At 45.6% G+C, this 71702-nt stretch overlaps 1 protein-coding gene and 1 pseudogene across 1 annotated transcript; one reads left to right on the top strand and one right to left on the bottom strand.

Moving 5' to 3' along the window:
• Positions 1-21026: 21026 nt before the first annotated feature.
• Positions 21027-35155, top strand: ZDHHC19 (zinc finger DHHC-type palmitoyltransferase 19). The gene is made up of 9 exons (XM_056849918.1): positions 21027-21133; positions 22011-22132; positions 24844-24971; positions 26549-26721; positions 28504-28609; positions 30574-30656; positions 32026-32266; positions 34021-34081; positions 35025-35155. Exons 1-9 carry the CDS (start codon positions 21027-21029, stop codon positions 35153-35155), a joined length of 1152 nt encoding a protein of 383 aa, XP_056705896.1.
• A 2298-nt stretch (positions 35156-37453) lies between these two features.
• LOC130478088 (DNA/RNA-binding protein KIN17-like) lies at positions 37454-39917 on the bottom strand (annotated as a pseudogene).
• Between the last annotated feature and the right edge of the window lie 31785 nt (positions 39918-71702).

The following is a 71702-nucleotide window of genomic DNA, read 5'->3' as shown; positions in this document are numbered from 1 at the left end:
GAGCCCCTGCTCTTGCGCCCGCTCGCGCCGGCAGCCGGGCTGTGGAGCCGGCGAGCCTGAGAGAGAGAGACAGAGAGAGAGCGGGCGTGCTGTCTCCCCCCCCCCCGCCGTGGAGAATGGCCGGGGCCCCCTTTCCCTTGCCCTCAATGGTTGAGAGGCTAAAGCCTCCCCTCCCCTCTAGACGCGCGATTGCTGGGTGGGTGGCTCGGTGGTTCCTGGCCCCCCCACCTATCAGCTGTTGGGCAGAGCGGGCTTCCTTTGGTAGACCTGGCCTCCGGCTGAGTCCCATTGGGAGGCCATGTCTACCCACTGGCTTTCTTGGCGGTAGACCTGGACTCCGAGGAGGGGGGAAAAGTCCCCCTTCAGAGGCCAGGTCTACCAATTGGCTTCTATGGGCCTCAGGAGACAAGGTCTACTGTCAAGAAAGCCAATGGGTAGACCTGGCCTCCCAATGGGACTCAGCCGGAGGCCGGATCCACCAATAGGCTTTTATGGCGGTAGATCACGCCTCCAGACGAGGACTCCGGACGGGGTGGGGGAAATGGCATGGACTTACAATTTAATTTTTATCAATAAATAAGATCACTATTAAGTATAATGCCCTGACCTGGATGGCCCAGGCTATCTCGTCAGATCTCAGAAGCTAAGCAGGGTCAGCCCTGGTTAGTATTTGGATGGGAGACCACCAAGGAATACCAGGGTTGCTGTGCAGAGGAAGGCACTGGCAAACCACCTCTGTTGGTCTCTTGCCATGAAAACCCCCAAAAAGGGTCGCCGTGTCGGCTGCGACTTGAAGGCACTTTACACACACACATTAAGTATGATATCAAGTTTTATTCAGTGTACCTATAGTTTAATTAAGACTTAAAACTTTAATTAAAGTTTATTAAGTTAATAAACAGTGTACCTACCTATATAGTTTAAGTAATTTGGCTCTCAAAAGAAATCTCAATCGTTGTACTGTTGATATTTGGCTCTTTTGACTAATGAGTTTGCCGATCCCTGATCTATGCTGACTGGCTGCCTCGCATTCTGTGCATTTTGGCCGGTGCTCCCCACACCACACGTTCTGGGTGTTCACTGCCTCCCCCTGCTCCTGTTCCTCCCAGCAGCCATTTTGCCCTCCCCTCAAGAGTTCAGACACACTTTTGCCCCTGAGCCTCTGCTGGACAGAGCTATTGCCTGATGCTTTGAGCCTCATGAGGGAGAGATCTGCCATGGTTCAGCTGTCACCAGTCCTTTTGACCCAGGCTGTAGTTGACTTTGAACTGTTGCCCTTTGACAGATTGATCCCCAGGCATGGGAGGCCAAGCTCATAGCTTCCACCAGTGATGTTTACTTTCCTGAAGGAAACTAGCATTTCCAAACTAGCATCTCATTAAAAAGCCTGGTGTGCAATATAGCATCATGACATTAATCCTGGTCCACAAATGACACCAATGATGCTCCTTCTGATCCGCCAGGGCAATCCTGAGGTGCCTCTTGACAAGGAGGGTAAGAGATGTAGGTGTGCTTTCTTTTGGTCTCTTTTTGCCTTTTTTGATAACTTTTCCTATTCCTCTTCATAGCCACAAGAGAAAGGGCATCTTACCACAGTCAGAGGCCACCCAAGGGAAGGGGAAGGAGATGGAAGAGCAGGACACAGAAGGACCTGGAATTGGCAAGAGATCAAGGGAAGGTCCCCATTCCACCCAAGAATTCTGGGAAAGAGCTGTGCCAGAGATCCTGGCTGAGGAAACTAGGTCAGCAGATGTCCAAAGCCGATGTTTCCGGCAGTTCCATTACCATGAGGCCGATGGGCCCCGAGAGGTTTGCAGCCAGCTTCATGGACTTTGCAGCCATTGGCTGAAGCCGGAGAGGCACTCCAAGAAGCAGATGCTGGATCTGGTGATCCTGGAGCAGTTCCTGATCATACTGCCTCAGGAAATGCAGTGCTGGGTCAGAGGATGTGGGCCGGAGACCAGTTCCCAGGCGGTGGCCCTGGCCGAAGGTTTCCTCTTGAGTCAGGCAGAGGAGAAGAGGCAGGCAGAGCAGGTGAGGGGTTTTTTCCACTCACTTCAAGCAACCACTTTATCATAAGGCTTCTGTGCCAGATATTAATACCTCTAGAAAATTCACTCAGCTGTGAAAACAACCAACCCTGATTCTTGCCTCGAGCTTGATGCAGCTCTGTTTGTTGATGTACAGGTGAAGATTCTGGGAGGGGGGCAGGATCCGTCTCCTCAGCCTGTCCCATGCTTTCCTTAACTGACTCCCTCGCTGTTCTTTCAGATATGGGGACCATCCATGAAGATGGAAGCAGAGGTTTCTGAAGCAGAAGGAGCTCTGTTGGAGGAAGGTCAGCGGGCTGAGGCCCAGGAGCGTGCCCAAGATGCCCTTTCACATGGTAAGGGTGCTTTGTGGCTGGATGGGATTGAAGCACATAGTGAAGTTGTGGGGTAGAGAAAGGAAATGGGTCTGCACCCAACACAGAGTGAGCTTGTGGGACTATGCGCCACAGGATGTATTGATGGTCACTCACTTTAAGGGGGATTAGACAGATTCATGGAGGCAGAGATAGATTCATTTAATGTTGGTGTCACGTCCAGCTGAAAACCGGGATGCTGATGCTGTGGGAACCAGTTAATATTACCCTAGAGTTTTCAGATGCACTAAACTAATGTCTTGGTTGTTGGGCAGACATGACCGAGACGTGTCATGCGACGTCATTTCCATCCCCTCTTTTTCTCCCACCAGCCCAGATTCATCAGGAGAATGGCGTGTCTGGCCCTTTGGTCTGATTCAGCAGGATTGATGTCATGTTTCATAGATAGAAGGCTCTTGTTGCTGTCATGTTTTTGAGCTCCAGAGTTAATAGGGCTTCCGGTGCTTCTCTTCTGCCTCTCCCACCATTTACTAAATAATGATTGTGAATTTTCTTGAGTGTACCTGATACATGCCCTGATCTGGAAAGCCTCAAGCTACCCTGATCTCCTCAGATCTCAAAAGTTAGGCAGGGTCGGCCTTGATTCGTATCTGGACCGGCAACCTGCAAGTAACACCAGAGGCCATGAAAATCTCTGGGGTCACCTATAGTCATCTGTGACTTGACTGCACCCATACAAAAAAATCCATCCTGGAAATAGGTGTGTGTGACGCGGAATTCAAACAAGTAAATGAAATAGGTAGTGTAGGCTAACATTCTTCCTTCCTCCATTGTCTACCTCGCAGGCAGTGGAGAGATGCTACTAAGCTGTCATCTTTGTGGAGGTGTGGAAGCGGCTGCTTCACCTCTGGTCCAGGTAAGAGAGATGAGCGGGGGATGCCTGATTCCCCCTTCCTTTCTCAGGCGGGTTGCTCCTGCAGTTGCTTCTTGGGTGTCCAAGTAAGAGAGGCCCTAAATGCCACTTCCTTTACCCATGCCAAGCTCTCCATCCTGCGTTCTCATAGAATGCCCCCTTCCAGAGTGTCGTATCTGCCTGGCTTGATCTCTGATGAGAATCTGCTTTTTCTTTCAGACTCCAATTTCCTTTGAGGAGGTGGCCGTGCATTTCACCGAGACAGAGTGGGCCCTGCTGGATCCAGGCCAGAGAGCTCTCTACAGGGAAGTCATGCTGGAGAACAGTGGGATAGTGACCTCTCTGGGTAAGGCTCTTTCATAGGTGCCATTGGGATGAAGCATGGACCAAATTCTGAGCAACAATATATTGTTCTGAAGCGTGCCCAGACACTTGCTTCCTGCTGGGAGCCTCGGTAGTGTGTTAGCGAAAGCGATGTCCACCATGACTGAGTAGAGTGACCCAAGCCTCAGGCCAGGGTTGTGGCCGTCACCCAAGCTGATGTCCTGACCTGAGGTCAAGGTGGGACTGAGAGGCCTTCTGGAAGGGGTCACCTCCTAATTTCTCCGTTGCCAACCATTGCAACACACTTGTCCCCCAGATGGGATTACAGTCATCACCTCTGTCTGTGATCTGGAATGGATCTATCTCCTAGCAAAATCTGAAAACCAGCACTTCATGGCTTACATCACAACTAGAAGGAAACTCTGTGCAGTTGCAGGACTGGATATCATGGTAACTTTTCATGGAGAGACAGTGTGATGTAATAATTAAGAATGAAGGACTATAATCTGGACAACTGGGTTCAATTCCCCACTCCTCCACTTGAAGCCTACTGGGTGAACTTGGGCCAGTCACAGTTCCCTCAGAACTCTTTCAGCTCCACCTACCTCACAAGGTGCCTGTTGCAGGGAGGGAAAAGGAATTTGATTTGTAAGCTTCTTTGAGACTCTGAGGGTAGAAAAAAGCGAAGTATAAAAACTTCTCTTCTATTTAATCATTAATAGCAGAGAATCAAGAGAGCTGCACAACAAGTTAAACGTGACTAGTGGGGGAATTATTCCCACTTTTTTGCTTTAACATACATAATGGGTCAACCAGAGGTGGGGGCTGGCTGTGGTGAAGGTGTAACCAGCGGCTCAGTTGGGAGAAGAAGAAGGTCTGATAAAGGAAATGCAGACCCCTTAATGAGCAGTGCCTGATGGGTGGCTTGGCTTCTTGCATACGTGCTGACTGAACCTCTTTCTTTTTTCCAGCAGCACAGGTAGAGGAGATGCTTGGGGGATTCCAGAGGTCCTCTACAGAGGATGCCAAGAATGAACACTCCAAAGGAAATTTTGGGGCTGGAAATGGACCACAGAGGCATGAGGGAAGCCATACAGACAAGAGGAGGGATAAGCCCATTCTATCCCAAAGTGGAGGGGTCTTCTGTGAAATCCCAGTCCACAAAGAAAGGTCAACCAAAACTAGAAGGAATGAAGGCCCTTGCGCTAACCAGAGAATCTGCTCCAGGGACAATGAAAATGAAAGTGTGGCCTTCAGTAAGAACACGTGTTGCTTTCAAGTGGCAGATTCCCTCAGGAAATAAACCATATACTTGCATGGAGTATGGAAAGACCTTCAGTTGGAAACCAGCCCTTACATCACATCAAAGAATTCACTCAGGTGAGGAGCTATATAAATCGGTAGACTGCAAGCCAAGCCTTTCTGCTGAAGCAAGTTTTCTTGTTGCTTTCAATTTTATGTGAATGTACACTTCAATGTACAGCAGGAGAAATCCTCTGCAATGTTTTGAGCATGGATGAAATTTCAATGGAAAGTCAGACCTAATTGTATGGGTGCTAATGGGGTCTCTCTTTTTTTTCCAGCAGGGGATGATCAGAGGAATGAGGGTGATGAGGAACCACATCAGCTATTTCCAGATATAGTCAAGAATGAAGATTTCCAAGGAAACATCAATAATCAAGGCAGCCCTAAGAGGCAGAAAGGAGGCCACATGGTCGAGAAGGGAGACAAACCCATTCGTGGCGAGGGGTGGAATTTCTGTGAACTAATACCCATGATGAAGGAAGCATATAAGTGTTTGGTGTGTGGAATGAATGCCTCAGATCAAAGGCAATATGACATACATTTGCAAATGCACAGAGGAAAACAGACCCATCAATGCTTGGAGTGTGGAAAGAGCTTCCTTTGCGGAGCAGAGCTCCTTAGACATCAAAGAACACATGCAGGAGAGAAGCCATTGATCTGCTCAGAGAGTGGAATGATGTTGTCGCAGGGAAGAAAGAGTAATGCTTTTTTCCCAAAGCATAGTATAATGAGAACACATCAATGCTTTCAGTGTGGAAAATACTTCAAATACAGATCACAGCTCCTTGTGCACCAAAGAATGCATGCAAAGAGAAAACCTTTTCATTGCTCACATTGTGGAAAGAGATTCAGTCAGAGTGGCTCTCTTCAAAAACATCTAGGATCCCACACAGAGGTGAAGCCTTTTGAATGCTTAGAGTGCGGAAAGAGACTCAGTTGCAGTGACCGTCTTCAAAAGCACCTAAGAACCCACACAAAGGAAAAGCCTTTTGAATGCTCCAAGTGTGGAAAGAGATTCAGTTGCAATGACAGTCTTCAAAAGCACCTAAAAACCCATGCAAAGGAAAAGGCTTTTGAATGCTCAGAGTGTGGAAAGAGATTCAATCAGAGTGGCAGTCTTCAAAAGCACCTAAGAACCCACACAGGGGAGAAGCCTTTTGAATGCTCACAGTGTGGAAAGAGATTCAGTAGCAGTGGCAGTCTTCAAACGCATCTAAGAACCCACACAGAGGAGAAGCCTTTTGAATGCTCAGAGTGTGGAAAGAGATTCAGTAGCAGTGGCAGTCTTCAAACGCATCTAAGAACCCACACAGAGGAGAAGCCTTTTGAATGCTCAGAGTGTGGAAAGAGATTCACTCAGAATAGCAGTCTTCAACAGCACCTGAGAACCCACACAGGGGAGAAGCCTTTTGAATGCTCAGAGTGTGGAAAGAGATTCAGTCAGAATGGCAGTCTTCAACAACACCTGAGAACCCACACAGGGGAGAAGCCTTTTCTATGCTCAGAGTGTGGAAAGAGATTCAGTCGCAGTTTCTCTCTTCAAATGCATGTAAGATACATTCACACAGGGGAGAAACCTTTTGAATGCTCCTTGTGTGGGAAGAAATTCAGTCAGAGTAGCCATCTTCATGAACATCAAAGAACCCACAAAGGGGAGAAACCTTTTGAATGCTCAGAGTGTGGGAAGAGATACAGTCAGAGTGGCTCTCTCCAAAAGCACCTAAGAACCCACACAAGGGAAACACCTTTTGAATGCTCAGAGTGTGGAAAGAAATTCAGTCAGAATAGCAATCTTAAATACCATCTAAGATCCCACACAGGGGAGAAGCCTTTTGAATGCTCCTTGTGTGGGAAGAAATTCCGTGGCAGTGGCAGTCTTCAACAGCACCTAAGAACCCACACAGGGGAGACACCTTTTGAATGCTCGGAGTGTGGAAAGAAATTCAGTCAGAGTAGCAATCTTAAAAACCATCTAAGATCCCACACTGGAGAGAAGCCTTTTGAATGCTCAGAGTGTGGAAAGAGATTCAGTCAGAGTAGCAATCTTCAAAAGCATCTAAGATGCCACACAGGGCAGAAGCCTTTTGAATGCTCAGAGTGTGGAAAGAGATTCAGTTACAGTGGTCCTCTTAAATGCCATCTAAGAACTCACACAGGGGAGAAGCCTTTTGAATGCACAGAGTGCGGAAAGAAATTCATTTGCTGTGACAGTCTTCAACAGCACCTAAGGACCCACACAGGAGAGAAGCCTTTTCAATGCTCAGAGTGTGGAAAGAGATTCACTTGCAATGGCAGTCTTCAACACCACCTAAGAACCCACACAGGAGAGAAGCCTTTTCAATGCTCAGAGTGTGGAAAGAGATTCAGTCGCAGTTTCTCTCTTCAAATGCATGTAAGATGCATTCACACAGGGGAGAAGCCATTTGAATGTTCCTTGTGTAGGAAGAGATTCAGTCAGAGTGGCCATCTTGAAGAGCATCAAAGAACCCACAAAGGGGAGAAACCTTTTGAATGCTCAGAGTGTGGGAAGAGATACAGTCAGAGTGGCTCTCTCCACAAGCACCTAAGAACCCACACAAAGGAGACACCTTTTGAATGCTCAGAGTGTGGAAAGAAATTCAGCCAGAGTGGCAATCTTAAAAACCATCTAAGATCCCACACAGGGGAGAAGCCTTTTGAATGCTCAGAGTGTGAAATGAGATTCAGTTGCAGTAGCCATCTTAAACGGCATCGAACTACACACACAGGGGTGGATGCTCAGAGTGTGGAAAGATTTTCAGTTGGAGTGGCGATCTCCAGGAGCATCCAAGAACCCACACAAGGAGAAAACATGTAACTGCTTAGCCTGGGGAAAGAGCTTTTCTCTTATTTCAAATCTCAAAGACAACCTCAGACCATAGAAGGGGCAGAAGCCATTTACACGCTTGTAATGTGCTTGCATATGCATAGAAACCTTACCCTACATGGGAAGAAATTGTATAAATGGTGTAACTTTGGGTAGAGCCTTAGCCATCATTGAAGACTCAAATAGATCCCACAGGAAAGAAAGCAAAGATGGGCTCTAAGGGTGGAAGGAGATTCAATACCAGCTCATATCTCCTTCTGCATTGAGGAATCCCTGCAGGGGAGGAACCTCATAAAAGTTCAGTGCGTGGCAAGAGCTTGAGGCAGATATCTGATCTTCACGTTCCTCAGAGAATTCACATAAGCTGGTTTTGATGAGGAATTGAACGCTCAGGTGCTGGAGGTTCAGAAAGTAATTATGCAAAGAAGGGCCTTTTTAGTGGTTGCCCTCATATGTGAAACTCACTGATTGAGGAATCTGTTCACTGAACTCTTCCTGGCATCTGCAAAACTGGCAAAGCTGTTTCTATTTTCCAAATCCTGTGAAGAAAATAAACAAGTTGAGGGTATTGTCAAAGGCTTTCACGGTCAGAGTTCATTGGTTCTTGTAGGTTATCCGGGCTGTGTAACCGTGGTCTTGGAATTTTCTTTCCTGACGTTTCGCCAGCAACTGTGGCAGGCATCTTCAGAGTAGTAACACTGAAGGACAGTGTCTCTCAGTGTCAACAGAAAAGTGTTAACAGAAAAGAGGAGAGTTTAAGAATGAATAAGGCTTGGCTTCCTGTTCTGAAAACCTCCAGACTAACAAAGACAACAGTCAACAATAGCCATGCAGATTAGCTTTGGATTACACACATTAACAGATCACTTCAGGATACAATGGTTCCATATTAACATACCATACCCTCATTAGCACATTATCTTGATACTTACAGGACAATGATTAGCACATTACTTTTGCAGTACTCAGCTCAAACCCAACCCCTTTCTGACTATATATTACTCTTCCTACACACTTGACACTGAGAGACACTGTCCTTCAGTGTTACTACTCTGAAGATGCCTGCCACAGTTGCTGGCGAAACGTCAGGAAAGAAAATTCCAAGACCACGGTTACACAGCCCGGATAACCTGCAAGAACCAAAGTTGAGGGTAGCAGATATCTACATATTGGGTCAAAAAAACCCAGCTTTACATATACACTGATGGGATCTGTGCTGGCAGCTACAGACCAAGAAAGGGATCTTGGGATGGTAGTGGATAGCTCGATGAAGATGTCAACCCAATGTGCGCCTGCTGTGAAAATGGCAAATTCCATGCTGGCCATAATTAGAAAATGAATTGAGAATAAAACTGCTGCTATCATACTGCTCTTGTACAAATCTGTGGTAAGACCACACTTGGAATACTGTGTACAGTTCTGGCCACCACACCTAAAAAAGGATATTGCAGAGCTTGAGAAGTAGAAAAGAGCAACCAAAATTATCAGGGAGTTAGAGCAACTGCCCTATGAGGAGCGGTTAAAATGCTTAGGGCTACTTAGCTTGGAAAGAAGGCGGTTAAGGGATGACATGATAGAGGTCTATAAAATTATGCATGGGAAAGGTGGACAGGGAAAAGCTTTTCTCCCTCTCATAATACTAGAATGCAAGGTCATCTGTTGAAGCTGAAGCTTGACAGATTTAAAACAGATAAAAGGAAGTATTTCTTTACACAATGCATAGTTAAAATGTGGAACTCCCTGCCCCAGGATGTGGTGATAGCTTCCAACTTGGAAGGTTTTAAGAGGGGAATGGGCATGTTCATGGAGGACATTACTACCATGGCTACTAGTCCAAATGAATACTAGTCATGATGCATACTGTTGGGATATGCAAGTCTCAGCATCCACAGTCATGAAATAATTAATTGCTTTGTTAGTAAACTGCTAGATTTGCATGTAGCCAATAGGACGTTAAGTAAAGCAGTTGATTCTAGAAGGGGGGAGATTAACTGATCTTGTGTTAATTTGATTTAGTGTTTCCATAATGTAGGAGTTATATTTAGTTAGTTAGCTGAGGAAAAAAATCTTTATGTTTGAGTTAACATTAGCATCTGTGATTATTTACTCTGCTAAATGTGATGTATAATAACTAACACATATCTGTTCACTCCTGTATCAGAGGAACATGCCTATTATATTAGGTGCTGTGGAACACAGGCAGGATGCTGCTGCAGTCATCTTGTTTTTGGGCTTCCTAGAGGCAACTGGTTGGCCACTGTGTGAACAGACTGCTGGATGTGATGGGCCTGGATCTGATCCAGCATGGCTTTTCTTGTATTATGTTATGTACAAACTCTCTGCTGCTGGAATAAACCTATTGTGAACAGCCAGCATCCTTAATTTACACACATTTTTGGCTTACAAGGAGTTCTAGAGAGGCAACCCGCAACCCTAATTCCTTCCCAGTCCAGCCTGCTTTGCATTTTGTGGGGCCTGACTACTTTGAAGCCCAAAGAGTTCTGGCAGTAGGATTAAACTGAATTGAAAGGAAAAGGTTTTGTTCCACAACTCAACAACTCAGTAAGTTCAAAAAGAGTCAGACCCCCTCCCCAGCAACATCCAGTATTGGGAAAATGAACAGATCTCCTTGGAGTAGTCAGGTGAATACCATGGGACACCTGTTCCTACTCCCAGTTGTCCTGTGCACATACACCCAATACTCCTACATAGATAATTCACACTTTGTGTTTTCTGTGGTTTGTGGCTTTTTTTAATGACTTGGGTTTCATTTATATCAGTGTGGCGTGTATTTTTTTCAATGTGTATAAAGCTGTAAGAAAGCAATCCTCTTGCAGACGCTGGAGATGGGTGCCTCATGCCACCACTGATGCCCAGGATTGAGCCTGACACACTTTGCCCACATTCATGTTGAGAGTCAGTTGAGTTGAAGAGCCGGAACGACTGGGTGGATCTGGGTTCAAATCCACACTAGGCCTAGAAGCCCTTTTGAAGCCCTTTTGTAGAGATAGTTGTAAGGATTCAATGTGGGGGGAGGGCATTCAGAAGAAATGTGTACGAGAAGAGTGGAAATTTCAGGACTTCCTTATATATTTGTTTATTAAAATCTCTGTGTGTGTGAAGTGCCGTCAAGGTTCCTACTCATGATGACCTTATAAATTAATGACCTCCCAAATTACCTCTTATGTCTACCTAACAACGTTAGCAGGCATGTCAATGGTGCCATTACAACACTTGATCGCTTTAGCGCAATGGCTCTGTAGCGCAAATTTTAGAACGCTCCCAAAGGTGAAAAAGAACATGTTGTGAAAGATCCTTTTGGAAGTGTTGTGGACATTTTAAACAGCAGACTACAGCTATTCAGAAGCGCAAAGAAGAGCTGAAAATGGGAGTTTTCATAAAAATGAGGTTTAAACCTCTCCAGGGGGCTGGGAGTTACTTACAAGCAGAGATGTTTGGAGTAAATCTATTTTATCTATACTTAATGTACAGATTTCATAGACCCAAGATGTGACAGTCACTGCTTGAAATGACTTTTAGAGAGGTTTTAGAGAAATCACAGAGGATAGGCCAATCTGCAGCTATTAGAGAGGATTTCTATCAAACAGCTTAAAAGGAAACCATTACGATATTTCTGCCTGTCTTTACGTTGAGGACTAGGCAGAGGGGATGCCCCTTACCTCCCCATTTTCTTCCCCTTGCTCAGTGTGTGTGTGAGTGTGTTAAGTGCTGTCAAGTCGCTTCCGACTCATGGTGACCCTATGAATGAAAGTCCTCCAAAATGTCCTATCTTTGACAGCCCTGCTCAGATCCTGCAAATTGAAGGCTGTGGCTTCCTTTATTGAGTCAATCCATCTCTTGTTGGGTCTTCCTCTTTTCCTGCTGCCCTCAACTTTTCTTTGCTCAGTAGTTCTGTAATTTATTTATTTGCTATCCACTGCATGCATTTCCTTTTGTAACCAGTGACTGTTTATACCACTAATTTTTTTCCTGTTACAGAAATGGGTGTGAGTGTGTTTGCATCACTACCAGCACTTGGATCGAGCCAGCGTGGTGTTGTGGTTAAGAGCAGTGGTTTGGAGCGGTGGACTCTGATCTGATTTGGATTCGATTCTCCACTCCTCCACATAAGCGGCGGAGGCTAATCTGGTGAACTGAATTTGTTTCCCCACTCTTACACACGAAGCCAGCTGGGTGACCTTGGGCAAGTTACAGTTCTATTATGAGCTCTCTCAGCCCCACCTACCTCACAGGGTGTCTGTTGTGGGGAGGGGGAGAGGAGGTCATTGTAAGCCTGTTTGAATCTCCCTTAAGTGGTAGAGAAAGTTGACATATAAAAACCAAGTCTTCGTCTTCTTCCCAAAGTGCAGGACTTTCCAGATTTGGCATCTTTCTAACCAATTCGATTCTCAAGGATTCCCTGGTACCATGGTGGTTTGGCAGGGGTGAGTGATTTGTAATCTGGAGAAAAGTTTCTTAAAGGCCTGCAGTACAGCCTCTGGAGACCACGCTACCACCCGACAGACACACCTCTCAGTCTTGGCTTGGTGGCTGCAGCAGAGAGTCAGCCCCAGATGTCCTGAGGAATGCTGGAATCAAGCTGAAGAAGTGGACTCCTTGGTGAGATCTAGTAGCTTAAGATCTGGGACGGTTAAGTAACGTGCATGTGCCTGTGGTACGTCACGGCGGGCTGCATAGCCTGTTTTCAAGCATTTCCAAACTCCGTAACAGTCATATAATTATAGTGTTGTTAATGTGTGTGCGGGTGTGCGTATTTGTGTGTGCATGTGTGTGTGAAGTGCTGTCAAGTCGCAGCCGACTTATGGCGACCCCTTTGTCAGCCATTAATGTTGTCATCTTAATATTTCATGGAGTGGTGTTTTTATACACCTTAGTGTGGTGGGCAGGGGCAGAATGCCAGCTGCAGGGCAGGAGGGGGCTGAGGCAAGAAAATGGCCCCAATGTGTGTGTTTTCTTGCCTGCATCGCAGTAAAATGGGGGAGGGGGACTGATCACGCACAATTTGGGGATGAGGTCCTGCAGATGCTCCATTAGCCTGTTGTGACGAACCAAGGGATAATCTTTGAGAGAAGCTTAGAGAAAGGAGCTCACTCTGTCTGTTCTGAAGAAAGGAATTGGTTCTGGTTTTGGAAACCTGCATGATCAGTAGCTGTGTTTGACTCTGAGAACCTGACGGTTCAGTTTTGCCTAAGCTTGTGTGAAACAAATCCTGTGGAGTGACAGGCAGAGATTGGGAGGAAAAGGGCCCTTTCTCAGGTCACTAAAGGGGACCAGGCTCTGGGAAGGAGATATTCCAAATACAGGAGGTTAACTGATTACTGCCACAGAAGTGGGGGTAGTTCTATAGTGAGAACAGGAAGAGAGATTTGTTTAATCTCTACCTTTCCTGTTAGTTAGGCAGCAGAGTCTGTACCAACTAAGCCATCTAAGATCTACGCCTTCTATGAAGTGAAACTTATAAAATAGCTCTGGTTCTATGCTTCTCATACATACAGTTTCCCCTCCAAATCTATCCCTTGTACAGAGTTTACTAAATCTCTGTTACTTGATTGTTATCTTGCTTACAGAAGTTCTTAAAGAACAAGAAAAGATTTATTAACCCGACTTGTAATTTATATGTATTGCCCTTTGGAGGTATATTGTTGTTTTTTTCTATCTCTGTCTTTTGGTATGCCAATAAAGGTTAATGAAAATGAAAATGAAATGATTGTTATCTTGAAAAAGCCTGTGATGTCTCTCTCTGTGTGTGTGTGTGTGTAAAGTGCCGTCAAGTTGCAGCTGACTTATGGTGACCACTTTTGGGGTTTCCATGGCAAGAGACTAACAGAGGTGGTTTGCCAGTGCCTTCCTCTGCGTAGCAACCCTGGACTTCTTTGGATGGGTGATCTCCCATCCAAATACTAACCAGGGCTGACCCAGCTTATCTTCTGAGATCTGATGAGATCAAGCTAGCCTGGGCCATCCAGGTCAGGGCGGCTCATGTCTACTGAGATAAAACAAGTAAAGGGGACTATGGAGAAAAATTAAAACTCCAAACAAACATTTTGAGAAGCATCCTCTTTCTCCCTCAGCACACACGCGAGGGGTCGTGACACCTGTCTTTGTGGAAGGAGACAAATAGCAGCTAGATTCAAGTCCAGTAGCCCCTTAGAGACCAACCAGAAACCTGGCTTCGAATCTAGCTATTCTACTGAAGACCAACACGACAGCCCTCTGAAGCAGCCCAAGAGCAGTTTGCCCTGTGGAAATTCACCTTTTCTGCAGCTGGATTTTGATAAACAACCCTGCAGTGCCCTCCACTGGCAGACAATATGTTTGTCCTGACAATTTTCCCTAATTTTACTGGTTGACATTTGCCACTGCTGAAGAATTAAAAGGAGCTTTTTGAGCCTGAAATAGCTTGGGTGTGGGGGACAGCTTTGAAAAGTGTAGAATTTAATAGGAACAACCAAGAAGCACCATTTCCTACGCTATTTAGATCACTTGCCCAAACATGATCTAACCATAAAAGCCGTAGGACTAATAGTAAAAGTTGGCTGGAAAGCGAGCCCAGTGGTATGAACGTGGTCCTGGATGAATAGCCTGCCACAGAGTGCCAAGAGACTTGGGTTCCCAGAGAAAGGAGTCTCACCATTTGTCTATAAATCATTAGCACCCTGCTACTGAGAATTGATGCCCAGGGAATACATTGAGCAGGCAGATTCCCAACCCTTTGCCATGCTGCCAAGTCAGCGGAAAAGGGTTTAGTTTCATCCTGACCTTGTACAGCCAGCGTCTCCTGCAACCAAACTGCACAGAACTGTGCCCCCATGCACAAGAGGAACCCCTAAAACCAGAGGTGTTTTTTTTTTAAGAGCCAGTACTGATCCTGCCATGAATACCCAACTACGTTTCAGTAGGGACCATGCAAATGCAGTGCACAAAGAGATGCCACCTATTCAAATTGCTTCACAGTTAACTGGTTTTTAAGACAAGCAGAGCAGACACTTAACCTCAGGAACAGGGGTCCCCAACATTTTTGAGCATGCGGGCACCTTGGGAATTCTGATACAGTGTGGTGGGCACAGCCACAACATGGCTGCCACAAAATGGCTGCGGCAACTTACATTCAGTCGCACATTGATGAACCTCGTGTTGTCGTGGCAGCTGTTGCCAGGGCAACATTTTTTAAAAAATCTGTATGGCTAATCAGAAGCTTTGCTGGGTGAAATCCTGATCGGGCCCCACCCATGTGGGATGTGTAAGATTTTAATTAATGTAATTCTAGCATATTGGAAAAATGTTATTTTTCTATTATATTTGTAAGCTGTGGTTATTTATATAAGTCAGTAGAAAATAGTCCTGTCTAACTTAAACTGAACAAAGCAGGTGATTTTTCGTATCTGGTACAGGATATCACCAAATAACAGATGAGATCATATACATGTGACCACAAAATGAGATCAGAGTTAGGGTGGATTTGAGAGGAGGAGATATTCAAATCCTCTTAGAACAAAGAACTCTGGAAAAGTATAAATATGAGGACTAGGCGGAGTCTGTTAGGAGACTTTCACTTTTGAACCCGAAAAGGGCTGAAATGTCTTCCTCTTTTGCCTGGCAAAATAAAAAAAGCTTTTTTCTCCCTTTGCTTCTTAAACCTGGCGTCGTCTCTACTTTGTGATAATAAATCTGGTCACAGAGGAGAGTGTATATTTACATCCAACAGATTTATGGCACCCCAGGGGACATCTGGTTGTCAACTGCTCACAGATGACTGGTGTCGAAGTTTTGTAGGACAGGTGCACCCGGCGATTTCGCTGGTCCTCAAGCTTGGCAGACACAGCATCTGGGGGGTGAGTGCAATTGCAGAGTCCCACTTTTAAACCGACCCAGGAGAAGCAACGGGCTGGAGGTAAGGAACCGCGGAAAGGAATTACGGGACCTTAATGGTGGGGCAGATCTTAGAGGTAAGCCCTTCTAAGAGGAGAAGGCAGAAGCAACGCCACCATGGATAAGGGGCTCAGTGGGACGCCACTGAGTTGGAATGGTAACGGGGGCTGTAACAGAGGGTTCAGCCAATGGTATATTATCAATGAAAAAAAAAAGCAGTAGCAAGAGCAGGGATTGTAAAATCCTGTGCTGATCCGGAATTTTTCCAGTTGCCTCCAGGGCACTGGAAGAGGTAAATGCCTAGAAAAGGGGAACGTATTTTTGTGTTTTGTTTTGTCCAGCGTGATTTATTATATGTCCTCTCTTCCTGTGAAGTATTTTATAAAGGGTTATGTGATTATTTGACAAATGTTAACGTGTTTATTTTTTATGGGGCCAGCCTGGGATAATGGACGGCGTCGGCCAAAAAGGAGTTTCCCTCCCTTCATTCTCTTTCTTTTCCTTTTTAAAGTTGGAGTGTAAAGAAACTGTGTTGCCGAAAGGAAATCAAATTGTTTGAGTAGTCTGGTTTTGTTGTGTGTGTTGTTGTTGTTTTCTGTTGCAAATCTGTTCTTTGCTGGGAGAAAAGTAATCTGGTTGTCTTCTTTCTGAGGAAGAGACTGGAAGAGAAAAAATCCCCCATGCCCCTCCTTTCTCCGCTTCAAAGTGTTTCTGTTCTTCTTTCTATCAGACTGGTCGTAAATCAAGGCAGCAATACTGTTTTGTTAACAGAAGATCCTTTCTTTCTCTGAAGTTTAAAATGTGAAACAAAAAAAAAAGGAATTTTAAGTTAACTCTGACTGAACCAGCCCTCTTGCTGAACGCAGGAGGAGGGGCCAAGTCAAAGTATTTGGAATTTGGAAAGCAGAGTCTTGTGAACTGTATCAAACTTTATAAGAAGAAAAAAAAAACAGACTGGAAATGCTTACAAGGTGGAAAGGCAATGTGTATTAATATGAGGGAATAAGTAAGTTATGAGAAAGTTAGAGCATGTTTTGAGTGTGTTGTGAAGGGGCAAGTGTTTTGGCTTAAGAGGGCTGAGGAAAGGTGTTATGTATGGTTGGGAAAGACTTTAAGAGAGGAAAGCAGAAGGGTTTATAAAGAGAGAGGATAGTTATGGTTATTCAATGAGATGGATATTGGTGATGCTGGGTGCCTGTTTTCTCCAGGGACGGAGAAATCATGTTAATATATTAAGTGTTTTAAAACACAGTCAAAATAAAGCCGGGGTATTATTGAAGGCTTTCACGGTCAAAGTTCATTGGTTCTCATAGGTTATCAGGGCTGTGTAACCGTGGTCTTGGAATTTTCTTTCCTGACGTTTCGCCAGCGGCTGTGGCGGGCATCTTCAAAGGAGTAACACTGAAGGACAGTGTCTTTTTATTTTATGTTTTTCTGTTTTTCTGTTGTTATAACATAAAAGTGGCATCATTAATAAAAAAAAAGTATATATATTATTTGTAAACGAATGCTGTAAGTGCAAGATGACAATGCAGGCCAGTTGAACATTTCACCCATACAGGTAACCTTTGACTGGGAGCGTAAATGCCAGTTAAAATTACCAGTAGTACAGCAGTTGCTGACAAATGGGAGACAACATCCCTATTCTGGCATTGCCAAAGCCAGGTAGAAAAGGAAAAAGAAAAGGATAAAAATTAGTTGAGGATTTAAAGGAAATCAATGAGATTGTTCAACATGGGTATCCAGTGGTGTCAGATCCTCACACTTTCCTGTACACCCCATCAGGACACCATGTATGGTTTAGTGTGACAGATTTGAAAAATGCCTTTTTAGCATTCCACTGGATGCCAACTCTAAGGACCTGTTTCTCCTGGGGTGAAAGAATCCAGATAATCTCTGCAAAAACAGGGAAGCTGGTGTTAGAGGGAACGATCTCATTGCTGAATTTCTTAGGACAGAAAGAATATAGGGTCTCAAAAGAAAAAACTCCAAGTAGCCCAAAAGGGAAGTAATTTATTTGGGACACAAAATAACACAGGGAAGACTATTTATCGCATGCCACTCCCTCAAACTAAGAAACAGCTAAGGTCCTTCTTGGGAATATTGAAATTTTGTCGTGAGTGGATAAAAGAATATAGTAAACTAACCAGAGACTTTATAAAAATATGCCATGATGAGGAACCAGAAGTATTGTAGTGGGAACCTGAAAATGCACATAAGTAAAAAGAGCTGAAGCAAGCTTTGATGACAGCACCAGCTCTGGGTATCCCTGACCTGCAAAAAGAGGGTTGCATGGCGGGGGTCCTTACACAAACTTGTGGGCTAACTGAAAGACCTGTAGCTTATTTATCAAAACAGCTGGATCCAGTGGCACAAGAGTGGCCTCCATGCTTGAGGGCAGTAGCTGCAACTGCCCTGGCTGTGAAGGAAGCAAAGAAATTGACTATTGAACATCCAATCAGAGTGTTTTGCCCTCATGCAGTGACTATTTTGTTACAACAAAAAGGAGCCAAGTGGCTTACAAAAATCCTGCTAGTCTGCTGCCTGTAACAACTAACCTGGAGGAATATCATGACTGTCTACAGACTGTAGATATGTGCACCATGGCACGGGTAGATGAGCCTATCCACAACGCAGATCTCGAGATTTGGATTGATGGATCTTCTCAAGTGGTGAGTGGAAAAAGGCAGAGTGGATACAGCCTGGTGACTGAGTGCAAAGTGCTTGAAGCAAAGCCATTACCAGCGTCATTTTCAGCACAAGCAGCCGAATTATATGCATTGAACCAGGCCTTACTTAAAGCAGCAGGTAAGACTGTGAACATTTATACTGACAGCAAAGATGCTTTTGGAGTTGTACAAGCATATAAATACATCTGAAAAGAACGAGGAGTCCTGACAGCTAGTGGGAAGCTGTAAAGCATGGAAATTTAATTTTACAGGTTTTGGACAATATTTAGTTACAGGTGACAATAACATCAAACTGGACATACCAAGGAGGCCAAAGGAAATTGCAGAGCTGATGAAATGGCAAAAGTGACTACAGCAAAATCAACATCCTGTGATATGGTAATGACTTTAACCCCAGTTTTTACACTACCACCTACAGGGCCCTGCACTGAAGAAGAAAAGGAACTGGATGGCAAAAGTAGGGACTACAGAAACAAGAGGGGGGTGGTTGAAAAAAAAGCCTAAGGGTACACATCACACACATCCTCACACAATTACACTAAAATAGTCATCTGGGGAACAGGGTTAACAGAAATATTCTTGCAATCATACAATGGAAAGGGCATCTATCAGAAAACAAAACACATAGCAAAAACATGTGACATATCAAAGGGTATATGTAAACAGAGGGGGTTATTTGTTAGGGAAGTTATAAAACAGTTCTAAAAAATATATATATATATGAAAATAAAATATAGTTTTTACATGGCTTGGCGACCCCAGTTATCAGGGACAGTAAAAAAAAATGAATCAGACCCTAAAAAGAGATGTTAATTAAAATTTGTGTAAAAAAACTAATTTAAAATGGTCAGATGTATTGCCTATCACACTGACACGCATCCGTATATTAGCCCGGGGGCCACACAAGTTGTTGCCCTTTGAGGCTCTGTATGAATGTCTCTTTTAGCATTTTTAGAATCAGGGAACACCCAATAAAGAGGTTGGAAACAGATATATGAAAAAAACTATATAAAAACTTTAAGTGCAGCTTTGAAGGAAACCCAAAAACTGGCTTGTGTTGTACAACCTCTCCCCCTAAACTCTGTTGTCCATTCTTTTTTTAATAGGAGACTGGGTGTTTGTAAAATCTTAAAAGCATACTACTCTCCAGCTCAGGTAGACGGGTCCGTTCCAAATTCTTTTCACCGCAGATGCCGCAGTAAAGGTAGATGGAAAGGGAGGCTGGGTCCACTATTCCAGATGCAAGGCAGCGCTACCACCGTGTAAGGTCAAGACCAGAAGGGCAGTAGATGACGTCGTGGCAGCCAAAGCCATTGCAACTGGAGAGAGTCCATGCGCAAGAGGCTCGAAGTGGTTTGTCAAACCTGCAGGCGAACTTAATTTTTTATTCAAAAATCAACAAGACTTATGATTGAAAACTTGGAAACCAGAGCACAATTGTTAGCTAAAGAACAAGAGTAGATGTTTGAGACTCTTTTAGAAAGCCATTTTGATGTATTATTTGGTCCTTTGGGTTAAAAAAAAAAGTGGCTAGGGAAACATTGTGTCTACATTATTGTTTTAAAATTGCAAGTTAATATAATAGAATGATCAAGATTCAAAATAATTTTGATTTTGATCATGAGGGGGGACTGTGGGATGTGTAAGATTTTAATTAATTTAATTCTAGCATATTGGAAAAATGTTATTTTTCTATTATATTTGTAAGCTGTGGTTATTTATATAAGTCAGTAGAAAATAGTCCTGTCTAACTTAAACTGAACAAAGCAGGTGATTTTTCGTATCTGGTACAGGATATCACCAAATAACAGATGAGATCATATACATGTGACCACAAAATGAGATCAGAGTTAGGGTGGATTTGAGAGGAGGAGATATTCAAATCCTCTTAGAACAAAGAACTCTGGAAAAGTATAAATATGAGGACTAGGCGGAGTCTGTTAGGAGACTTTCACTTTTGAACCCGAAAAGGGCTGAAATGTCTTCCTCTTTTGCCTGGCAAAATAAAAAAAGCTTTTTTCTCCCTTTGCTTCTTAAACCTGGCGTCGTCTCTACTTTGTGATAATAAATCTGGTCACAGAGGAGAGTGTATATTTACATCCAACACCCACTTACTAAAAACACTTGGCAGGCACAGGGAAAGGTGTCAATGCGCACCTGTTAGGGACCCCTGTTCTAGTCAATAAAGGATGTTATTGTCATCATCGGTTATGTATAGTAGTACCTCTTTATAATCTGTGAAAGGTGTCTCATTTTGGATGTGGAATGCCCCTCATAGCCAGGGTCGTTTAAGTAGGGTTGCCAATCTAAAATGGCTGCTTTGGAGGGTGGACTCTATGGCATTATATCCCAGTGAGGTCCCTCCCCTCCCCAAACTCATCCCTCTGCTAGCTGCATCCGCACAATCTCCAGGAATTTCCCAACCACAGTTGGTAACCCTGCCTTTAAGGGGAAAGTGGCCACTCCCAGAAACCTTTGAACCTGTAGCAGCTGAATGCTTGCAGGTCTCTGGGAGTGGACATCTTTCCCTCATCTTTGGCGCCATGGCAACGATCCCAAGCAGAGATGCTTGCTGCTCCTCTCGCTTGCTGCTGCTGCTTATGTTACAGCATCACCATGGCAACCGGCCGAGCACAGTTCCGGCCAGGCCAGCCTAGCAATGGTCTGAACGGCCCTGGTGGGTCCCCCTGAGAAATGAGGCCTGGCGCTCAAGTTGGACGCCTGTATCTCATGTCCAGCATCTTTGCCTCTTTTCATTTCAGTTTGCTCCTATGTCTCACCTGCCTCTTCTTCACCTTCCCGTAAGTTGGGTAGCAGGGTATCATGCCACAGAGTCCTCCTTTCAAAGTGGCCATTTGCTCCAGGGGAACTGGTCTCTGACATCTAGAGATCAGTTTGTAATCCCAGGAGATCTCCAGCCACCACCTGGAGGTTGGTAGCCCTATGAATGAGCAAGATCTGCTTACTCAGCTGCCAAGACCCCCACCCGGCCGATAGCTGCCCCCAGCAGTTTCCTGAAGAACACTGCGGGAGTTGTCAACTTTAAACCATGGCCAGATTCTGGGGGGAAGTGCCCCCCTTCCAAAGGACCAAGTCAAGGTGGAGCATTTTGATCTGCCAGGCAGCCAGGGGCTATCTAAAAAACACCAGCCCCATGGAGAAACTGGGGGCGGGGGTGTTGCTTTTGCTGTCCTCTAGTCAGTTGCTTATATATGGTGGTGGTAGAAAATGCTGTCAAGTCACCGAGGACTTGAAGGCATCTTGGCCATCTTCTGGTCACTGGGGGTGGGGTGAGGGGAGGTAGTTGTGAGTTTCCTGCATTGTGCAGGGGGTTGGACTAGATGACCCTGGTGGTCCCTTCCAACTCTATGATTCTATGACTTAGGGTGACTCGACAGGGCTTTTGAGACACAAGACATTCAGAGGTGGTTTGCCATTGCATGCCTCTGGGCAGCGGCTCTGGATTCCCTTGGTGGGCTCCCATCCAAGTACTAACCAGGGCTGACCCTGAGCTTCCAGCATCTGATGAGATTGGGCTACCCACGTCAGGGCATGCTTATATATCACCTTTCAAATAAATCTCCTAAAGATGGTTTTGCTTTTTTAGGCCCTCTGGTGACTACCTATGCCTGACAGACACAAGATCAAGGAGCTGACAGCCATTTGCTTCTCTTTCAGCTGCAGCTGGCTAACCCTCCATGTATCCTGGGCCTTCCCCATCACCTGTGGCCTCCTCTTCATCCCCACCATTGTCTTCTTCCTCTTTGCCAGTTTCACAGACACAGGAATTCTCCACAAAGGTAAGCAGAATCGTGGGCCCGCAGACATGGGAAGGGAGAGTCTGGCACCTGCCGTGCCAGAAGGGTTAACAACTCTGGACTGGGAGATTCCTGGAAATTTAAGGGTGGAGTTTGTGGAAAGGAGAATGCTCAGCAGAAACGTGATGCCACAGAGTCCACCTTCCAAAACTGCCATTTCCTGCTGGGGAGCTGATGTTTATTGTCTGGAGATCAATTGAAACTCCTCATGGGCTCATATCTGACAAAGGGAGCTTTGACTCTTGAAAGCTTCTATCAGGTGTGGCTACTATGTAGGGTTGCCAGCCTCCAGGTGGTACCTGGGGATCTCCAAGAATTACAGCTGATTTCCAGACTTCAGAGATCACTTCTCATGGAGAAAATGGCTCCTTTGGAGGGTGGACCTCACACTATACCCTGCTAAGGTCACTCCTCTCCCCAAACTCTGCTCTCCCCAGGTTCCACCCCCTCAAAAAAAAATATCCAGGGATTTCCCAATCTGGAGTTGACAAATCTAGCTACTAGCCATGGTGACTAAAGGGAAATTCCACAACCTCTGAACCTCAGGGCCAGGAGGCAGTATCAGGGGAAGGCCCCAGTCTTGTTGTTGGTAGGGTTGCCAGCTCTGGGTTGGGAAATACCTGGATATTTTGGGGGTGGAGCCTGGGGAGGGGACTTCAATGTCATGGAGTCCAATTGCCAAAGCGGCCACTTTCTCCAGGTGAACTGATCTCTATTGCATAGAGATCAGTTGTAATAGCAGGCGATCTCCAGCTAGTACCTGGTGGTTAGCAACCCTAGTTGTTGGCCCCATAGAGAAGCTGATTGGCCACTGTGTGAGACAGGATGCTGGACTCGATGGACCACTGGTTTGATCCAGCAGGACTCTTCTGATGTTCTTGTGCCTCTATGCCCTGTTGCTGGACCTCCAGGGGAACTAGTTGGACACTGTGCGAGAAGGGATGCTAGTCTAGATGGACCCTCACTAGTCTGATCCCGCAGGGCTCGTCTTCTTACGTTCTTATTTATACCCTTGAAAAACGTGGTTGGCTTTTAATGTGCTGCCAGACTCACATGATACTCTTGTGTAGACTCAGAGTCCTTGTTGGCCACAGAAGGAAATAGGGGAGGCCAACATGATTTGCAGACTAAGGTCTAGGATAAATCCTCAGAGCTCGGCCTTCCTCCTCTGCCAGCTCAGCAAAGACGTGCCCCTCACCCTGGGATTAAGCAACTCGGTTCAGCTGCTGACTTCAGGGTTGCTGAGCTGGAAAAGTCAAGAATCAGACATGGCCCCATCCCAGTCACAGCTCCATGTGGCATTATCTGTGCTTCATTTATTACTGTTGCTGTTGTTTACGGTCTGCCTTTCTCGCTGGGACTCAAGGCGGATTACGTAGCGTAAATCAAGTAGAACCAACAAGATGGGGACATCCGATGAACAGTTTAACAGGGTTTGGACTACAGACATCTGAAAACTAACAGAAATCCCAGGCGGAGCTGAAACAAAAGGAGATCTTTTAAACATGATGCGTTAGGCGGTATAGAATCTACCTAGTCTAGAGCAGATTTGCAGTGATAGGCAGCAATACAGCAGTGTAGGCTGCAGTCCCTGTCCCTTGACCAATGCATCCATTTCATTGCAGTACAGTCCTACGTGTGTGTGTGTGTGTGTGTGTGTGTGTGTGTGTGTGTGTGTGTGTGTGTAAAGTGCCGCCAAGTCGCAGCCGACTTATGGCGACCCCTTTTGGAATTTTCATGGCAAGAGACTAACAGAGGTGGTTTGTCAGTGCCTTCCTCTGCACAGCAACCCTGGTATTCCTTGGTGGTATCCCATCCAAATACTAACCAGAGCTGACCCTACTTAGCTTCTGAGATCTGACGAGATCAGGCTAGCCTGGGCCATCCAGGTCAGGGCACAGTCCTACTTACCTGTGCAAAAAAAGCCAGGTAATTCCATTTTGCATTGTTTGCGGAAAGCCAGGAGAGTGGGAGCCTTTCTGACCTCATCAGCAAGGCCATTCCATAAAATGGGGGCCACAACAGAGAAGGAATGAGTACAGGCTCAGGTTGCCAGGAGGTTGCCAGGTCCCTCTTTGCTACTGGACGGAGGTTTGGGCAGGGGAGTGACTTCAATGCCACAGAGTACGATTGCCAAAGCAGCCATTTCCTCCAGGTGAACTGATCTCTATTGGCTGGAGATCAGTTGTAATAGTGGGAGATCCCCAACTACTACCTGGAGGTTGGTGACCCTAGTACAGGCGGATCTTGATTTTCTCATTAGCAGGAGGGGACCTGCAGAAGGGCCTGCTGGGATAAGTGATACTGTCATGGCAGAGCACAGGGAAAGAGATATGAGGGACCAAGGCCATGAAGGGCTTTGAATTGAGCCTGGTAATTGATGATAGATAGATAAATAATTTATTTATGGCCCTTAGCCAGATAAAACAAGATAAAACAGAATACATTGGCTAATAAATTCTTACAAACAAAGAATTACAGGCCGAGTCTTATAACACTTAAAAAGAAAATTACAGCTGGGACACATCTGTCAACTGCGCTAAGAGGCTGGTAATTGATGGGCAGCCAATGAATGTCTGTGACCCTGTCAATGCAAAAACTGCACAGACACACAGGGATCTCCATGTCTCTGATCCTGGGGACAGGATTGATGCCCCCTGCAAATTCTCCCCTGTGTTCTCTCCCACTGCCAGGCATTGAAGAAGAGTTGGTGAACCAGGTGGTTATCATAAGAGCTCCCCGGCAGCATTGGTGCAACCGATGCCAGCTCCACAGCCTGCCACATACTTTCCACTGTGCCTGGTGCAATACCTGTGTGGAGGTAAGGTCAGACGGGGTAGTCCAAAGCAGCACAGGTCCCCATGGCTTGGTAGGGTGGGTGTTCTACTTTTAGTTGGAGGCCCGCGTTTTGCTGGAATTGCAACTGATGTCCAGACTGCAGAAATCAGTTCCCCTGAGGAAAACGGCAGCTTTGGAGAATAGACTTTACGGAACTTTTTCTCCTTGCCCCAAAATACTGGCACTCAAGGGCATCCAATGAAGCGGCTAAGCAGTAGATTCAGGATGGACAAAAGGGACTATTTATTTACACAGCGAGTGATTTAAAATGTGAGTTTGTTGCTAGAGGATGTAGTGATGGCAGCAGGAATAGAGGGCTTTAAAAGGGGGCTAGACAGATTTTTGGAGGATAGGTCTATCAGTGGCTACTAGCCATGGTAGCTAAGGGAACCTCCTCATTTAGAGGCAGTCAACCTCTGAATCCTGGTGCCAGGAGGCAACATCAAGGGAAGGCCTCGGCCTCTATGCCCTGTTGCTGGACCTTCAGAGGAACTGGTTGGCCACTATATGAAACAGGATGCTGGACTATACAGACCACTGGTCTGATCCAGTAGGGCTCTTTTGTTTTTATTCATTTTCTGCTGAGTCCTTTCTCAAAACCTGCTGCCCCAAATTTTCCAAACCACAGTTGGCGACCCTATCCACTTTGGAGCAGTTATTGCAGCTGGGGACAGATGCCGTTAGGGAGAATGAGTGGACCGAAGGTGGGCTTCATTGATTTCTTTATTTGTGCTTGTTTGTTGAAATATTTGCACTGGATCTTTCTTCTGAGATTCAAGGTAGGAAGTCCAAGGCTGCTGTGTGGAGTCAGGCAATGGCAAAACACCTCTGCTCATCTCTTGCCTTGAGAACCCCATGAGGGGGTCACCCATAAGTCAGTTGGGACTTGATGACACTAAATTATTATTATTAGATGGCAGAGATATACAATAAAAACGTCAGATAAACCACCACATCCCTATGAATTAGGGTTGTCAACATCCAGTCTGGATGGGGCAACCTCAGAGCTGCTTTTTTGCAATTAAAAATGCTGAGAAGATCCATTAGTGGCCTCGCAGGGCATCATTTAGTTAGGGCCTGTCTGTTCCTGCTACGGTTGCCAACTCTAGCTTGGAAAATCCCTGGAGTTTGGGGGAGGGGGATACTTGGAAGGGACATCCATTTCTCCTAGACTCGATGGTATTCCTCAGATTCTTCACTCTGGCACTGCCATTTTCTCCAGGGAAGCTGATCTCTGTAATCTGGGGATCAGTCTGAGGAGCGCAGACTGTGGTACATCATAGATTCTAGGTGAAGCCACTCCCCAAACTCCCCCCCCCACAGGCATCACCCCCAAATCTCCAGGAATATCCCAACCTAGAGGTGGCAACCCTACTCCCCATTCTGCCACAGGCACCCCAAGTCATTTGGGCTGGTTGGCCCGAGAACCAGATCTGGCTAGTCAGAGGGATCCAAAGGAAGTAAGTGGGGTGGGGGGATGCCTTGACTTGGTTTTGGGGCTACGGGGTCAGGGAGGTTCCCTTGAAGGCTGGCTTCTAACTGTCTGGCACCCCCCGGCAGGATTTTGACCATCACTGCATGTGGCTGAACAACTGCATTGGCCGCCACAACATCCGCTTCTTCGGCCTCTTTGTGGTCTTCCTGAGCGGTTACGACATGGCCGTGATGGCTTCCTGCCTCGCCTACCTGGTGCTCAACCCCCAGCCACCCTTCAGCGTGGAGAAGATTTGCACGTATCCTTCATCCAAAGCAGCAGCACTCCTTCACCTTTCTTCCAGCTATGTGTGTGTTTGCATCCTGCAACGTGAAGCCAGCAATGGCCCTAGTTGCTTCGCCCTACCCCTAACCCCCTCCCCCCAAGTGGACTGCCTCTAGGGTTACCAGCCTCCAGTGGTGGCTAGGAATCTCCTGGGATTACCACTGATCTCCAAATGACAGAGATCAACCCCCCTAGAGAAAATGGCTCCATGGGAGGGTGGACTCCGTGGCACTATATGTTGTGAAAGTCCTTTCCCTCCCCAAACCCCATCCTCCTCAGGCTCCACCCCCAATCTCCAGGTATTTCCCAGCCATAATTGCCTCAGTTCATGCTACCCATCCTTAGTATTCACGACCACCTCTGGCACTGATACAGACCAACCGCCCTCTTGCCATGGGGGTTTAAGATTGCCAGCTCTGGGTTGGGAGTACGTGGAGATCTTGGGGGTGGAGCCTGGGAAGGGCAGAGTTTAGGGAGGGGAAGAAACTCAGCGCGGTATAACGCCATAGAATCCACCCTCCAAAGCAGTCATTTTCTCCAGGGGGATTGATCTACAAATGGGCTGTCCTGCCACAGTTAAAGCATTTTCTAACCTGGGCTGGTTCCAGTTACCTGATCAGGGGGTTTCTTAAGCTCTGCCTGAGCAGAAGCCCCTTCTCGTTTGGGTGAGAATCCACCTTTCCACTGATATGCCTGTATTATTGTATCAATTCCCAATGACAATAACACAGTAGGAGGTTGATAGTTCAAATCAGTTTGTGTATTAGGCCCAGTATACACACAGGGTGAAAATTGCCCAAATGCGCAGGACAATTCACACAAACATTAAAGGAGTGCAAGCATGGATATAATCTTTGGTAATGGGAGGTACGAAATACATGGTGTCAATACATAGAACCAATAATAGATATTTAAGGATTTGAATACCCTATTAGAGATTCAGAGACATTACATAGAAATGGTGATCTCATTCTCACTAATGAGCAGTGAAGACCCACATTCCCAGGTGCTTCTCTATTTGATCCTAAATTACTACAGTTCTTCTTATCTTGGACCCTGGCAGCTGCCAAGGCTAACTAAGAGGGTTCCTAGCTGGTTCTTATCTCTGGAAAACCAGCTTATGCAAGCGTACTAAGGCCATCTATGGATTCTTTAATTAGCTTCTAACTAAGGAGCAACAGTGGGCTTCTTATACTTGAGGCCTGTAACATATGCAAGTGCTTGGTGTAACTATACAAGCCACCTCTAATATGCTGAGTGTGGCATATTCATGAGTGCAGATATACTTTATTGAGTACAAAGAATATATTTCAAATCAGAGAATACTTTTCCAATACATTTGTAGTGAATAAATACATTTTCAATAACATATAATGATTTCAGCCTTTACACCACCTCTCTGGAACCCTTTCTCTTCCCTTCCAGTGCCCCACTCATTAAAGACGGGCCTAAAATCATGCGCAACGAGATTGTTATGAGCCATGCCCATTCCCCTGAGCTGGAAGAAGACCCCATGGAAGAACTGCAAGGCTGAGCTACCTTGGGACAACAGAGGTGTGGACACCTCTGCAATTAAAAAAAAATCTGAATGTGCACTCAGAACATCAGGGGATGAGCAATGTGTGTGGTCAGTGTCGTCCCCCCCCCCCAAGTCCCAGAGAACTCCATGGCCTGCACATGCACATGACCCTGGCACGCGGCTGGTCCTTCTCTCTCCCTCTCTCTCCATGCCATCCCTTGACTCTCTGGCTCCCAGCATCATGGTGACCATCCCCGCGGCATTCTACCTGCTCCCGCTGCTCATTCAACTGAGCTCCCAGCTCAGCAACATCTGGACAGCTCAGTACAGGTGCAAGCTCCAGGTATCAGCCAGAGTCATGTGGCTCTAACATGTTTGTGTTTGTGTGGGAGAACATGGTCTTTGGCCATAGCCCCATGATCTGAGTGTACAGAGGAAGAATTCCTACTGTGTCTGACAAAGGAAGCTTTGGATCACAATGGGTAGCCATATAAATCTGTCTGTTGCAGTAGAAAAGAGCAGGAGTCCCATAGCACCTTAAAGACTAACAAAATTTCTGGCAGGGTATGAGCTTTTGTGAGTCACAGCTCACTTCTTCAGATACAGCTAGAATGTGAGTCCATCCTTAAGTAGAGAAGAGTGAATTAGGACACCCAATGGCAAAGCATGTAAATGTCAAAACAAGTAAATGGCATTAGCTGGAGTAATTGGATTGGGTATGATATGCAGAGGGGTTGTAGGTGTGGAGAAATCAGCATTGGTAAAGAGACAGGAATCGCAGGTCCCTATTCAATCCAGGAGAATGCATTGCCTTGGGCTTCATTATTAGTTTTAATTCAGCTGTCTCTCTAATCTCCCTTTGAAATCCCTTTTGTAAGAGAACGGCTACTCTTAAATCAGCAACTGAATGACCTGGAAGGTTAAAATGTTCCCCCGCTGGTTTCTGAAGTCAGTCTTATGTCCATTTACTCTTTGTTGCAGGGACTGGCCTGTTTGTCCAATGTAGAGTGTGAAAGGCATTCCTGGCACGTGATGGCATAAATCACATTAGAAGATGAACAGAAGTATGAACCTGAGATAGTACAGCTGATGTTGCTGGGTCCAGTGGTGTTGTTGCTAGGAGCAAAGTTGACACCTAGGTATGAGAGCAAAGTTGACACCTAGGTTTGTTGCAGGCCTTGGTACCAGAGTCCATGCTACTGTTAAGTAGTTTATCATTGCGGGTGTTTTATGTTAGCAGGCTGTCTGTAAACAAGAAAGGGTCAGCATCCCAGTGCCTTAGCGAGGGAAGTGTCACAATCCAGCATTGGTTGTAGGTCATTAATAATGCGTTGCACTGGCTTGAGTTGGGAGCTGTGTGTGATCACCAGAGATATTCTATTGTCATTTTCTTTGGGCTTGTCTTGTAGCAAGTTGTGCCAGGGTATCATTCTGGCCTTTCCAATCATCTGTCTTACCATATCAGCAGGATATTGTAGCTGCAAAAATGCTTGCTGTAGGTCCTTCAAGTGAGTACCTCTGTCTGAAGGGTTGGAGCAGATGAAACTATAGCGTAAGGCTTGGCTGCAGACAATGGACTGTTTGATATGGTTGGGATGATAGCTGGAGGTGTGTAGATATGTTTGTCGAAGGGAACTTTGACTCTCAAAAGCTCATACCCTGAAAATCTTGTTGGTCTCTAATATGCTACTGGACTCAAATCTAGCATGTGTGTCTGCAGATGAGGATGGAGATGCTCCAGATTCCTAGAGTAGCCAACTCTGGTTTGGGAAATCCCTGGGGGGGTGGTGGAACTTGGGGAGGGTGGGGTTTGGAGAGGTAAAAGACCTCAGCAGGGGTATAATGTCGGAGAGTCTACACTCCAAAGCAGCCATTTCCTCCAGGGGAACTGATCTCTGTAATCTGGAGATCAGTTGTAATTCTGGGAAGCCCCCCAGCACCACCCGGAGGTTGGCAAGCCTACCTACTTCACACATCTTGCCTGAATTGCCAAGATTCAGAGCCTGCATGAGGGTGCCTAGGGGAGCCAGCCTCCAGGTGGGACCTGTGGGTCCCCTGGATTTACAGCTCATCTCCAGACTACAGAGATCAGTTCCCCTGGAGAAAATGGCTGCTTGAAAGTTGTACCCCACTGAAGTCCCTGTCCCCCCCCCCCCCCCGGCTCCATCCCAGATCTCCAGGAGTTTCCCAATCTGGATCTGGCAACCCTTTAGGCCCCCACCCCATCCCCTGCCGGTGGGACCTGGCAACCCTATTCCTCCCAGCAAGGGCCTTCTGACACCTGCTGTTCACCATCTCTTTCCACAGGCTCAGGCTTCACACGGGAAACCCTTCAAATCCCGCCTGGCCTGGGGGTGGCCCTGGGCTTTGCACACCCGGCACGGATCAAAGTAAGTGGTTCAGCCTTTGCTGCACAAGCCTTCCTTGGGTAGGACAATAATCTAAGGAACAATTTTGTTGCCATTTAACCCATTTTACATCTTGAGTGCTTTTTTAAAAAGTTGGGATCAGCGTAATTAAGTAAGTCAATTTTCACATTAATTTTTGAGGGTAAACTCTATGGCCGTGTTGGCGAACCTATGGCACATGTGCCACTTCCGGCACGCGTAGCCCTCTCTGCCGGCACGCGCGGTTCCTCCAAGCTGCTGGCCTTTCCGGCTCTTCCCCGCCCCGGATGAGGGAGGCTGTAGCCCAGGGGTGGGAACCTCCGACATCATTGGCGGTGGCCCCCGGACTCTCCCACAGAAGCCGCCGCCATTGCCGCCGCTGGAGCGTGAGCGGCCGGCCAGGCGGGTGGGAGAGCGGGGAACAGAAGCCGAGCGCCCACACTCGGCATGGCCGGCGGCTTCTCCGGTGCCCTCTGGGCCTGTGCGGGCGGAGGGGCGTGGCTGGCCGGTGGGTGCGAAGGAGGCGCCCTCTGCCCCAAACCCCACCCTCCTCAGGCGCCACCCCCAAAACCTCCCACTCATGGCGAAGATGAACTTGGCAACCCTAGCCTCTCCCTCTGGGCCCCCTCTGGGGGTGGTATTCAGGTTAAATTGCCTCATTGGCACTCAGCGATAAATAAGTGGGGTTTTGGTTGCAGTTTGGGCACTCGGTCTCTAAAAGGTTCGCCATCACTGATCTATGGCATTGTACCCTTCTGAGGTCCCTCCCCTTCTCCAGTCTCCACCCTCAAATCTCCAGGAATTCCCAACAAGGAGTTGGCACCCCTACTCCATCCCCACATCTCTATTAACTCCACATCTCGGTTAACTCCCAGTATCCCCACCTTCCCTTATAACGATGCTCTTGATCAGGGGTCCCCAACCCTTTTGAATTTGTGGGCCTCTTTGGAGTTCTGACACAGTGTGGTGGGCACAGCCACAAAATCACTGCTGCAGAAGGCGAAGCCAGCCACAAAATGGCTCCTGCAGCTTACCTTCAGTCACACAGCAAAGATCCTTGTACTACAGTAGCAGCTGCTTCCAAAACAACGTAGTTACAAATCAGTACAGCCAATCAAATCCTCAATGGCCAGTCAGAAGCCTTACTGGACAAAAGCCACACCTGGCCATGTTTACTTTCTAAAAATCTTGGCAGGTGCCAGAAAAGATGTCAGCAGGCATCATGGCTTCCACGGGCACCACGTTGAGGACCCCTGCTCTTGATCATCCATGATACCTGCTGGTTGACACGTTAGGTGTTCAGTGTGTCTGTCCCCACCCCCATGCACACACATTGAATTAATGCCATCTGATTCTGCCCTTGCGTTCCCAGGCCCCGAGTGAAATCAGCCATGCCAAAAGCACAGACCGAGAAAGCCGAGAAGGCTTCAGTCCCCCCAGTTTCCGACTTCAGCTTGGCCACTGCAAGCTCTTCCTCCTGTGGGGGCCCTCCAAACAAGCCCGACGAGCGGAGAGCGGCCAAGGCCTGGCATCACTTACTGGCTGCCATGGGGAGCTTTCTGCGACAGAAGGGTCCCAGGATGGGAGAGTCAACACAGCAATTTACAACGGAGGTGAGCTCAGGAGCAGAAGGAAAAGGGCAGCAAAGTTGACCTGGCTGTCAGACAGGCAGGGGCAGTCTTAGGAATTCTGGGGCCCTGGATGGGATGGGGCCTCAGATCCAGTATTACCACCCCACACACACATATCAGAGCCAAGCAAAGTGGGGTCTGGAGATCTCCTGGAATGACAAGTCATCTCCAGAGTACAAGGACCAACTCCCCTGGAGAAAATGGCAGCTTTGGGGGGTGGACTCTACTGCATTATACCCTGCTGAGGTCCCTCCCCCCGCAAACCCTGCCCTCCCCAGACTCCATCCCCCAAAATCTCCAGGAGTTCCACAACACAGTGCTGGCGACCCTCGGTGGCCCTAGCTCTGTGAGAGGGAGCCATTACTGCTGCTGGAAGGTGGCTGCCCAATCCCCAGTGGGGTAGGCACAAATGCCAGTACTGGGAGGCTTCTCCTCCCCTCCATTGGGGGTGTGTGTGTCAGGGCCATGGGCAGTCAGATACGTCCTCCCCCCTCCAAGCATGAAGCAGCTGCCCCGATTGCCCACTGGCTAAGACCACCCCTGCAGCAAAGGCTGCTTCTCCAGCTAACCACCCAAGTGATGGATTGAGACAGCAGAAAGGAAAGGATGCAGATGCACCACCGGGCTTTGCCTAATAGCCCTTCAATGTCCATCACACACATGAAGATGCCTTCTACTGAATCAAATCCTCAGTCCATCAAGGTCAGGATTGGCTACTCACACTGGCAGCAGCTCTCCAGGGTATCCGGCACAGGTCTTTCATATATAGGGTTGCCAACCTCTATGTTGTTCCAACCTTATAAACACAGCAGCGTAAGACAACAAAACACATTAATCATACTATGCATTAATCATACTATGCTATATTCTATGTGCAGTGATCAAAAACAGTGAACAGATATATACAGTGATATTGTTTAAAGCAAAAAAGAACTATATACACAAGTTGAATGTTCTTTTTTAGAACCAATATCTTTGGAAACATTGTCCATGTATAATCCTTTCAAGGTTGCCACAGTTGGGTGCCTTAAAGTTGAAGTGCATCACGGAGTAGTCTCCTGTTGATTGCACTGACCATATGAGGTTGGGGTCATACTAGTTTCACAGTCTGGGGTGTATTACAGGGGTCCGATATGTTGTGGCTGGAGATCTCCCACTATTACCACTGATCTCCAGGCAATACAGATCCGTTCCCCTGAAGAAAATGGCTGCTTTGGCAATTGGACTCTATGGCATTGAAGTCCCTCCCATCTCCAAACCCCACCCTCCTCGGGCTCCACTCCCAAAATCTCCAGCCTTTCCCAACCCAGAGCTGGCAACCCTATTCATATATATAATGAAAACAATTGGATATAGGCCATCCAGTGACACAGCGTGTGCCAGAGATCCTAGTTGTAAGGCCTCCTCTAGCCCATGTGGTAATTGTGGTCAGAGTATCAGGTGAGTTTTTGAGATCATAAGAACATCAGAAGATGTTCTGCTGGATCAGACCAGTGAGGGTCCATCTAGTGCCATATCCTGTCTATCGCAGTGATCAACCAGTACCTTTGGAGGTCCAACAACAGGGCATAGAGGCCGAGGCCTTCCCCTGATGTTGCTCCTAACATTGGGATTCAGGGGTTTACTGTGACAAAGTACCAATGGAAGTGGCTCACTACACAATCCGTGGCTTGTGGAATGCTTTGCCTCATTCCGTGTCTTCCCATTTGGTGACAACTCAATGCTTCCCCCTACAGGCTGGCAAGAAGAAAAGCAGCTGGCCTCTGAACACCACTGACAGAAGCACGGAGATCCCAAGTGAGTAAATTTCCTGTGATCTGCTCTCCATCCATCTTGATGGGGGCGATGTAGAGGAAATAAAGGAAGAAGCTGTGAGACTGATAAGAGGCATCTTGTAGGTCACAGTGCTATAGCTTATCCTCAGGGGAATGGGATTGTTTCTGAATATTTCATCCAGGGGGGTATCAGGGACACAAACATGGCTATGAAGCTAGATAGCAGGGACTGAATTGCCCTCCAGAAGTACTTCCTGGCAACACATTTATGGGGTTTCACTCACAGGGTCTCTTTGATTTTCATAATTTGAGGATAAGGAGAGAGAATTCCCAAAAATTTTGTGAATTTACTCACTTGCTCAAGTCATCTGAAGTTCTTTGAACAGCAGGGCATTGTTGTTCATCTGATCTTTGTGTAAGGTGAAAACTTAGTGTTGCCAACTCCTGGTTGGGAAATTCCTGGACATATGGAGGTGGAGGCTAGGGAGGAGACCGGGATTTGGTGACTGGTGGGACCTCAGTGGGGTAACAATGCCATGGAGTCCACCGTCCAAAGCAGCCATTTTCTCCTGGGGAACTGATCTCTCTAGTCTGGGAATCCTGTAATTCTGGGAGATCTCCAGGCCGTACCTAGAGGTTGGCAACCCTTTGAAGAGCACAAATAGTAGCTAAGTGCCAGGATGTCCCAAGTTCAAATCTTGCTTCAACCAAGAACTCACCAGGTAGTTTTCTGCAACTTACAAATTTTCCAGCCTCAGTGCCACATCTGGAATCCCAGAATATTCATTGTCGCTTACCTTGTGAATGTTGCTAAGGTAACGAACCTGAAGGGGTCCAAACTTGCTGTTACTATACTGCAGTGGATCTGTGAGGGTCCGGCAGACGTAGAGGGTACTAACCACAAGGAGATAAGTGGTAATAATCAGGAGAGGGAATCTCAGCTCTTGCTTTCTCTTTCCTGCCAGTCCCAGAAATGCCAGAGTCACTGCAGCTGCTGGACGAAGACCAGGATACACATTGGAAATGCCAGCTCTACATCAATAGACGTGCCCCTTCCTCACCCACGGGCACACTCCTCTCGCTGTCGGATATCTGAAGGGACTCTTCACTGCTCTCCCAGCAACCAGATTTTTGTAGTGGGAACACTGGATAAAAATGTGTTGTAAAGTCATTGCCTTCACTTTGCTGTGTATTTCCCCCCTAGTTTTGCCCTCATACACATAGGATTTGGCTTTTCTGACACGGAACGGGCTTTCTTTGGTTGCAGCTACAAGCCTCTGGAACAGCTACTTTGGAAGAATTCAATTTTTGTGTGTGTGCGCGCATATTGACTGGCTGCCACTGTGTAGGTGAGTCAGCCAGCCAAGAAGAGATCCTGAGCATTTACCTGCTGGTCTTTGTGTCCCAGATACTGACGCTCAGCCAGAGGGATTTAGCGAGGGAAGTTGGAAACACAATGCCCGAGACAGCACATGACATCGAATGCTCGGAGAGTCTTTTAGGGTTGGCATTTGGAGGCCCCGACCCAAAAGGAGCCCCAGAGGGGTGCCGAAGCCCCTGCCCCACCACTGCCAAGCTAAAGATTAAGTATACAATACCAGAAAGGGAGTGGTTCCTGGAACACACATATACATAAAGTACCACCCATGCACTGAATATAATGGTTTATATAATTTCAAAAACGTGATTTCCAACAAATGATTCAAGTTATGCAACAAAACAATCTATGCAAGTTTACAGAGTTTTGTGAATGTTACCCTTGTTCTGCTAAATGCAGAACTGTGGGGGGATGACTCCACAGTTATACAAAAAGTATTAATTTATAAGTTGAAAAAAAGATGAGGGCTGTTGATGCTTATTACTCTAAAGGAAGAACAGAATGTTGAAGGCACCCCAAAACAATGTAAGGTGGGTATTCTTAAAAACAACAGCAAAAAACCTATTTCTATTTTGTCGAAGGCTTTCACAGTCAGAGTTCATTGGTTCTTGTAGGTTATCCGGGCTGTGTAACCGTGGTCTTGGTATTTTCTTCCCTGACGTTTTGCCAGCAGCTGTGGCAGGCATCTTCAGAGGAGTAACACTGAAGGACCGTGTCTCTCAGTGTCAAGTGTGTAGGAAGAGTAATATATAGTCAGAAAGGGGTTGGGTTTGAGCTGAATCATTGTCCTGCAAAAAGTATCAAAGGTAATGTGCTAATCATTGTCCTGTAAGTATACTGTATTAGCACATTACCTTTGACACTGTCCTTCAGTGTTACTCCTCTGAAGATGCCTGCCTGTCAGGCTTCAGCAAATTCACAGCGTTTCAGCAATAGACCTTCAATCCAGGCAGAGCAGCAATTCAAAGATTTATTTCAGAAGTCAGTGATTTCAGTAAGAGACACGCAAGGTTGGAATACATGATAGGGGGAGTGGGGATACATTTATAGGGCTGATACAATAGGGTTACAGAAACAAAGAGACAATGTAGTTGTTTCCTGCCGGTAACGACTTAAGTAAAACTGAAACAGAAACAATCATGAGCAATCAGTGGAGAAGATGGCATCTCTGGCTGGAGCTCGTGTGCAAAACCGGGGGGAAGGAGTGCATGGAGAACTCCATCTTGTTTGCGGGGGAACCATTTTGTTTGAGGACAGAGCTGTCAGAAGCCCTATCTGACACTGCCACAGCTGCTGGCGAAACGTCAGGAAAGAAAATACCAAGACCACGGTTACACAGCCCAGATAACCTACAAGAACCTCCTCCACAACCTCTCCCATATAGCACAAAGTGGAGGAAGACCCCAAATCCTTTCCTTTAACAGCTCTAAATCTTTCCCTCCCACCCCTGCCACTCCTCACATGGCCCCACAGCTTGTTAGAATTAGTTTCCTTTCAAAGGCCATTTACGCACGGGAGGTTTTGCCTTGGATTTGCCGCTCTCTAGATGCACATTTTCCCCATCCAAATTCTCAAAACTCTGCATGGGGGCTTATTGTTGAGTTTTGAGAACCTGGATGGGAAAAATGTACATCTAAAGAGTGGCAAATCCAAGGCAAAACCTCCCCGTGCATAAATGGCCAAAAACAAACAAGCAAACAAATGTAATTTAAATCTGAGTATATAACCATGCATTAATGAAACCCCCCTGGAAATGTACAAACTAGGATATCAATTTTGATTTCTAGCATTAGAAATAATACTCTTGCTTACCTCCCTCACATATATTTTAAGTGCTAAGTTTCTTTGGCGGGGAGGAAGAGTTCTTTGAGGGTCATATTCACTGAAACAGAAGCCTATGCTTGCTTACTTGCTTCTGCAACCAGATATGAAAACTCCAGTGCCAGATCAGTAGCAGTCACAGACCGGGGCTTCTTTACGCTGGATACTTTTCGAGAGTCCAGCAGCACTGGCAGCTCAGGCCAGTTTAGAGATGTCTTCGTACGCCACGCCACCCACCCGGCGTCCCTGTACAGGCCCAGACTCGATGAGTATCGTGGCCGAAAACGTTTGTTCACTCACGCGCTCTAAAGTCGCTTCGCTCCCTCGGTAGCCGCCATTTAAAACCAGCACCTTTCTGCCCGGTGCTGGAATCACCATCTCCAGATGGGTCTGGTCGAGTCTCAGTTTGTCCCCGGAACCGATCATCTCGACAACTGCTGTGTATTTGTCGATCACTTCCTTGACGATAGCCTTCTTTTTATGGTATTTCTCGCCAAGCTTCTTTGTGATGATTTTGACCACGATTTCGGGCTGTAGTCGGTTCGAGCCGATTTTCTCTTCTCTTCTTCTAACCCTATGATCTCACCCAGCACTGTCTTCCTCTTCTTTTCTTTAGATTGCCCTGAGGCAGAAGACGTTTCTTTCCGCTTAACAGCCGGTGTGGCTCCTGCCGACTTCAGCCAGCTGGGTCCCAACAAACTGGGCTTCGGCTGCGCCACTGCGGGAGCACTGGCTCCTCTGTTCAAATTAAATACCACTTTCTCTTCCTCGTTTTCTCGGCTGAGTTCTGTATAAACCGGAGTTTCCTTGTCTCCCTTCCAGGCCTCTCCGGACTTGCCCTTTGCTGAACTTGGCCGTCTTCTCCTCGTCGTCCAATGTCCCGGGGCGAGCCCCTCCCAGCGTCGCCCGGGCCGTCCAAGGTCTTCCCCCCCCGGGAGAAGAGTCCCCACTCACCGGAGAGGGGAGGAGCCCCGAGGGCAAAGCAGCGCGGCCCGCCGACGGCCAGCTTGTCGGCCGAATCCCCGCTCTGGCTTCCTCTCCGGGGCCCACTGGAGAGCACGGCCCGAGTGGCCCAGCCGCAGCGCCGGCCGCAGCAGCGCCGGCCCGCGCGCCTACACCCCGTCCCGCTCAACAGCTGAGCCGCGGGAGGGCGCGGGCGGGGCCGGAGAGAGCGCACCGGCTCCCCGCCTTAAGGCCAGCCACGTGGCTCGGCTTAGGCCCTTATTTGGGACTTCGGGGGCGGGCCTTGGGGGAGGAAGGGGCGGGGCCTCTCTGGCCTGGAGGGGATATAAGGCCAGAGAGGAGCCTGGGCCAGGGAGGAGTAGCAGCAACAGGTAGCAAGGGCTGAGCTGACCCAGAGCAACCTGGCTGCATCCGAGGGGGAGACAAGTTCGGATTCCCCCTCAGACTGGTCTGAGGCCGAGGAGGCTCCTCCGGTCAGACCCCCCTCCAGGGCAGAGACCCCGAAGGCAACGGCGGCGCCAAGGAGGAGTGACATCCAAGTCCCGCTTTTTCTTCCTCTCTTGCTCCTGCTGCCCGCGGATGGTCTCGGGGTCTCGGTCGATGTCCTGGATGTACCAGCCTTTGGGGGGTCTCGTCCACCTTGCAGAAGCCTTCTCGCCCGAGCCACTTGGTAAAACCGGTCAGCGTCCCCCATTGGGTGGCGTTCATAAAGATGTTCTCCCGCTGACTTATATATTCATTGTACACGATACTTTGGTTCTTGTAGGTTATCCGGGCTGTGTAACCGTGGTCTTGGAATTTTCTTTCCTGACGTTTCGCCAGCAACTGTGGCAGGCATCTTCAGAGGAGTAACACTGAAGGACAGTGTCTCAAAACGTCAGGAAAGAAAATTCCAAGACCACGGTTACACAGCCCGGATAACCTACAAGAACCAATGAACTCTGACCGTGAAAGCCTTCGACAGTACACGATACTGTTGCGGACTCTCTCTGTTCCAAATCCTCTCCGGAGCAGTTCCAAGAAATCGTTCCGGAATTCCTCGGAAAAGTAATCCATGAACTGCTGAGGGTTTTCAGTCGCCAGCAGCAGCTGCCTCTGGTGAGATTCTGACATGCAATGACATGTAAAGCTGTTCTCGTCCCTACACTGTGTGACAGCAGGTAGACTTCCTCTGACTATGGAAGCTCCACTGATTTAGCAATTTGTAATAATCTCTTTTCCTTTCTGTAAAATGTATTAGGACAGCCAGGGAATAGCTTGTTGCTGGGCAGAATATCTCAGTATGTCTGTGTGCTAAGGAAGTGGGTTAAGAGCCATGGAGAGTCAGAGTGGACTATAAACATTGATAGGAGAAACTGGATAGAACTGAACTGTACTGTGCCGCCTCTATGTCTGGAGTGCTATCAGCTTTACCCTGAATGTTGATGAGCTGTCATATCTTGAATTTGGATAAATATCCCTTCCTCAATACGATCGGGGCTCAGAGATTTCTGCCCACTAGGGCCTCTGAGTCAGCAGCTGCAAATAAACCGTTTTCTTGAAATATCGATCTCAGGTCTCCCTTCCCCCCACGAACCCTTGTTTACCATATCAACTGCTTCTGGCACATCTGGCAACACCAGCGCAGCTTTTGCAGCCCCTTCGGTTTGATGCGGCTCGCGATCGCCTCGGGGCTGAGGAAATCCGCCTTCCCCATGCTGGGAAAACAAGGCAGGCCGAATCCGCCTTCGGTTTACTTCCGGCTTCTCTGGGGAAAGCAGCTGGCCTGCAAGCGGAAAGAGTCCCCTGCTTCTTCCCCTCCCTCTACAGACAGGGTTGTCCCGCCGGCTCTACCCTCTAGCCCGCAGACTCTATGGCGCGAGCCCTATTGGTCCAGCTCTGCCTTAAAGCCGAGGTACAGATAAAGGCCGTTGATGCACGGGAGGTTTTGCCTTGGGACATTTTTGCACGGTCAGTTCTGAAGCTCTGTTTTAAAAATGCCCTTGTCTTGAGACGACTGAACCGCCAGGGGATCCCCCAGAAGCGCCACCCTGTGCGGAGTTACTCCCGAGCAATCCCGCTGAGCTGCACAGGGCGTCGCTGAGCTGCAGCCTGGCCGGAATCCGCTCCCACCACCCGGCTCTGGCCGCCCACCCTCAATGGAGAGAGCAGGGGGCCCCTTTTTTTCGCTCCTCTGCAGCACCGAAGGGGTTAAGCCGACGGAGCTGTTTGCTAGAGCGGCCGGGCGGAAGCGGAAAGGCTCCTTCGGGGGAGGAGGGAGGCTCCGCCACCGAGTTGCGAAGGAGGGCGGGCGGAGGGCTTCAGAGATGCTGCATGGCTAGGCAGCGGGATCCTGGGACTACGGCCTACTCACGAGTAAGTCCCTGGAGGGGAGTGGGATGAGCTTCCCCATCTCTGCTGCTCTCACGAGGGTTCTCGGGGGGGGGGGATTCGTTGTACATCGTTGACAAATGTCCTTTCTCTGCTACCGAAAAAATCCCTCCCTACAAAAATATGGAGCCCGACCCGAATGGCCCAGGATGGCCCGACCTTGGGTGGGAGACCCGCCCAGGAAGCCCCAGGGCCTCTGTGCATGTGCAGAGGCAGGCGATGGCAGAGCGCCTCTGCTCGCCTCTGGCCTTGGGAGCCCTGCTGCTGGGTCGCCACAAGCAGGCTGCGAGTTGAGGGCACTTTCTGCACAGACAGAAAAATGGGGGGAGCCAAGAATCGCCCCGTCTCCGATCTCCCCCTTCCTGGCCCAGCTGGTAGAGAGAGGAGCAGCCGACCGACTCCAGGCCTCCTTGCAGAACTCTTCTGCTCCAGACCCTTTCCAGCCGGTTTCCAGACCGGGCTGCGGGAGGGAGGTGGGCTCTGCTGGGTTGAGCTGAAGCCCTAGTCTGAAAGGAGTCAGGGATGGGCCCTCCTCCTCGTTGCTCCTCCTGGACGGATCTGCTGCCTTTGGCCCAGTGGACTTGGCCCACCTGGTTGAGGTGCCGGCAGGCACAAGGAGGCATCAGGGGGTTGTCCGCTGGACAGGTTCAAATCACTCCTCGTGGACCAGAACCAAAGAATGGCCCTTGGAGATCAGTTCTCATCGGCGTGGGACCTACCACAGCATGGTGCAGTGGTTAAGAGTGGTGGAAGCTATCCTGGAGGACTGGGTTTGATTCCTCTCTCCTCTACGTGAAGCTTGCTGGGTGACCTCTCTCAGCCCCACCTGCCTGTTGTGGGGAGAGGAAGGGGTAGCAATTGTAAGTCCCTTTGGGTCTTAAGGTAGAAATAAGCAGGGTATAAAAACCATCTTCTGTCTATACTTTGGAGGTCCCACAGGGCCCAATCCTATCTCCTATGCTTTCAATCTTTATGGAAAGCCCTTCGGCCACATCATTCATAGTTTGGGGTTGGCTGTCATGAATATGCTGAGGAGACCCAGCTCTATACATCCTTCTCCAACTCTCCTGGTGATGCAGTAGAGATCCTAAATGGCCGCCTGGTGGCTGTGGTTCAATAGCCAAGTGCGAACCAACTGAATCTAAGTCCAGGAATGACAGAAGAAATGCTGCTTGGGAAGGTGGAGGTCTGGAAGGATATTATGCTGCCCCCTTTTGTTGGGGTTCAACGGACCCTTGCTGGCCCAGCTAACAGCCTCGGAGTTTTACTGGACCCCAGGATTATTGCTAGAGGAGCGAGTTAATGCAGTTGCCAAAAAAAAAAAAAAAAAAGGCTTTCTTCCAACTCAGCCTAGCTGGAAAAAAATGGCCCCTTACCTTGATACGGCTGATCTGGTCGCTGGCATGGTGACATTGAGACTAGATGATTGTAATGCACTGCACACTGGTTTCTCTTCAAAATAAATTCAGAAACTACCTTTTGTTCAGAACGCCCCAGTTCAACTGTTATCGGCAGCTGGACGGAGCAGGCATGTTATTCCCACTCTGCAGTCACTGCATTGGCTCAGCATCAATTGTGTCTGTGTTAGAGCTGAGGAGATCGGGCTAGCCGGGGCCATCTAGGTCAGGGGGAGCACCGGTTATTTGGTTTGGCTGTCACACAGAAAGCCATTCATGGTACTTGGACTCTGATATCTGCGAGACCGTCTCTCCCCCTGTACTCTGCCACGACAGCTTCACTCACCTGAGCAGGGCCTTCTGCAGGTGCCAACTGGCAAATGGGCAAAATTAACAACTGAACATGAACCTGACTTCTCTGTTGTGGCCCCCCGCCCCCATTGTGGAACAGCCTGTCTGAGGAGGTCAGAAAGACACCCACTCTCCTGATTTTCCGGACTAGGGTAGCACTGAATACAATGATTCACAAACTTACTTGGACAAATCATTAGAAATTGTGTTCTATACTACTGTGTATAGCTTGTTGTAAGTTGGATCCTACACTGTAATTTTGCATTGTTTACTGTGTTGTGTTAACATTTATGCTTTGCTTCTGCTCTGTTTTTTTATATTTCTGGTTGGGTCTACAACCCAAACCCTAATTACTGGTTTATTGAATGTCCCACTCTGTTGATTGTATAGACTCAGTTGGTGTAATCCACCTGGACTCCCAGGAAGCAAGGCGGTTTAGACATAAGGAAATTTTTTAAAATGTATGCTTTGTTTGTTAGCTGAATTGGTGGCCTTTGTGGGGGCAGAAAGACAAGATGTGAATTTTGTACATAAAAATAAATTCTCAGCCATGGTGGTTGTTGGGAGGCCCAGAAAGACATCCCAGATGTGATCACAGGGGATGAATCATGCATGCTGACTGGCTGCCCCAATTCCTGCGCCTTTTGGCCGGTGCTCCACCCCCTGCCCACCACCCCCCCTGCTCCTGTTCCTCCCAGCATCCATTTTGCCCTCCCCTAGGGAGGTCAGACAAAACTCTGCCCCTCACACTCTGCTGGACAGAGCTATTGCCTGATGCTTCGAGCCTCTTGAGGGAGAGATCTGCCATGGTTAAGAGGTCACCAGTCCTTTTGTCCCGGGCTCCAGTTGACCTTGAGCTGTTGCCCCTCGACAGACTGATCCACAGACATGGGAGGCCAAGCTCATAGCTTCCACAACAAGTGTTTACTTTCCTGAGGACCAAACAGGCATCTGATTCAAAAGCCTGAGATGGAAAATAATATAGCACCATGACATTAATCCTGATCCACAAATGATGACAATGAGGCTCCTTCTGATCCACTGGGGCAAGAGGGTAGGTGATGTAAGTGTGCTCTCTTTTGGTCTCTTTCTGCCTTTTTGATATATTTTCCTCTCTTTCTTCATAGCCACGAGAGTAAGGGCATCTTTCCACAGAGGCTACCCAAGAGAAGGGGAAGGAGATGGAACAGCAGGACCCAGAAGGACCTCAAATTGACAAGAGGTCAGAGGACGTCCAAGTGGAGAGTGGTGCTGAATTCTGGGAAAGAGCTGTGCCAGAGATCCTGCCTGAGGAAATGAGGACAGCAGATGTCCAGAGTCGACGTTTCCGGCAGTTCCTTTACCATGAGGCCGATGGTCCCCGAGAGGTTTGCATCCAGCTTCATGGACTTTGCAAGCACTGGCTGAAGCCGGAGAGGCACTCCAAGAAGCAGATGCTGGATCTGGTGATCTTGGAGCAGTTCCTGACCATCCTGCCCCAGAAAATGCAGTGCTGGGTCAGAGAATGTGGGCCAGAGACCAGTTCCCAGGCGGTGGCCCTGGCTGAAGGTTTCCTCCTGAGTCAGGCAGAGGAGAAGAAGCTGGCAGAGCAGGTGAAGGGGTTTCTTCCCTCCCTTCAAGCAACGACTTTATCCTAAGGCTTCTCTGCCAGATATTAATACCTTTAGAGAATTGACTCGGCTGGGAAAACCAGCAACCTTGATTCTGGCCCCTGTGCTTGAAGCAGCTCTGTTGGTTGATGCAGGGTGAAGATTCTGGGAGAGGGGCAGGATCCGTATCCTCAACCTGTTCCATGCTTTCCTTATCTGTCTTCCTTGCTGTTCTTTCAGCTGTTGGAATCATCCTTGAAGGTGGAAGCAAAGTTTTCTGAGGCAGGACGAGGTCTGTCGGAGGAAGGGCAGCAGGCTGAGGTCCAAGAGCATGCCCCAGATGCCCTCTCACATGGTAAGGGTGCTTTGTGGCTGGATGGGATTGGGGCACATAGTGAAGTTGTTGGGTAGAAAAAGGAAATACGTCTGCATCCAACGCAGAGTGAACTTGTGGGACTCAGTGTCACAGGATGTAGTGATGGTCATTCACTTGAAGGGGTATTAGACATATTCATGTCACGTTGATGTCGCATCCAGCCTAAATCCTGGATGCAAATGTTGTGGGAACCCATTGATTTTACCCTAGAGTTTTCAGAGGTGCTAAAGTCATGTCTGGGTTTTTGGACTGATGTGACATAGCCGTGTTGTGCAACCTCATTTCTGTCCCCTCTTTTTCCCCCACCAGTGCCAACTCATCGGGAGAATGGCCTTTAGTATGATCCAGCAAAAAGAATACAGTTCTTTGTTGAACTGCTCGAACTGTAGAGTTTTGAGCATCACGCACGCACAACTACAGCTGTGCTATTATTTTGACGCCGGGAGTTCATAACAACAGCAAAGTTGTCTCTCTCTCTCCCCCTTTTTTTCCTTAGTTACCATCATTGAGGTTATTTTTGGCCAGTTAAAAAGGCATCGGGGTGCACCTCTCAACACTCAGAACAGGTCCGTTCTTAATTACTGCAGCCTCTGGCTACTGGCACGAGAGTGCATGATTCTTCTGTTAACATTAACTCTTTGCTGGTGTAGTCTGTAGTGAGCAGTGAAGTGTTTTGGCACTTAAAGTGGATGCTGGTTATTTGTACTGCGATTATAGATTATTCCTCTATCAACGTTATACATAGGCATATTTATAGTACTTATGAAATTAGTGAATGATATTATATAGAAAGTATTACACATAGGAATATTTATTGTACTTATGAAATTTATATAACTAATAATGAAGTGATTGTTATCACACTGAAACAAGTTCTGTGATTTATTTCTTTATTTATGTTGAGATTTGTGCGGTATTTTTTGCTTTAGTATGATAGAGCAGGATCGCTGACATGTTTTTGAGCTCCAGATTTCACAGGGCAAATTTCAAGTCTCAAAGAAGTCTGAATAGTGTCAGCAGCATTTAAGAGCAGCCCAAGGCTCATGGGTCTCTGGTGCTTCTCTCCCACTTCTCCCACCATTTACTAAAAAACCACTTAAATTTTCTTGAGTATACATAATACATGCCGTGACCTGGATATCCCCAGGCTAGCCTGATCTCGTCAGATCTCAGAAGCTAAGCAGGGATCGCCCCGGTTAGTATTTCAATGGGCAACCTCCAAGGAACACCAAGGGTGTGACATAGAGGCAGGCAACAGCAGACCACCTCTGAATGTCTCTTGCCATGAAAAACTGTATGGGGTTGCCAAAGGTCAGCTGTGAGTTGACGGCACACACACACACACACACATGGAAATGGGTGTGTGTGAAGCAGGATTCTGACAAGTAAATGAAATAGTAAGTCTAGGCCAGTGATGGCGAACCTCTTAGAGACCGAGTGCCCAAACTGCAACCCAAAACCCACTTATTTATCGCAAAGTGCCAACACGGCAATTTAACCTGAATACTGAGGTTTCCTCCCAGCTCGGCAGGGGGGCGCGGGGAGTCCAGGGAAGGGGGGGCTTTGAACGGCTCCGCATTCCCGTCAAAGCCCCCGCCGCCCCCGTGCGTGCCCACAGAGAGGGCTCGGCGTGCCGGACTTGGCATGCGTGCCATAGGTTCGCCAACACGGGTCTAGGCTAACATTCTTCCTTCCTCCGTTGTCTCCCTCGCAGGCAGTGGAGAGATGCTATTAAGCCGTCAACTTTGCGGAGTTGTGAAAGCTGCTGCTTCACCTCTGGTCCAGGTAGGGGAGATGAGCGGGGGACACCTGAGTCCCCCTTCCTTTCTCGGGGGGAGGGGAAGAGGGTTTCTCTTGCAGTTGCTGCTAGGGTGTCCGAGTGAAAGAGGCCCTGAACACACTCCAGTTACCCATGCCAGGCTTTCCATCCTGCACCCTCCCAGAATGCCCCCTTCCAGAGTGCCGTTTCTGCCTGGCTTGATCTCTGACGAGGGCATCTGCTTTTCCTTTCAGTCTCCGGTTTCCTTTGAGGAGGTGGCCGTGCATTTCACCGAGGCAGAGTGGGCCCTGCTGGATCCAGGCCAAAGAGCTCTTTACCAGGAAGTCATGAGGGAGAACTATGGGAGCGTGGCCTCTCTGGGTAAGGCTCTTTCGTAGGTGCTGTATGTGCAAATGGCTACCTTCGGGATGACACCAATCCAAATGAAGTACCTCGATGTTAAAAAAGGAACCTTAATCAAAACAAAAACATATGTAGCCATAATTAGAGTGCCATATATGTGTAATGTTTGGCTGCAAATATAAAGAAGTCCAACAGAGTTATATGTAGAATACAAACATTGATATGGTCACAGAACAATTTTGCAATTTGAACAAAGAACAGGATAAAAGACGGTCTTCTAGAAGTTATCCGTTTCGTCCTCAGACTTCTTCAGTTCCATCTGAATTCTGCCATGCACCTACTTAAATCAAAAACATATGTATATACAAAACTGCACAAGCATACACATGTTGTTGGGTATCATACCCTCACAAGTAAGCTCAGTACACATAGAACTTTTTGAATATGTGACTACCGCTGCCATAATTTTATATAGAAAATATTGGAAAACCTCTTTGATTCCAAACATGACTGAACGGACTAATAAACTATTTGATTTTTCCTCGATGTCAAAGTTAACACATTTGATGAAAAGGAACACACTAGATGACTTTAATCTGAAATGGCAACCACTATATGATACATTTTCATTTGCTTTAAACTCTTCTGTTTTTTGTTTTTAAAAGCTGTAATGTAGAACGTCAAACACTCAGTACCTGAAGATTATAGTTTTAGCACACTGACAGAATATAGGGCACAAACCTATAATAACGTAATATTTTTTATTTGATTAGCAATCATTTTTAGCGCACTTAATTTTTATGCAATAAATTATATTTTGTAGGAGAACAGCACATCAATTTTGGCACTATTTAGCAATCAGTATTCGAATCTAAGGTGAGATTAGAGTAGATAATGGTCATATGCTTGTATTATTATGTTGAAGCTTGGACACCGGCATATTTCTTTACTCGGTTTTTTTCTTTCCCTTTTCCCTATTTCTTTTTTCTGTATCCCAATGTATAAAATAAAAATTATTTTTTTAAAAATGGCACAACCATATTAACAATTACCAAAATATACGTTTTATTAAGGTAAGAACACTTTTTGTGTCCCTTTATAAAATGTATACTTTGGTAATTGTTAGTATGTTTGTGTAATTTTGTATATACATATGTTTTTGTTTGAAGTAAGTGCATGGCAGAATTCAGATGGAACTGAAGAAGTCTGCGGACGAAACAGATTACTTCTAGAAGACTGTCTTTTGTTGCTGTTCTTTGCTTTATTGTCTGTCTTGCAAAATTGTTCTGTGACCTTATTGATGCTTGTATTCTACATATAACTCTGTTGGACTTGTTTATATTTGTGGCCAAACATTATACATATATGGCATTCTATTTCTGGCTACCTATGTTTTTGTTTTGATAAAAGTGCCATTGGGATGAAGCATGGATCAAAATATTGAACAACAGCAATAGATGGTTTTGAGTCCTGCCCAGCCACTTGCTTCCCTCTGGGAGCTTCGAGGTGGAGGTGTGGCAGCAAAAGTGATATTCTCCATGGCCGAGTAGAGTGACCCAAGCCACCTGGCTGGCCCAGGGGCACCTGAGGCCAGTGTTGTGGCCATCATCCAAGCCAGTGTCCTGACCTGAGGTCAAAGTGGGACTGAGAGGGCCTCAGGAAAACTCTGGAAGGGACTACCTCCTAATTGCTCAGTTGCCAACTGTTACAACACAGTTGTTCCCGAGATGGAATTACAGTCATCCCCTCCGACCGTGATCTGGAATGCATCTGTCCCCCTTACACTGGATAGTGGTCTTTAATCGTTAATGTAATTTGGATAACCGGGTTGTGGTTATCCTGTTGTGGGAAAGAGAAAGGAATGTGATTTGTCAGCCGCTTTGAGACTTGAGGGTAGAAAAAAGCAGGGTATAAAAACCTTCTCAAAGTACCTAAAAGTTGCGCTGAAAATTATAACAAAATACTGATATTACTTATTATACAATGTACACCAAATTAAAAACACTCGGCCTTAAATATACAGGCTGGACAAGAATACATAAAAATAGTTGCTAATTTTTGAACATAGTTGATGATAAAAATTCAGTGTAAATGACCAATAAACAACTCAAGCGTGTTTCGGCCTATGTGGCCTTCTTCAGTGGTTATATATACATTTACATATTTTAGAAACACATCCAGAAATAGATATACATATAAAGGCATGCTGTAAAGTGATGACCTGAATGTGGGGGGGGGGGGGGGAGAGAAGAGAAGAAAAGAGAAAAAAGAGAATTTTTTTCATCACTCATCTATATATCTTCATTAGACAGAATTACAATTAAAAACCTCTTCTTCTCATCTATTTAATCATCATAGCAGAGAATCAAAAGAGTTGCATGACAAGTCAAATTGACTAGTGAGGGAACCATTATTTCCCACTTTTTTCTTTAAAGTACATGTGGGGAGTATGGGGCATTTTTTTACAATGCGGGTTGGGCCTGGCTGGGGAAGAAGTTTGACCAGCAGCTCTGTTGGGAGAGGAAGAAGGTCTGATGAAGGAAATGCACACCCATTAATGAGCAGTGGAAAAGAGCAAGAGTCCACTAGCACCTTAAAGACAAACAAAATTTCTAGCAGGGTCTGAGCTTTCGTGAGATGGGTATCTGAATAAGTGAGGTGTGGCTCACAAAATCTCATACCCTGCCAGAAATTGTGTTAGTCTCTAAGGTGCTACTGGACTCTTGCTCTTTTCTACTTCTATTAACAGACTAACATGGCTAGCTATTGTGATCTATCTCCATTAATGAGCAGTGCCTGATGGGTGGCTTGGCTTCTTGCATAGGTGCTGACTGGACCTCTTCCTTTCTTCCAGGATCACATGTAGAGGAGACGCTTGGGGGATTCCAAGGATTTTATTTGGAAGAAGTCAAGAATGAAGTCTCCAACTATGGAGAAGGACCACAGAAGCAGGAGGGAAGCCACACAGACAAGAGGAGGGATAAGCCGATTCCGGCTCAAGTAGGGGGCTTCAGTGAAATCCCAGTCCACGAAGAAAGGTCAACCAAAACAAGAAGGAACGAAGGCCTCTGTGCTAACCAGAGAATCTGCTCCAGGGAAAATGAAAATGTGGCTTTTGGAAAGATCTTCAGTGTTGTTTCTAAGAAACAAATTCCCTCAGGAGAGAAACCATATGCCTGCGTGGAGTGCGGAAAAACCTTCAGTCGGAAAGCAGCCCTTACTTCACATCAAAGAATTCACTTAGGTGAGGAGCTGTATAAATCGTTAAACTGCAAACGAAGCCTTTCTGATGCAGCAGGGTTTTGTGTCCCTTTCAAGTGTCTGTTAATATACACTTCAACGTACAGCAGGAAAAAGCCACTGGGATGTTTTGAGCATGGATGAAACTTCAAGGGGAGATTAGATTTGCTTGAGTGGGTGCTAATGGGATCTCTTTTTATTCCAGCAGGGGATGATCAGTGGAATGGGGGCCATGAGGAACCGCATCAGGTATTACCAGATAAAGTCCAGAATGAAGATAAGAAGGGAAACATCAAGAACCAAAACAGACCTAAGAGGCAGAAAGGGAGTCATATGGTGGAGAAGAGGGACAAAGCCATTCCTGGCCAAGAGCAGGATTTCTGCAAACTAATCCACATGGTGGAGGAAGCATATAAGTGCTTGGAGTGTGGAATGAACTTCTCAGCTGAAAGCCAATATATCCATTTGCAAATGCACCGAGGAAAGAAGACCCATGAATGCTTGGAGTGTGGAAAGAGCGTCCTTTGCAGAGAAAAGCTCTCTAAACATCAAAGAACACATGCAGGAGAGAAACATTCTACCTGTTCAGCCTGTGGCAAGAGCTCCTCACAGAAATCAGTACTTTCTCTACACCAAACGATTCATTCAGGAGAGAAGCTGTTGATCTGCTCAGAGAGTGGAAAGATATTCTCTAATGGAAGAAACAGTAATGCACTTTCCCCAAAACATAGTCTAATGAGGGCACATAAATGCTTTCAGTGTGGAAAGTACTTCAGATACAGATCACAGCTCCTTGTACACCAACAAATACATGCAAGGGAGAACCCTTTTCAGTGCTCAGAGTGTGGAAAGAGATTCAGTCGCAGTGGCAGTCTTCAAGAGCATCTAAGAACCCACACAGGGGAGAAGCCTTTTGAATGCTCAGAGTGTGGAAAGAGATTCAGTCGCAGTGGCAGTCTTCAAAAGCATCTAAGAACCCACACAGGGGAGAAGCCTTTTGAATGCTCAGAGTGTGGAAAGAGATTCAGTCGCAGTGGCAGTCTTCAAAAGCACCTAAGAACCCACACAGGGGAGAAGCCGTTTGAATGCTCAGAGTGTGGAAAGAGATTCAGTCACAGTGGCAGTCTTCAAGAGCATCTAAGAACCCACACAGGGGAGAAGCCTTTTGAATGCTCAGAGTGTGGAAAGAGATTCAGTCACAGTGGCAGTCTTCAAATGCATCTAAGAACCCACACAGGGGAGAAGCCTTTTGAATGCTCAGAGTGTGGAAAGAGATTCAGTCGCAGTGGCAGTCTTCAAAAGCACCTAAGAACCCACACAGGGGAGAAGCCGTTTGAATGCTCAGAGTGTGGAAAGAGATTCAGTCACAGTGGCAATCTTCAAGAGCATCTAAGAACGCACACAGGGGAGAAGCCTTTTGAATGCTCAGAGTGTGGAAAGAGATTCAGTCACAGTGGCAGTCTTCAAAAGCACCTAAGAACCCACACAGGGGAGAAGCCGTTTGAATGCTCAGAGTGTGGAAAGAGATTCAGTCAGAATGGCAGTCTTCAACAGCATCAAAGAACTCACACCGGGGAGAAGCCATTTGAATGCTCAGAGTGTGGAAAGAGATTCAGTCACAGTTACAGTCTTCAAGTGCATCAAAGAACCCACACAGGGGAGAAGCCTTTTGAATGCTCAGAGTGTGGAAAGAGATTCAGTCACAGTGGCAGTCTTCAAAAGCACCTAAGAACCCACACAGGGGAGAAGCCGTTTGAATGCTCAGAGTGTGGAAAGACATTCAGTCACAGTGGCAGTCTTAAAGAGCATCTAAGAACCCACACAGGGGAGAAGCCGTTTGAATGCTCAAAGTGTGGAAAGACATTCAGTCGCAGTGGCAGTCTTAAAGAGCATCTAAGAACCCACACAGGGGAGAAGCCTTTTGAATGCTCAGAGTGTGGAAAGAGATTCAGTCACAGTGGCAGTCTTCAACAGCACCTAGGAACCCACACAGTGAAGAAGCCTTTTGAATGCTCAGAGTGTGGAAAGAGATTCAGTTGCAGTGGCAATCTTCAAAGGCACCAAAGAACGCACACAGGGGAGAAGCCTTTTGAAAGCTCAGAGTGTGGAGAGAGATTCAGTCGCAGTGGCGATATTCAACGGCATTAAGGAACTCACACCGGGGAGAAGCCATTTGAATGCTCAGAGTGTGGAAAGAGATTCAGTCACAGTGGCAATCTTCAACGGCATCAAAGAACTCACACCGGGGAGAATCCTTTTGAATGCTCAGAGTGTGGAAAGAGATTTAGTCAGAGTAGTCATCTTCAAAAGCACCTAAGAACCCACACAGGAGAAGCCTTTTGAAAACTCAGTGTGGAAAGAGATTCAGGTGCAGTAGCAGTCTTCAACAGCACCGTGGAACCCACACAGGGGAGATGCCATTTGAATGCTCAGAGTGTGGAAAGAGATTCCCTCGCAGTGGCAGTCTTCAATGGCACCGAAGAACCAACACAGGAGAGATGCCATTCCAATGCTCAGAGTGTGGAAAGAGATTCAGTCGCACTGGCAATCTTCAATACCATCTAAGAACCCACATAGGGGAGAAATCTTTTAAATGCTCCGAGTGTGGAGAGAGATTTAGTCAGAGTGGCAATCTTCAACAGCACCTAAGTACCCACACAACGGAGCCATCTTTTGAAAACACTCCGTGTGTGGAAAGAAATTGTCAGAGCGGCAATTTTCAATAGAATCCAAAACCCCACATAAGGAAGGATCATGTAACTGCTTAGTCTGGGAAAAGAGTTTTTCTCTTATTTCATATCACAAAGACAACCTCAGACCATAGATGGGTCTGAAGCCATGTAATCTCTTGTAAAGGGTTTCCTCTGCAGACAAACCTAACCATGTGTGGGGGGAAATAGTGTAAATGCTGGGACTATGGAAAAAGCTTTTCCTATGTTTGAAGCCTGTAATAGATCCCAAGGGCAGAAAGGAAGGATGGGCTCTGAGGGTGGAAGGAAATTTAAGACCAACTCATATCATAAAAACATAAGAAAAGACATTCTGGCCAACCAGGTGCCTCCAGGAAACCCACAAACAAGACAATTGCAGCAGCATTATCCTGCTTGTGTTCCACAGCACCTAATATAATAGGCATGTACCTCTGATGCTGGAGAGAATAGATTTTCATCATAACCAGTATCCATTTTTACTAGTTTCCATTAATAGCCCTATCGTCCATGAACATGTCCATTCCCACATGAAGCCAGCTGGATGACCTTGGGCTAGTCACAGTTCTCTTAAGAGCTCTCTCATCCCCACCTACCTCACAGGGTGTCTGTTGTGGGGAGGGGAACAAAAATGATTATAAGCTAGTTTGATTTTGTCTTAAGTGGTAGAGAAAGTTGGCTTATGAAAGCAAACTCTTCGTCTTCTTCTTATCTTAAAGCCTTCCAAGTTGGCAGTTATCAGCACATCTTGGGGCAGGGAGTTTCACAATTTAACAATGCGTTTTGTGAAGAAATACTTCCTGTTATCTGTTTAAAATCTCTCACCGTACAGCTTCAGCAGATGACCCCATATTCTAGTATTATGAGAGAGGGAGAAAAGCTTCTCCCTGTCCACGCTCTCCATACCATGCATAATTTTATAGACCTATCATGTCTGTCCTTAACCACCTTCTTTCCCTGTTAAACAGCCATAAGCATTTTAACCACTCCTCATAGGGCAGTTGCTCTATTCCCCTGATCATTTTGGTTGCATTTTTCTGCTGGGGATTGAACCTGGGATCTTCTCCACCTCTAGATCACCCTGAGCTTTTTGGTCAGGGGGTCAGCAGAATGTCCCCAGTACTAAATTACCTTTGGCGCCTGGAATCATCACCCAGAAGGATTCTGTGGATGTCTGCTTTTTATATGGTTCCTAGTTTAATAGACACTATGCCTTCCTTGATATCCCTGTCATTTCTATAGAGTTTGTATCCAGGGACATCCGTATTCCACTGGTTCTTTCCCTTCCACCAGGTCTGTGTTTATCTTTGAAACCATGCACTCTAACTCCCCCCTTTTCGCTTGGAGGCTTCTAGCATTAGTATAGAAACTCCTCTACACTGTCTCTTTCGACTTGCCTTGCATTTCCCCTTGGGCATCATTAAGTGGCTATCTTGCTTTACTTTACCATGTTCTTTCATGACTACCTTATTCCTGTGTGGACAATCAAAAGCAATTTTCCCTTTGTCCATTTACAAGTCTGCCCAAACCGGATGCTTCTCAGCTCCTGTTGGCTTTCTCCTTCAGCATTGAGGAATCCAAGCAGAGGAGAAACTTCATAAATGTTCATCGTTTGGCAAGAGTTTGAGGAAGAGATCTGACCTTCACATTCCTCAGAGAATCCTCATAAGTTGATTCTGATGAGGATGTTCAAACTCCCAGGTGCTGGAGGCTCAGAAAGTAGTTACGCAAAAAAGGGCCTTTTTAGCAGTTGCCCTCCTCTGTGAAACTTGCTATTTTAGGTATCTGCCAACTGAACTCTTTCTGACATTTGCAAAACTGGCAAAAACATTTCTATTTTCCGGGGAGAAGCTGGGGTCACCTGCTGAAGCTGGAGGGTGACAAATTCAAAACCAATAAAAGGATGCATTTCTTCACACATCACATAGTTAAATTGTGTAACTCCTTGCCCCAGGATGTGGTGATGGCTGCCAACTTGGGAGGATTTAAGAGGGGGGTGGACATGTTCATGGAGGAGAGAGGGGTATTCTTGACTACTAGTAAAAATGGATACTAGTCATGATGCATGCCTGTTCTCTCCAGGATCAGAGGAGCATGCCTATAATGTTAGGTGCTTTGGAACACAGGCAGGATAATGCTGCTGCAGTTGTCTTGTTTGTGGGCTTCCTAGAGGCATTTGGTTGGCCGCTGTGTGAACAGACAGCTGGACTTGATGGGCCTAGATCTGATCCAGCATGGCCTTATGTTCAAATCCTATGATGAAATAGACAAGTTGAGGGTAGCAGATTGTGAAGAAAAGCAGCCTTGCTCTTCTTCTGGTCACCAAACATTGGTTCAGTCTGCGACCTTCAGTGTTTTGATATCAAGACTCTGGGAGCTGATGACCGCATCAGCTCTCTCGCAAACCTTTCCCGTGGGAACCCAATTCCATTCCCGTGAGAAGTCACTTCAGTTTAGAGTAATGTGTGAATTTCAAAGCAAGCCTTCCTATTGTAAATCAGATATCTGTTCAACGCAAGCCTGGAATCGCTGGCGCCTGAAAGAAGCCAGATGTTTTGCATTGCTGCAGAAATGCAAATTCATCCTTAACTTCAAAATGCCTAGAGGTGTCATGCCAAATATCTTACAAGCTTACTGCGTTCTCAACGATCCGATTGGGGGAATGGCCACCACCTGACGAGATTGGAGAGATACATATGAACCCTGTTCTGAAAAAACAACCATGAAGCTTAAGGGGGGGGAACATGCTGGCCATGTCCCCGAGCTATCATCACCTTTTGACAACCATGAAGGACTGACACTCTGCGTGTTAGGACCAAACCTTGTTCTTGGTAACTATAAATCAACTAAAGCCTTGCCTTTGTAACTCTCTTGGAAACTTTGCCTGTTTTGCCTGAAACTTAAGAATTACTGTGAAGTTAGAGATTGCTAAGATTTCTTGTTTTATGCTACCTGCCTCACAAATACTTTCCTTTTCTGTAACGAGCACATGTTATTAAAATAAACTTATAGACTTTATATTGAAGTCTGAGAAACTGTTCTGGGGCTCAGGGCTAAATCTGAGTACCGGCGTGAGAGCGAGTGTATGTGAAAACTACCTACCTTAGTGTTTTCTGGCAACAAGCCTCCCTTGGCAGAAGCTCTACTCTGCAGGGACGGTTTTTGCCTCTTTTGACTTTTGGGAAACTAGCTGGGAAAGCTAGCTTTTTGGAACTAAGAGCTTGTGGCAGAATCTACCTACATTGTGCTTTTGGGGGAATCCTGAAGCCAAGTGGGAAGTTTGGGTTTTCTTAGGAAAACATTTGGTGACTTTGAACTAAAGAGGAACAGGCCTGCTGGAGAGCAGACCGGGTCTCCTCGACACAGATATCTACAGCCTCTTTGCTACAGGAATAAACCTAGTGTAAATAGCCAGCATCCTTAATTGAAAACCATTTTTATCTGACAAGGAGTTCTAGAGAGGCACCCCGAAACCCTAATTCCTCCCCAGTCCAGGAAAAGATATAAAAGGGTTACATACAATACATTCAAATTTTCTCACTCTGTTGCTATGTTTATCAAAAACCTAATTTGAGATATAACTGAGTTTATGCATTAAAAAGAGAAGAAAAGACAGGACAAGAAAGGAAGGGGGGGAAAGAGTATTCATTTTTTTAAAGTGCCAGTACAGATATAATTTCCTAATAGCCGTTTAAGACCATAATCCAATTAAAATTGGAGAAGCAAATTAACAGAATATGCTGTAACGGCAAAACTGACAAATCTGGTGAACAAAAGAAGTAGTGAAGAATTTTAAAAGATGGGAATTGTATTACTTATATTTTTGGTAATGGCTTCTCTAAATTGCAAGAAAACAGAGTAGTTTTTCTTTTTCTTTTGTTCTTTAAGGATCTTGTTTTGTAAAAGCAAGTTATCAGAGAGGATGTCTATGTGTAGGTCTCTGAGATAATTAATCACCTCCAGGGATAACACGTAAAAATTGTTGAGGTACAGGGGCGGTAAAATACGAGATAAAGATAGAGCATAAATATTATGATTGTAAGATTACTATTATTATAATAAGGCTGTTAGTAAGGAGCAGTATATTTTTCATATTAGATGAACTCGTAATGAAATTAAATGTTTTAATTACACCCTGGTAAAGTATGTGAGGTTATATTATAGCGCACTGTTAGTGGTTATGTTTTTATTATGGTAGGTATATGTTGTCGAAGGCTTTCACTGTCAGAGTTCATTGGTTCTTGTAGGTTATCCGGGCTGTGTAACCGTGGTCTTGGTATTTTCTTTCCTGACATTTCGCCAGCAGCTGTGGCAGGCATCTTCAGAGGAGTAACACTGAAGGACAGTGTCTCTCAGTGTCAAGTGTGTAGGAAGAGTAATATATAGTCAGAAAGGGGTTGGGTTTGAGCTGAATCATTGTCCTGCAAAAAGTATCAAAGGTAATGTGCTAATCATTGTGTGCCGGCGTAGGCCAAGGGCTGGGTGGTGCCCGCAGTCCTCAGACGTGCGGGAGGTATCTAGCCCCTTTCGGAGCAGGCAACAAAGATTTTGCTATCTCCCAAGGTCAGTATTCAGAGGCGTCGTCAAAACAGGCAGGAGTCAACAGCCGGAAAGATCACTCATAGCAGTAGCAAGAAGGCAGGGAAATTGCACAATTGCTTCCGCAAAGTGAAAGCGTGCCTGCACTGCCTTTATCAGTCAGTGCACTTCCAAGCTAGGCTTCATCCTGCAACGACTCAGCACCAGTTCTCTGTCTGCTTAGGCTTTCCAGGCGAGCACTCCTTCGCCTACCCTGCAAAACTATACGCTGGCGAGTCCTGATATGCCTATCAGGTTCAGGTGAGCTTGGAGGGCTGCCATTCTCAGCTTCCACTGCAGGAGTTGGGGGACGAGTAGCTTCTGTCTGCCGTTGTTCCATCTCTCTGCCTAGCTGTGGTTCCTGCTGAGTTGTTTCAGGCTCCTGTACTACTGACTGCAATGGAGGTACTGAAGGCCCAGAGGCAACCTGTTCCTCCACTTCAGCTTCAGAGTCCTCCGGGTCCTCAGCTCCGAAGGCAGGGCCCATGACACCTTGTCCTGTAAGTATCAAGATAATGTGCTAATGAGGGTGTGGTATGTTAATATGGAACCATTGTATCCTGAAGTCATTTGTTAATGTGTGAAATCCAAAGCTAATCTGCATGGCTATTGTTGACTGTAGTCTTTGTTAGTCTGGAGGTTTTCAGGACAGGAAGCCAAGCCTTATTCATTCTTAAACTCTCTTCTTTTCTGTTAAAATTGTGCTGATGTTTATGAATTTCAATGGCTTCTCTGTGCAATTTGACAAAATAGTTGGTAGAATTGTCCAGTCTTTCAGTGTCTTGGAATAAGACCCTGTGTCCTGTTTGTGTCAGTCCATGTTCAGCCACTGCTGATTTCTCAGGTTGGCCAAGTCTGCAGTATCTTTCATGTTCTTTTATCCTTGTTTGTATGCTGCGTTTTGTTGTCCCGATGTAAACTTGTCCACAGCTGCAAGGTATACGATATACTCCTGCAGAGGTGAGGGGGTCTCTTTTGTCTTTTGCTGATCGTAGCATTTGTTGTATTTTCTTGGTGGATATAAACACTGTTTGTAGGTTATGTTTTTTCAAAAGTTTCTCCATCCTATCAGTGACTCCTTTAATAAATGTCGGGTAAACTCCCATTTCTTGATACCCTCGTCATCCGTAAAACAAACTCTCAGTTAGGTCACAAGGTCTACCGGAAACCAACTCACACAGATCGCTACTTACACAAAAACTCCAACCACCACCCCCGACAGAAAAGAGGAATAATCAAAACATTAATGGACCGTGCAAGACGGATCTGTGAACCACAGTTTCTCAAGGAAGAAAACTAATCATCTAAATCACGCACTGCTAGCAAACGGCTATTCCAAGAATGAAATCAGAAGGGCCATGAAACCAAACAAGAATCAGAAAACTCAGGAAAAACAGTCTCCCATAGGAAAGGTATTCTTGCCATTTATTAAAGGGGTCACTGATAGGATGGAGTGTGGTGGGCACAGCCACAAAATGGCTGCCACAACCTACATTCAGTCACACAGTGCTGATCCTTGTGTCGTGGTGGCAGCTGTTGCCAAAGCAACATTTTTTAAAAAAATCTGTACTGCTGGGTGAAATCCTGATCTTGCACCACCCACTTACTAAAAACACTTAGCGGGCATGAGGAAACACTTGGCGGGCATGAGGAAAGATGTCGGTGGCACCTGTTGGGGACCTCTGTTCTTGTCAATAAAGGATGTCTTTGTCATCATCAGTTTATTATATATAGCAGTACGGAGTCAGGCAATGGCAAACCGCCTCCACTCATCTCTTGCCTTGAGGGGTGGCCATAAGTCAGTTGCGACTTTGCAGTGTTGTGCCGGAGTAACTGCATTCAGACATACACGCAGAAGCTGCTTGCGAGCTACACGCATAAGCCCCTGACTCGCAAAAGCCATTAGCTGATAGAAGCTAAGCCAGTGCCCCCCCTTCCCTTGCATACACTTCAAGTCAGCACCAGGCGCACACACATTCCAATGTCTGATAAGGAACGCTCCAGCGTTGCCCCCCCTCCCCTTCAGGACACTGTGAGCTTTCTCAAGGAGACAAGCTCCATTCATTAATGTAGCAAGGCTCACGCAGGCGCCAAAGAAACTAATGACGTTGCATTGGCAAGCTAACACCGGATGTTAAGTAAATGTATCATTGTTGTATTGGAATGTCAAATGTCTATAAAACCTTGCATTGTCCCTCCCTCGGTGTGACAGGATCGCGGAGCAAGTTCTCTGGATCCTGGCTCACCCAGATATGATTCCTTGGCCAGTAAAGCAAGCCGTAAGCTCAAACCAGCCTCCTTGCCCTGCTTGCTCATTGGACTCTACGACAATGGGGGGAGCACTTCATTGCCGCCCAAACAGATGAGAACCACACGCCTGATGGCTATGCTCTAAAAATCCTGTCAGGCTCGAGTTTAGACAGGCTCGAGTTTAGAGCCGTCAGCTTTCAAGCGGCAGCTCCCTGGAGAAACCTCGATGGGGAATTCCCAGCGCGCACTGAACTCCTTTGTTTGGGGGAACCCAGTCTTTCCCCAGAGAGGCAGTCCCAGAGGAGCGCCACTGAACGCCGGCCCAAAGGAGGTTGGCTCCACCAGGCTCGAGGGACATCACACCACCACATTGTGATTCCCGGTGAGTAGAGTAGAACTTGAGAAGAGGGGGAAGGAAAGGGGGGTGGTATCCCTTCTGTATGTATGAGAGACGGCTGAATGTTATGCACTGTTTGGGAACGTGCTGAATGAGCCTTGGACATGTATTTTTGTCCTCCCGCGAGGGAAACGGTCAGGTCTAGGCGACGTGCCTGTTGTGTCAAACCCCTCCCTGTCGGGCAGGAAAGACCCCCTAGTCTCCTGCCCAAACTCCTTTTCCTATTGTTTCCTGTGTCTTTCTTCTGAGATGCAAGGTAGGAAGACCAGGGCTGCTGTGCGGAGTCAGGCAATGGCAAACCGCCTCCGCTCATCTCTTGCCTTGAGGGGTGGCCATAAGTCAGTTATGACTTTGCAGCACTAAATTATTATTAGGTGGCAGAGATAAAACCATCAGATAAACCACCACATCACTATGAATTAAGGTTGCCAACATCCAGTCTGGATGGGGCCTGTCTGTTCCTGCTATGGTTGCCAACTCTAGCTTGGAAAATCCCTGGAGATTTGAGAGGGTGGGGGAGCAATACTTGGGAAGGGACATCCATTTCTCCTGGGCGTGATGGTATATCTAAGATTCCTCCCTCTGACACTGCCATTTTCTCCAGGGGAGCTGATCTTTGTAATCTGGAGATCAGTCTGGGGTGGCAGACTCTACGGTATATCATAGATCCGTGTTGGCAAATCTATGGCATGCGTGTCAGAATGCGCACTCAGAGCCCTCTCTGTGGGCACTTGCGGGTAACTTGCGGAGCACCCCCCCCCAAAAAAAAACAACCCCACTTAGCAAGCCGAGGAAGAGACCATCTCCGGGGTCGGCCCTTGGCAATCCTAAAGGGAAGCAGTCCAGCCCCTAAATCCTCCAGCGCTTGATAAGCTGGTCTTATTGTATCAATATTCAATCACAATAAAACAGTCGGAAGTTGAAGATTCAAAGCAGTTTGTTTATTGGCCAATACGCAAAAAGCCTGGTGAAAATTGCCTGCAGCGCAGGGCAATTCACACCCACATCAAAGGGTTGCAAGCATGAATATAGACTTCGATAATGGGTGGTTACAGAGGCGTAATACACACGTAAGACCCAATTGCCCAATTCTTGGGACCCCTAAATTAGAATAGCCTATAACAGCATTGAAGGCGTTGCAGAGAAAGTGGCGATCTAATGCTCTCTAATGAGCAGAGAAGACCTACCAGTGTCAGGTGCTTCTCTGTTTGATCCTAAGCTACTGAAGTTCTTATCTTGGACCCTGGCATCTCCAAGGCTAACTAAGGGAGTTTTCCTAGCTGGCCCGATGAGGGAAGGGGGGGAGGTCAGCTTATGAGAGCATACTAAGATCATCTATAGCTTCTCTAATTAACTTCTAACAAGCAAAGCTGGGCCTCTTATACTCAAGGCCTTTAACATATACGTGCTTGGTGTGACTTTATAATAGATGCCAACTCTTCTATATGCTGAGTCTGGCATATTCATAAGCGCCGATTATACTTTATTGATTACAAAGAATATATTTCAAATCAAAGAATACATTTCCCATAGAATATAATGATTTCAGGCATTACACGCTCCATCCCAGCCATCCCCGGCGGTGGCGGCGCTCCAAGCGGGGAGGCTCGGCTGGGCAGTTGCATCTGTCAGCACTGCTGGCTGCAGCCAAGTGCGCCTCCCTTGGCACTTCCGAGTCCGCGCAGGCGGCAGCGAGGCACGGAAGGTGGCAAACAGGCGCCGCTGAGCGGCCTGGGAGCGAGAGGAGGGGGGGAGGACGCGGGGAGCAGCCGGTCTGCGGAGAGGAGGAGCGCCCGCCCGGCTCCCAGGGAAGTGGCCCTGCAACGTGGCCTGAGTGCCTCTGAGCCTCTGCAGTGCGTCTGCTTCCTCGCCTCAGAAGAAGAGTTGGGCCATTGATGCATGGGAAGTTTTGCCTTGGATTCGCTGCTCTCTAGATGCACGTTTTCCCCATCCAAATTCTCAAACCTCTGCACGGGGGCTTATTGTTGAGTTATGAGAAACTGGATGAGGAAAATGGGCATATAAAGAGCGCTGAATCCAAGGCAAAACCATAAATGGCCTTTGTTTTTGTATGCTGACTTTCTCTACCACTTAAGGGAGTCTCAAACTAGCTTACAATCACCTTCCCTCCCCCTCCCCACAATCTGTGAGGTAGGTGGGGCTGAGAGAGCTCAAAGAGAGCTGTGACTAGCCCAAGGTCACCCAGCTGGCTTCGTGTGTAGGAATGGGGAAACCAACCTGGTTCACCAGATTAGAGTCTGCCACTCATGTGGAGGAGTGGGGAATCAAACTCGGTTCTCCAGATCAGAGCTCAAATCCCCATTCAGAAAGGCTGCTTTGCTGGAGACTTGAGCATAAGGAGGCTGTGGTCCTATGCATGCTTAGGGTGTGGGCATGCATAGGATCAAGCTACCTGAGAGGCATGTTTGGGCTCTTCCGAGAGGTAATGCCTAGAGGTGTATGCAAACTTTTCACGGAGACAGTGGGTTTTTTTTAAGACAAAAGATGTTAATGTATGAGTTGTTTTTTCTACATGAAAACCTCAGTATTCAGGTTAAATTGCAGTGTTGGCACTTTGCGATAAATAAGTGGGTTTTGGGTTGCAGTTTGGGCACTCGGTCTCTAAAACGTTCGCCATCACTGGAATAGGCTCTATTCATAAATGTTGCAAAGAGCATACACGCACGCGCTCTGGCAAAGCTAGGATTGCCTGTTCAGAAAAAGTATCTTCTGTTGGAATGTGAAAAGTCTATATAATCTTTTGCTGTTGCCCTGCCTCGGTGTGAGATTGGATCTTACTCCGCGTAGGCTTCAGATCCTGCTTTTGCCCAGCTATGGTGTATTTTATATATATATATATAGTTTTTATTAAATTTTTAACAAAGCATACAATATAAAGAAAAAAGAAAAAATATAAAATACAGTAATATTTTAAAAAAAAGAATTATAAAAGGGTCTTTGTACAGCATATTCAATACAATCATCATCAATCTAAGTATCCAATAATACCCTTTCCCCCACACCCACCGAAAAAGTGACCCATCACCAGACTTCTGAAGAAGTGTCTGGTAGTTTTATTTACCAATTATGTAATATTTGATTTTATTAAGAAAAAAAGTTATTTTTCTATATCTCACTAAATAACGTCATAAAATCCATTTTTGCCATCTTATCCCAATATGAGGTGGCCTTAAACCATGTTTGTTTAAATTCTTCCATATCGTTTCCATACAAAAATTCCGTTAGTCTAACCATCCTCATATATAACCATAATTTCTCTCTCCAGTCTGTAATTAGAGGTTTGTTTGTTTCCATACTTTAGCTATTACAATTCTTGCAGCAGCAAAACTATACTGGCAAATAATCCTATCCCTATCATAGATATTGTTTGGTGGAATACCCAACAAACAAAATAATGGTTTCCTTTTCACTTTACTATTAATCAAATTGTTTGTTTCTTTCACTATTTTTTTCCAAAAGTTTTTAATTTTTTTGCACGTCCACCATACATGCATATAAATTCCTCTTTCTTTCCCGCATTTCCAACATATTCCTTTGTCTCGGCTATTCATCTTAGATATCATATCTGGGGTTATATGCCATCTATAAAACATTTTGTATAAATTTTCTCTAATTTCATTGGTTATTGTAAATTTAAATTCCCTTTTCCATAAATTTTCCCACTTATCCAGATCTGTATTAAATCCTAAGTCCTTCATCCATTTAATCATGACTGGTTTAATTCTTTCTTGCTCTAAATTAATTGTAATCAATAGTTTATGCATTCTACCAATCATTCCCTTATTTCCTTTATCTAATATTTTTTCTAACTCGGATTTATTTTTATTAAATCCGAGTTGATTATCTTTATTAAAAATGTCTTGTAACCTATAATATACAAACCAATCTTTTATCTTTAGTTCTTCTCCACTTTTTAAAACCCATTTACCCTCTTTCCACTCAATAATATTCCTATACATCTCTATATCTAAATTTAACTGTATTCCCCTTCTCATATAAGCTTTTGTTGGGTTAATCCATCCCAAAGTTCTATTTTCTAAAATCTTATATTTTTTCCAAATTTGGAATAACCCAGCTCTAATAATATTAATTTTAAAATCCCTATTTACCTTATCCTTCTCATACCATAGATATGCATGCCAGCCAAAACGAAGATTGTGACCTTCTAACTCTAATAATCGAAAATTTTCTAACTTAATCCAAGTTTTTAACCAGAGGAAACAGGAAGCCTCATAATATTGTTGTAAATCTGGTAATCCTAATCCTCCTGTTTCTCTTAATTGAATCAAATTATTATACGCTATTCTGTGTTTTCCTTTTCCCCACAAAAATTTTAAAATATATTTTTTCCAAATTTTAAATTTTTTAAATCCCTTAATAATCGGTAAATTTTGAAATAAAAAAGCATCTTGGGTAATACCATCATTTTAATTACCGATATTCTACCCCATAACAATAAGGGTATTTCCCCCCAATTTTTTAAATCTGTATTTATTTGCTGCCATATTTTATCATAGTTATTTTTAAATAAATTTAAATTATTTGAAGTCAGCCATATTCCCAAATATTTTACTTTGTGCTCAATAGCAAAACCCGTAATTCCCGCCAATTCTTGCTGCTGCAATGATGTAATATTTTTAACCAGTATTTTGGTTTTATTTTTATTTATTTTAAAACCTGCTAGCTTTCCATAAACCTCAATCATTTTATTCCATTCAACAATCTGAGTAATAGGATCAGTTAAAAAACAGACTAAATCATCCGCGTATGCCTTAACCTTATAATGATTTCTCCCTATTTTGTAACCTACAATCTCTACATTGTTTCTAATTTTTCTCATCAAAACTTCTAATATAATAATAAACAGCAAAGGTGAAAGAGGACAACCTTGCCTGGTGCCCTTTTGTATTTCAAATTGTGAGGATAGTTCCCCATTAATTAATAACCTAGCAGTTTGACAAGTATAGATATTTCCAATAACCCTTTGAAATTTTTTGTCAAAATCCATATATTCTAACACTTTTCTCATAAATTTTCAATTCACATTGTCAAACGCTTTTTCTGCATCTAAAAATATCATTGCAAAAGATGTAGTATCAAATTCTGCATATTCTAAAAGATCTAACACTACTCTAACATTTTGGCTAATTAATCTCCCTGGAAGGAATCCTGCTTGATCTTCATGTATAATAATGCTTAATACCTTCTTCAATCTATTTGCTAGGATTGTTACAAACAATTTATAGTTGTTATTCAATAATGATATTGGTCTGTAGTTTTTTACTTCCATCGAATCAGAGTTTACTTTAGGAATTAAAATTATATTTTCTTTTTTCCAGGTATTTGGAATAGATCCTCCCTGTATACAATTATTCATCACTCTCAATAAGTATGGTGAGAGTTGATCTACAAAAACTTTGTAATAAAAAGCTGTAAATCCATCTTCTCCTGGTGCTTTATTTAATTTACTTTTATTTATTGCTAATTTTAATTCCTCTATTGTAATTTCAGCATCTAACAATTCCTTATATTCCTGTGATATTTTATCCCATTCAAATTGTGTTAAATAACTTTCTTTTTCTGATACTATTCCTTGTGTATAAAGATTCGAATAATAATCTATAAACGTTTCTATAATTTTTTGTTTATCTGATAAAACTTTGCCATTCTTCCTTATTTTCAGTATAGGTGTTTTCCTCTCTTTGCGTTTAAGCTGCCATGCTAACATTTTACCTGGTTTATTTGAATGTTCAAAAAATCTTTGCCTGTTATACAATATTTTTTTTCTATATCTAGTTATTAAAATTTCATATTGTTGTTGCAAATTTTTTATTTTATCAATCTGTTCTTGTTTAAGTGATTTATTTTGTATTTTTCTTAATTGTATTTCTGCCTGTTTAATTTCCTCCAATATTTTTTTCTTTTTCAACTCTTTCTCTCTGTACCACCTTGAATTTTGTTGTATTAAAATACCTCTAATTACTGCCTTCCCTGCATCCCAAACAATATCTTCTGGAGTTCCTTTATCTGCGTTTTTCTGAAAATAATGTTGTGTTTCTAATTTTATTTTGTCTGTTATCTTCTTATTTTTTAATAAATATTCATTAATACTCCAAGATTTGTTTCTCTTAATTCCCATATTCATTTGCAACATCAATGCATTATGATTGTAAGCCCTTGGCCCAATCGAACCACAAACCACATCAGAGACAGTCAGGTCCAAAGAAGCTGGTTTTTACTGGTCAAATAGGTTAACAGAGCATAGAAGAAGGCGACAGCAATGAGGCTTGCTGGCTTGAGCTTGGCAATATAAAAGCATAGGAAAAAACAAGAGATTACAAATCACAAACAGAGCTGAGTTCCCAGAGCTTCAAACGGAGTTCAGTATGCACAACAGTCCTTGAGTCTGGTCAGTGGGAAAACGAAAGTAAACATATCAACTGAGATACCGGCCTGACATTCTGCCCCCCTTAAGGCCCCCTCCCATCTTGCAAGGGGGGCGGCTTGTCCGGGTAGGCGGTGTGAAAGGCGTTCACTAAGTGTGGGGCGGAGACGTCCTGTGCACGCACCCACTCATCGTAGGCAGGGGGAAGTGCTTCCAGCGAATTAAGTATTGCAGGGAACAATGCCGTATATGTGAATCTAGGATCTTTGACACTTCAAAATGTTCCTCCCCCCCCCCACCATCACGGGCTGCTCGGGAGGCGGTTCTGGGTGCCATTTCGAAAAGGCGACATGAGGTTTAAGAAGGCTGACATGAAAGACTGGGTGGATACGCCTCAAGGTTTTGGGGAGAGTCAGTTCCACAGTGACAGGGTTAATGATCCGGGCAATGGGATACGGTCCAATGTACTTGGCACTGAGTTTGTGGCAAGGTCAAGTAGACCGCAGGTTTTTAGTGGAAAGATACACCAATTCACCAACTTGGAAATCCTTGCTGGGGGAACGATGTTTATCAGCTTGCACCTTATACCTGCGCTTGGCTCTATCTAGGTTGCTCACCAGCCAGGGCCATGTGGTGCGGAGGGCATGTGCCCAAGAGGCTACATCGGGATCCCTCTCCCCCTCTGGTACCTGTACAGAGGCAATAGGACCGAAGTCCTGACCGTACACAGCATAGAAAGGGCTGAACCCTGTAGATTGATGGACAGCATTATTGTAAGCATATGCTGCAAAAGGCAACAGTTCTACCCAGTCATCTTGGTGGTAATTGACATAACTTCGTAAATAACATTCCAGTACAGCATTAACCCGTTCAGTTTGCCCATCCATCTGGGGATGGTAAGCACTTGACAACCCTTGCTCCACCCCCACCAACTTGAGGAAAGCCCTCCAAAATTTAGCCACGAAACTACTTCCGCGGTCGCAGATTATCTTGCGTGGGAACGAATGCAGACGGAAAACATGCTGGCTTGAGCTTTTCAATATAAAAGCATAGGAAAAGACAAGAGATTACAAATCACAAACAGAGCTGAGTTCCCAGAGCTTCTGAGTTCCCAGAGCTTCAAACGGAGTTCGGTATGCACAACAGTCCTTGAGTCTGGTCAGTGGGAAAACAAAAGTAAACATATCAACTGAGATACCGGCCTGACAATGATCTGATAATACTTTAGGTAAGATTTCAAGGCCATTCAATTTACCTGTAACATCTTTGGATAACCATAACATATCTATTCTCGAATGAGAGCTATGTCTTGAGGAATAAAAAGTATATCCCTTTTTGTTACCATTTTTCAGTCTCCATGCATCAAACATTTCCCATTGATCTGTTAAATGATTAAAAATACCAGGTAATTTACCTTCAGATTTCCCCTGTTTTTTCTTCGCTGATCTATCTAGTCGAGGTTCTATTACCCCATTAAAATCCCCCATCCATATCATATTTTCAGTAGCATATTCATCCAATATTGATGTTAGATCCATATAAAATAATTTCTGATTATTATTAGGTGCATAAATACCAACTAGTATTACTTTTTGGACACCACACAAAATCTCCACCATCAAAATCCTTCCTTCAACATCTTTATACAATATCCTCGGTTCAAATATTAAAGGAATATACATAGCTATTCCGTTAATTTTTTTCTTTTCATTACATGATGTAAATAGTTTACCCAATTTATTTTGTTCCAACCTTGTAACCTCCTTTATTAGCATATGTGTTTCCTGTAAGCAAACAATGTTAGCTTTGGATTTTTGTAGATGGTAAAATATTTTCCTCCTCTTATTTGGAGAATTCAAACCATTAACATTCCATGATAAAATTTTAATCATTTTAATAATTAATAATAACCCATTTTTATAAAGTTTCCCCTCGAATTATAGTACTCCCACCCCCTCCTCCCCCTATTCCTCTTGTGTTTTGCCCATCATTATAGTTCAGTCGGTGTCATCCTCTTCCATCAATGGTTTCCCTCCTGAAGCTTCTGCTGCCTTTTCTTCCTCTGTGAGTTTCTTGTCAGCCGCTTCTTTGGTTGATTGTGGTGGTTTGCTTAAGTCTCCTTCATATCTTCGCAAAAACTGATCGGCTTTGGCAACATCTGTGACCTTGAATCTCTTCATCTCTGTGAACTTGAATATAAATGAAACTCCTTGAGGATATTCCCATCTATGTTGTATTCCATTATGTCTCAGCCTTGCCACAAACTCTGCAAAATCTTTTCTTTTTCTCAGTAGTCTTCCTGGGATCTCCTTCATTAATCTCACTGGTGAACCTTCTATTGTTAAAGGATTATTGTAGTGTTTATTCAGTATTAGGTCCCGATGAGATCTGGAAAAAAACTGTACCAAACAATCCCGTGGAACTTTATTCCTGGATGCAAAAGCAGAGTTGACTCTATAAGCTGTAATTATCATGCCTTCCACTATTGTTTCTTCTTCCTGTAAAAAATCAGCCAAGAGCACTTTCAGGTACTCTTTCAGGTCAGAGCCCTCCAACCGTTCCTTAAGACTGCGTATATGAACCCAACTTTCTTTTATCTTCAGTTCTAACATTGCTGCGTGGTCATCGCGTCTTTCTTCACGCTCTTGGCTTGCCTCCAACGACAGTTCTAAGGTGTCAACCTTTTTTTCTGGTTTCTTTACTTTCCTTTGATTGTTTTTGTTGTTTAGCATCCAACTTATCCTGCTTTAATGTTAGGGCTGAAATAGAATCCTGTAGTGTTGAGATGGCAGCAGTATTCTGGTTAAGGCCTTGTTTAACAAAGTCCATATCTTGCTTCATTGATACCACTTCAGATTTTACTTCTCCCACATCTTTTTTAACTTCAGCCAGTTCAGTTTTTACTGATATCACTTCCTGAAGTGTTTTAGTTAAAAGTTCTTGTAGAGAGTTCAAAGTGGCATCAGGTTTTTTGGTCATTTTTGCCAATGAGGTTGATCCTATTACTGGAGAAGTATCTGGTGAAATAGCTGGACTAGTGACAGAAGATCTTCTTTTTGGTTGTATGGGTAGTTGAGTCTGGAGGTATTTTGGATCTTTAATGAGGGCTTTAGGATGCTTTTCTTTCTTGTTTCTTTCTTCTTTATCTCCCATTGAGACACTCAGGAAAGCTGTATTTATAATCCAAAAGAGAGATGAGGGGAGGGGGGATAGCAGTCTTACACCATCAGTTCAGAGAATCTCATCAATTGGAACTGTTTGCATTGAGAGATCAGTCCTGGAGAGGCATTAGCGCACAAAAAAGAAGCAATCCATCAGTATTTCATTGCCAACTCAACATCTGCATGTCTGCTCAATGTCTCTCAGAGTCTGTCAGAGTCAGCTAGGCAAAAAAATTCAAACTGCACCACAGCTTGGCAAAAAGCCAGGTTTCGTTTTGGAGTCGTTAGTGGGTATAGAAAGAGAAACCGGCTTGCTTCTCCTTATTTCGTTTGCTACCAGAAACCCCCGTGAAATATTAATTTATTATGTTCAAATAGTTTAGGTAACCTTTAGTTCGTTCCGTGCCTCTGTGCTGCCTTCCCGAACTCTGTGAAAACAATGGCGCTGGCTTCCCCGCTAGCCCGCCTGGGCGCTCGCCGCTGATTCCAAGGCAGCAGGCGCGTCTAGGGCGAACCGCGAGCCGACCGCCCGTTCAGCATCCCCTCTTCTCCAAGTGGAGCCACGGATGTCAATCGGGGGGGGGGGTATTCCCTCCCGCCCGCGCCGCTTTGTTCGGGGCGCGAGGTGTATTGATCAATATAATTGGCTGTAAGTTCAAACCCACCTCCTTCCCTCATTCTTTATCGCATTCTATGGGAATCGGGGAGCACATCAAGGGTGGGGGGAGGTAGTTGTGAATTTCCTGCATTGAGCAGGGGGTTAGACTACATGACCCTGGTGGTCCCTTCCAACTCGATGATTTGACGTTTGTGTGCTTATAATAGCCAAATAAGGCTAAAAGAAAGTGGACTTGGTAAACATGAGATCGTTTTGTGACCATTGTATAAAAGACCTGAGAGGGTGGGTGTGCATTGGAATCCGGGTGGTTATAACCCTGGCTTCACCTTTCTTTGAATAAAGCGTTTTTTAAAACCTTTTTCTCTATTTCTGGAGTCCAACTGGTTGTAAAAATTGGGAGGGATAGGCACAGTACGTCAAGAGCGTAGCCTATTTGAACTACATCCTTCACAGGTTATAAAGAAGTACTGCTATATATAATAAACTGATGATGACAATGACATCCTTTATTGACAAGGACAGAGGTCCCCAACAGGTGCCCAAGGGTACCATGGTGCCCACCAACATCTTTCCTCGTGCCCGCCAAGTGTTTTTAGTAAGTGGGTGGTGCAAGATCAGGATTTCTCCCAGCCGTACAGATTTTTTAAAAAATGTTGCTTTGGCAACAGCTGCCATCACGACACAAGGATCATCACTGTGTGACTGAATGTAGGTTGTGGCTGTCAGGCCTGTATCTCAGTTTCTGTATCTCAGTTGGTTTCATTTCCCACTGCCCAGACTCAAGGACTGTTATGAATTCCTAAACCCGTTTGAAGCTGGGGGAATCACAGCACTGTTTGTGTTTTGTAATCTCTTGCCTTTTTCTATGCTTTTATATTACCAAGCCTAGGCCAGCAGGCCTCATTGCTGTCACCCTTTCTTATATGCTCTGTTAACCTATTTGACCAGTAAAGACCAGCTTCTTTGGACCTGACTGTCTCTGATGTGGTTTCTGGTTCATATTGGGCCAAGGGCTTACAGTGGCAGCCATTTCGTGGCTGTGCCCACCACACTGTACCAGAATTCCAATGGTGCCCTCAGACCCAAAACGGTTGGCGACCCGTGTCAAGAAGTTGAGGTCCCTCAAATTCTTGGAGTGTGTTATTTCCTTGGTTCAGGCCTGGGAGGCCTATAGATTTTGTGTTATTGGGATTTTAGACCAGAAAAATAAGTTCCCTTTTGAAAACTGCTTCTGTGGAGGGAGTAAGGTAATCCCCAGCTGCTTCTCATTAAACCTTTCCCCTTTTTGGAATGCAAGGCCGGGCATTGCCATAGTAACTAATTGGTCAGCCATCATGACAATGTCCAGGTGCAGGTAGTTCTGTAAGCTTCCTCACCTGAACACATCACTTAAGGAGTCAGCATTTCGGACCAAGCAATTAATTACCAGCTAAGTGCTTTCGTTTTCTCGATTGGTTTCTATGAGCTCATCCTTTTGAGAAAACGAATATAAGGACAGACCAACCCTAAACAAACTATGCACGCTTTGGGGTGCACAGCAGGAAGGCTGTGCTGGCTGCATCACAACCCATTTGATTTTGGCCCTACGGGGAAACTCTGGTCAAGCTGACCTGCTTGGAGAAACCTTTGGACAATCTTTTGAAACTTGAATGCTGGAAGCATCTTTGGGAAGTTGGTAACTATAAACCTGATGCAAGAAACCTTTGCCAATCCTTTTGAACCAAAAAGGCTTTTGAATGTATTAGCTAGCTATGCTAAATAGTTTATTATTTTCTTGCTTAACACTTCATGACTTTTTCTTTCCTGTAAACCAGCTTGAATCTTATAAATAAATAGTTAGCCTTTAAATGGCTTGTGTCTGTGATTTTGAGATTCCAAGCCTAAATTCTAAGTGCCTTGTTTGAGTGTAAAAACCAC

Source organism: Euleptes europaea, chromosome 5 (genome assembly GCF_029931775.1).
Source record: "Euleptes europaea isolate rEulEur1 chromosome 5, rEulEur1.hap1, whole genome shotgun sequence".
Classification (NCBI taxonomy): domain Eukaryota; kingdom Metazoa; phylum Chordata; class Lepidosauria; order Squamata; family Sphaerodactylidae; genus Euleptes; species Euleptes europaea.
The sequence above is the reverse complement of the archived record's forward strand: the minus strand, read 5'-3'. Positions and strand labels throughout refer to the sequence as shown.

Coding starts and splice junctions, on each gene's coding strand:
- ZDHHC19 (XM_056849918.1), top strand. CDS start 21,027: ATGAGGCCTGGCGCTCAAGTTGGACGCCTGTATCTCATGTCCAGCATC. Junction 22,133..24,843: donor CACAGGAATTCTCCACAAAG/GTAAGCAGAATC, acceptor TCCCACTGCCAG/GCATTGAAGAAGAGTTGGTG. Junction 30,657..32,025: donor CACACCCGGCACGGATCAAA/GTAAGTGGTTCA, acceptor TTGCGTTCCCAG/GCCCCGAGTGAAATCAGCCA.